Here is a 72,089-nt window from a genome sequence, read left to right on the forward strand (position 1 = left end):
TAGGTGGATTGGATACTCTAAATTGGTGCTAGGTGTGAGTGTGTGCATGTGTGTGCCTGCTGTGGAAGGTTGGGTGCCGGGCTGGCAACTCAAGACTGTAAAACTCCACTGCCAATCATTAGCGGACAGGTGATCCACTGTGGTGACCCCTAACCGGGAAAAGAAGAAGAAGAAGTAGCCATGTTTTTATTCTCTGTTTGCAATTGTTGTGGTTCAAGACAATGGCTACACATGGCTGAAAGTGCAATTATGGATAATGTTGAGTTGGAGTATCACCCTGTTATTAAGACAAGAAGCACACATTGGAGAGATGTTACTACTTTAATGAGCAATCCATTGTTGAGGCTGAGACTGGAAGACTGTGTTCCATCATTAAATGAAGGTAATTAAATAGACATGGAGGTTTTGCTCTCAAAGTTCATAGCTTCTGAGAACTCGCTGTATAAACTCTAGGATTTCAGAGGCAACACCTACATATGGAAGCTGGTTTATTTCATAAGGTAATTCCTAGAGAGATGAGGATGCTTGTGATGCCTTCTTTTGGAAATGTCTATCTTGAATTGCTTAAGAAATGGCTTTGCTTACATCAAATTGCTGATAGAACATTTTATGCCTATTGAGCAGGATTTGAAATTACTGGTTAAAATACAGCAGAAAGAATTACAATCTAAGTTTACAGAAGACATTTATTGTAGTAAAATGGAAGGGCTTTATATGAATTCTTCAGAATTTGATACTAGACTAGAAAAAATGTAAGCCAAAAAGTTAATGAGAGATTAAATGGATTTTAAAGCAGGTAGAATTTTTACCTGGCCTAGAGTGGCATTGAATGGAAATAGTGGGGATGAGGAAATGGAAGCCACTGAGACATCTACCTCTGTGTGTGTGTGTGTGTGTGTGTGTGTTGTCTTTCGGCTTTTCCCAATTAGGGGTCGCCACAGCGGAACTCCAGTCTGCTAATGATTGGCAGTAGATTTTCATGAATGCCAAGGTGCCATCTCAACGTTCAACCTTCAACGAAGGCACGCCCATTTACGCATGTCTTTTGAACGCCCACCCAACCTCTGTAACAATGGATAAAGTTTCCAAGAGAGGTACTCCATTAAAACAGACCTCCTCCATGAATAAACAGACTGGTGCATCTGCTGGCCTTAAGATAGTGACTGATACTAAAATAGCAAGGGAGATTCTGAGTAATAAGGTAATGGATCTAGCTGGAGAGGTGGATTTACGAGCTAGACCCAAAGATACCTATGTTTTGTCATCATTTTTTTTCGGGACTTTCCTTACCAGTAAATCAGAAAATGACAAACAGAATGAATCATTCTGTCAACAGAGGCAGGAGGAGAAGGAAGATGTCGATTGAACGGTAAATGTCCTTCATACTATCTTATGTGACTTGGTTGTAAACCTAAGTGAACATGTTCTTTCATAGACTCAGTTAAGTGTTTTGAGTAAAGGCTTAAGCTTTATTCCTGCCACACAATCTCCTTTAAGTGATGTTTTGATCAATCTGAAACATTTTTGTAGGAATGTAATGCTTAAAGATATTTATGGGAACATGAATGCCAAGGGTGTTGTCCCTCTCAAGAAACCTAGCACCTTCATCCCTCAGAATAATCCTACTGTGGATGCCTTTTATAGTGTCTGTGAGTCCCAGATTTTTAAGTATTTGAATGAACGCTGGCATTGCTTTCATAATCTATTCCCACAGGAGAGACAAGCCATAAGAGAACTGCAGGAAAATAGTAATATCAGGATCTGCTCAGCTGATAAAGACGGTGCCATTTTCTTATGGCCTCTTTTGTGTATGATAAGAAAATGAGGGAACCTTTGTCTGATACAGCTACTTTAGAATTGATGAATGTTTTCAGTTGAAAAGAATGATTAAGTTGATACATGACACACTTTCTGATTTATCTAAGTGTCATAAATTGGATGAGACACTCTTTGAGTTTTTATTTGTGCCTAGTCCAGTTGTTCCCTATATTAAAGGTCTCCCTAAGATGCATAGGAACTACAAGGCTCTACCTATGTGACCTATAGTGAATGGTGGAAATTGGGCAACTGAACCTTTATCAATATACATCAAACAACAATTGCCAGATGTTTTAAAGTTTGCCCCAGTAGTGTCAAAAGATGCCAAAGAGTTCCATGGGACATTATATGAATGTACCGCTTCATTGCATGGCTTTGATTCTTTCATATAGTCACCTTGGATGTTCATAGTTTGTTCACTGTGATACCAAATAATTTTGGTATAACAGCAATTAAGAATTTTTTAATACACAATACAAATGACTAAAAGGGCAATGTGGACCTTCTTTGTCTCCTATTGGAATTCACACTGGACCACAATGCGTTTTTATATGAAGGTGATATTTATTGGCAGAAATCGGTGGTGGCCATGGGCACCACCTATGCTAATACATATGCAAATCTTGTGCTAGCTGATTGTGAGAACAACCATGTGTTTGCCATCAATGGCTTTCTAGCTCATATAAGATATAATAAGGGGTTTGTTGAAGATATCTATGTTCTTTGGCAAGGCAGTTTACAAAATGTAAAAAGGTTTGTGAAATATTTAGAATCTACTACAGACTTTTTAAGATTCACTGTGCAGTATTTGAATAAACAGTTGAGTGTTTTGGATCTTGCTGTGCACTTTGATGAAGGAGAAGGTATTACAACAGCTGTCCATCAAAAGGAATGTAAAAGTAACAGTTTGTTAGATTGTACCAGTATGCATCCATGTTATATTTATGATAATGTGCTCAAAGTTAAATTGCTCTGATACTCAAGATTACATACAAATGATAAAGGAATATCTAATGCAAACAGAGCTTCTTGTCAATGTTTCTTATCGAGAGGATATAAGAAGAAGGATGCTATGAACAAGTTAGGAGAGGTTGAACAGCTTAGAAACACCACAGTGAAACCTTTTTATTCAGAGAAGGTTATGAACAATTCACAGTTGTTGGCTGCAAATACTGAATGTCAAGTGAAAACAAGATTGATGCTAACATACTCAAGTGATGTCCATCATGTTTGTGACATCAGAAGAGATAATTGGAGAATCTTAAGCAGTGATGTTTGCATTGAGTATAGTGGGTGAAACTCCTTCTTTTGCGTTTAAAAATGGCAAGAATCTTAAATGGCTGATATGCCACAGGACTGTGAAAATAGACCAGCCTTTCACAAGTAGACAGAACACAATTCCCTGAACATTATGTACATCCTGTTGATATATTTCAGAAAGACAAGCTTTTGTACATTCGCTTACTAGAAGAATATAGAGGCTGAAAGGCTATGCTGACTATAAAACTAGAAAATGTTATTTATATTGCTTGCTCCCACCAGTGTACCTCATTTAGGTTGATAAAATGAATAGGCTGCTGAAAGAAAGGATTTCTAAGTATATAAGTGACATACACTTAAATGATATGAAAAATCCTTTAAAGAAACATATTAATGTTGGTCATAATTTTCTCTTTTTATTGTTACAAGTTGTACTAGCAGATCTAAGGACTGGTGATATCTGTTTAAGAACACAAAGAGCTAAGATGCAATGGATTGGCAACTTATGTGCAGACATACCTCCAGGCCTAACCTCCTGTCTTCCTCTCCAACTCTCCCTGAGAGGGTGGAGGTTGAAACATTGAAGTATGATTGGTTGATGTTGACTTTTAAATCCTTACATTGAAGAGAAGCTATTAGATCTGGTGCAGTTCTGTACCTGAAAGCACTTATCTCTTAGTTTTAATACCAGTTTTTAGTTATTTACTCATTAACATTTTGGTTTTAAGAACTCAAGAGTTCATAGTATGTTTTAATTTTTTATGTGACTTGCAGTGGTGGTTGTGATAACATTTGTTATCCTGTGGCTTTATTTTCTGCTTTGTCCACCTTTAGTAGCCGTGTTTTTATTCTCTGTTCACAATTGTTTTAGTTTAAGACAATGGCTACACATGGCTGAAAGTGCAATTATGGATAAAGTTGAGGCAATCACCCTGTTACTAAGACAAGGAGTACACATTGAAGAGATGTCACTACTTTAAGGAGCAATCCACTGTTGAGGCTCAGACTGGAAGATGGTGTTCCATCATTAGATGAAGGTAATTAAATGGACATGGAGGTTTTTCTCTTGAAGTTCAGAGCTTTTGAGATATTGCTGTATAAACTCTAGAGATTGCAGTGGCAGCACCTACATATGGAAGCCTGTTTATTTCATAAGGTAATTCCTAGAGGAATGAGGGTGCTTGTGATGCATTCTTTTGGACATGGAAGAACACAAACTGATAAAAAACAAAAAAAACAAAGAAACACACCAAGCCAGCAGAAATTATGGTTAGCGCTTTCGTTTACTTCATAAGCAAACTTCATCAGACAACAGTTAAAAACCACAAATCATTTAAATATCCTTCCAAAAAGACCAATTAAACAATGAATTCCATACTCAAATTGTCCTTGGATGTTCAGAGTTTTTCACTGTGATACTAAATACTTTTGGTATAACAGCAATTAAGATTTTTTTATTACACAATGCAAATGACTATAAGGGCAATGTGGATCTTCCTTGTCTCTTTTTGGAATTTCTACTGGACAGCAATGGGTTTTTATATGAAGGTGATATTTATTGTTAGAGATGTGAAGTGGACATGGGCACCTCCAGTGCTAATACATATGCAAATCTTGTGCTAGCTGATGAGTGAGAAAACCATGTGTTTACCAACAATGATTTTTCAACTCATATAAGATATTGTAAGTGGTTTGTTGACAATATCTATGTTCTATGGCAAGGCAGTTTACAAGACTTAAAAAGATTTGTGACATATTTAGAATCTACTACAGACTTTTTAAGATTCACTATGCAGTATTCAAATAAACAGTTGAGTTTTTTGGACGTTATTGTGCACATTGATGAAGGAGGAAGTATTACAACAGCTGTCCATCATAAGGAATGTAAAATGAATAGTTTGTTAGATTGTAAAAGTATGCACCCATGTTATATTTATAATAATGTGCTCAAAGGTCAATTGCAAAGAGACCCACGATTACATACAAATGAAGAACTATCTTATCTAAACAGAGCTTTATGTCAGTGCTTCTTGCAGAAAGGTTATAAGAAGAAGGATGTTATGGACAAATTAGGAGAGGTTGAATGGTTAGGATCACCCCAGTGAAGCCTATTTATTTGAAGGTTATGCATGATTCACAGTTGTTGGTTGCAAATACTGAATGTCAAGTGAAAACAAGGGTGACAATAACATACTTGAATGATGTCTGTCATGTTTGCAACGTCATAAGAGATAACTGGTGAATTTTAAGCAGTGATGTTCATACTAAGAGTAAAGTGGGTGAAACCCCTTCTTTTTTATTTAAAAACGGCAATAATCTTAAATGGCAGACATGCCAATGGACTATGAAAAGATACCATACTTTGACAAATAGACCGGGCACATTTCCCTGCACATCATGTACTTCCTGTTGATATATCTCTGAAAGACAAGATTTTGTACATCCTATTACTGGAAGAATATAGAGGATGAAGGGCTATGCTGACTGTAAACTAGAAATGTTGTTTATATTGCTTGCTGTCAGCAGTATACCTAATTTTATGTTGGTAAAATAAATAGGCAGCTGAAACAAAGGATTTCTAAGTATAGAAGTGACATATGCTTGAAAGATATAAAAAATCCTCTAGTGAAGCACATTGCTGTGAATGCTGGCCATAATTTTCTCTTTTTAGTGTTACAAGTTGTAGTAGCAGATCCAAGGGATGGTGATATCTGTTTAAAAACAGAAAGACCTAAGATACATTGGGTTGGCAACTTACATTCAAATACACCTCCTGCTCTAAACTCATTTATTCCTCTCCAACCCACCCTGAGAGGATGGAGCTTGAAACATTGAACTGAGATTGGTTGATGTTGACTTTTAAATCCTTACACTGAGAAGTTATTGCATCTGATGAAGGGTGCAGTTATGTACCTGAAAGCACTTTTCTCTTAGTTTTAATACCAGTTTTTAGTTATTTATTCATGAAATTTATGATCTTAAGAGTCCTTAGTATGTTTTAATTTTTTATGTGCCTTGCAGTGGTGGTTGTGATAACATTTGCTACCCTGTGGTTTTATTTTTTACTTTATCCACCATTAATAGTCATGTTTTTATTCTCTGTTTGCAATTGTTTAGGTTTAAAACATTGCCTACACATGACTGAAAGTGCAATTATGGATAACGTCAAGTTGGATTATTGCCCTGTTATTAAGACAAGGAGTACACATCAGAGAGATGTTATTACTTTAATGAGCAATCCACTGCTGAGGCTGAGACTGGAAGATGATGTTTTATCATTAGATGAAGGCAATGAAATGGACATGGAGGTTTTTCTTTCGAAGTTTGGAGTGTTTGAGAACTCACTGTATAAACTCAAAAGTCTGCAGTGGCAGAGCCTACATACGGAAGCCTGTTTATTTCATAAGGTAATTCCTAGAGGGATGAGGGTGCTTCTGATGCCTACTTTTGGGAATGTCTATCCTGAATTGCTTAAGAAATGGCAAATTTTGAATTTTGAGACTGGCTTTGCTTACATCAAATTGCTAATAGAACATTTTACATCTATTGAGCATGATTTTAAATTACTGGTTGAAATACAGCAGAAAGAATTAGAAACTAAGTTTACAGAAGACATTTATTGTAGTAAAATGGAGGAGCTTTATATGAATGTTTCAGCATTTGATACTAGACTAGAAAAAAATGAAAGCCAAAAAAATTAATGAGAGATTACCCTGATTTTTAAACAGGTAGAATTTTTACCTGGCCTAGAGTGACATTGAATGCCGAGAGTGGGAAAGAGGAGATGGAAGCCACTGAGGCATCTACCTCTGTAACAATGGATAAAGTTTCCAAGAGAGGTACTCCATTAAAACAGACCTCCGCCATGAATACACAGGCTGGTGCATCTGCTGGCCTTAAGATAGTGACTGATACTAACATAGCAAGGGAGATTCTGAGTAATAAGGTGATGGATCTCGCTGGAGAGGTGGATTTAGGAGCTAGACCCAAAGATAGCTGTATTTTGTCATTTTGTTTGGGGCAGCACTTACCAGTCAAGTGGAACAGGACAAACAGAATGAATCATTCTGTAAGCAGAGGCAGGAAGATGCCTATAGAAGGATAAATAGCATACATGCTAGCTTATGTGACTTGGTTATAAACCTAACTGAATATGTTTTTCTGAAATCAGTTAAGTGCTTTGAGTAAAGGCTTAAGCTTTATTCCTTCCACACAATCTTCTTTAAGTGATGTTTTGATCAGTCTGAAACTTTTTTGTAGGAATGTTCTGTTTAAAGATATCTATGGGAACATGAATGCAGAGGGTGTTATCCAGCTCAAGAAACCTAGCACCTTCATCCCTCAGAATAATCCTACTGTGGTTGCCTTTTATACAGTCTGTGAGTCCCAGATTTTGAAGGCTTTGAATGAACGTAGACATTGGTTTCGTAATCTATTGCCACAGGATAGACAAGACATAAGATAACTGCAGGAAAATACTAATATCAGGCTCTAGCCAGCTGATAAAGGAGGCGCCATTGTACTTAAGGACTCATTTGTATATGATAGGAAAATGAGGGAACTTTTGTCTGATACAGCTACTTTTGAATTGGTGAATGCTTTACAGTAGAAAGTTGATACATGACACACTTTCTGGTATATCAAAGTGTCAGAAATTTGATGAGACACTCTATGAGTTTTTATTTGTGCCTAGTCCAGTTGTTCTGTATATTAAAGGTCTCCCTAAGTCGCATAGGAACTACAAGGATCCACCTATGTGACCTATAGTGAATGGCGGAGGTTGGGCAACTGAACATTTATCAATATATATCAAACAATGAAATATGTTTTAAAGTTTTCACTAGCAGTGTCAAAAGATGCCAAACAGTTCCTTGAGACATTAAATGAATGTATTGCTTCATTTCATGTCTTTGATTCCTTTCATAAGGTCACCTTAGATGTTCATAGCTTGTTCATTGTGATACCAAATACTTTTGGTATAACAGCAATTAAAATTTTCTTACTACACAATTCAAATGACTACAAGGGCAACGTGGATCTTCTTTGTCTCTTATTGGAACTGATACTGAACAACAATGTGCTTTTATATGAAGGTGATATTTATTGGCAGAGATTGGGGGGGGGGTTCCCATGGAGGTCTATATCATATGATCAAAGTTCCAAAACTTTGAATCATTAAAGGATGAACTTTAATGACCGAAGTCTCAGAACTTTGAAGACACATTTGAAAAAAAGTAAAAATAGTAAAAAAAAAGAAACGCTCTATGTAGGGGGGCAAGCCCCACTGCACTGCCCACACCCACGCTACTTAAATATACAAACTCTGAGATTGCACTACAGTGCAGTAAAGGGAAATCTTCTCTTTCCGCACTCTATGGCGATCTCCGTTATATGCTTCGAGGTTTTACAACTTCGATCATTAAAGTTCGTTTTTTAATGATTCGAAGTTGTAAGACTTCGATCATTTGATAGGAACCCGGCCATGGTCACCCCCTGTGCTAATATAGATGCAAATCTTCTGCTAGTTGATTGGGAGAACAACCATGTGTTTGCCAGCAATGGGTTTCCAACTCATATAAGATATTATAAGAGGTTTGTCGATGATAGCTATGTTCTATGTCAAGGCAGTTTTACAAGATTTAAAAAGGTTTGTGACAAATTTAGTATCTACTATGGACTTTTTAAGATTCACTGTGCAGTTTTTGAATAAACAGTTGAGTGTTTTGGATGTTGCTGTGTGCTTTGATAAAGACAGAGATATTGCAACAGCTGTCCATCATAAGGAATGTAAAAGGAATAGTTTGCTAGATCGTACCAGTATGCACCCTTGTTACATTTATGATAATGTGCTCAAATGTCAATTGCTCAGATACTCAAGATTACATACAAATGAAGAATTATCTAATGCAAACAAAGCTTTACGTTAGTGTTTCTTGTTTAGAGGTTATAAGATGAAGGATTTCATGGACAAGTTCGAAGAAGTTGAACAGCTTAGGAACACTACATGGAAACCTTTTTATTCAGATAAGGTTATGAAAGATTCACAGTTGCTAGTTCCAAATACTGAACATCAAGTGAAACAAGAGTGATGCTAACATACTCGAGTGATGTCCATCATGTTTGCAACATCAGAAGAGATAATTGGAGAATTTTAAGCAGTGATGTTCATATTAAGAGTAGTGGGTTAAACCTCTTCTTTTGCATTTAAAAATTGCAAGAATCTTAAATGGCTGATATGCCACAGGACTATTAAAAGAGACCAGCCTTTGACAAATAGGCAGGGCACATTTCCCTGCAGATTATGTACTTCCTGTAGAAATATCTCAGAAAGACAAGTTTTTGTACATCCGATTACTAGAAGAAAATACAGACTGAAAAGCTATGCTGACAGTAAAACTAGAAATGTTATTTATATTGCTTGCTGCCAGCAGTGTACCTCATTTTATGTTGATAAAATGAATAGGCAGCTGAAAGAAAAGATTTCTAAGTATATAAGTGATATATGTTTGAAGGGTATGAAAAATCCTCTAATGAAACATATTGCTGTGAATGCGGGTCATAATTTTCTCTTTTTAGTGTTACAAGTTGTACTAGCAGATCCAAGGAGTGTTGATATCTGTTTAAGAACAGAAACAGCTGAGATGTATTGGATTGTCAACTTACGTGCAGACACACCCCCTGGTCTAAACTCAAGTCTTCCTCTCCAGCCTGACCTGAGAGGGCTGAGGTTGAAACATTGAACCTTGATTGGTTGATGTTGACTTTTAAATCCTTACACTGAGACGCTATTAGATCTGAAGAAGGGTGCAGTTATGTACCCAAAACTCCTTATCTCTTAGTTTTAATACCAGTTTTTAATTCTTTATTCATTAAACTTTCATTCTTAATAACTCAAGAATCCATAGTATGTTTTAATCTTTTTTATGTGCTTTGCCATGGTCGTTGTGATAACGTTTGCTATCCTGTAGTTTTATATTTTACTTTATCGACCTTTAGTAGGTGTGTATGTGTGTGTGTGTGTGTGTGTGTGTGTGTGTGTGTGTGTGTGTGTGTGTGTGTGTGTGTAGATATATATATATATATATATATATATATATATATATATATTTATAGATATATAGATATATATTTAATTAGCATGTTCAACAAGCACTTCTTCTGTGACAAGGATGAGAAATCACCTACGTGGAAGAATATGTTTTGTTTCTAATGCATAAGTTTGAATCCCACATTGTACAAATTAATTTTATCACTGTGTAAAGCAATACCAAAAATGTGACAGGTTTTATAATTTATACCCCCAGTACTTTTCTGCAAAGTTAAATCAAGTAACAGCTATAGCAGCATCCAAACCAAAAACTAATGCCAATTGTCACATTACCCTTCTTAGTTCATAAACTGCTTTCCTCTCTGTTTGGCACTGTTGCTGTCCACTTAATGTCATGCAAACTCAGTCAGCATGGTTGTTCAGGTTTGCGCAGTACTAGTAAACATGATAACATGCATTGGAGGAAAATCATTCTTAACTATTGCTGTTTCCCTGGTCGGACCTGTCTGGTGGTAGAAGGGAAGGTGCCCAATTTAAGGCAGAGAGGTGGGGTGTTGAACAGTCCAGAATCTTCATTGGACTCCTTGTAAAGCACTACAGCTGTAGTCTCTTGCAGGGTGACTATACCGCCTCCCAGTAAAAGTTTGAGGCATGGAATAGTCTCACCAAGGCTGTCTCAAGTGTGACTGGCATTCCATACACTGGTGGACAGTGTAGGCATCATTATAATGATCTCAAAAGGTGCAATCAGGATGCACTCAACCTGTGGCTGGATGAGTTTAGGAATGCAGACATTCCACAGTTGTATAAGTAGACATGAAAAAGAGAATTAAAACTAGATAAGCAACTTAATGCTCTTCTCTTGTTCCCTTCTTTTTATTCCATAGCCTCGCAAGAGATCATATTGAATAGGGAAGCTCATGCTGAGCATCTGGAGAGACTGAAGGAAGCAAGAGGTGTGTGTGCAGCACAACATAACTATTATTTTGGCTAAAGTCCTGCTCTTCTATACAGTAGTAGCAAATTAAGCATGCACGTCCTAACTGTAAAAGCAAGCATGCATGCTCAGTCTGTAGCACAAACGAACTGTAGGAGTCAAATCAAATACTGTAGTCAGACATTGTGGGTTCAAATACCACAAGTAACAAATATATAGTAAAATCCTTCAAAATATTACCAAATTTAATTTCAACAGAAGTGGCATAAATGCCCTGCTTTAACTTAATCATAATTTGATCAATCATAAAGGTTCATAGGTTAGTGCTAGGCTAATTGCCCTTGTGAGCCATTTTCAGCCAAGCCAGTTACCCAATATCAGAATCAAATCCATACTTTATGTCTGTAAGGTAAACACGTTATCTATTGTGCTAACTTCCCACCCCACGTTGCAAGGATTACTTTCAGCAATCATTACTTTAAGAAGCATACTTAAATGTAAAAGTAGAGATAAATACTTTATTATTGTAATAATGCATTCTATGTCACATATGATGGTAATAATTATCTATTTCTTTTCTTTTACCCCAACCCTTATCTCTCTTTTATATTTTTCTATGTGTTTTCAAAACATTTCCATTTCATCCATCTCTGCCAAAACACAAAATGCTTTACAGCACAGGGAGGTAGGCCAATTGCCATGGGTCAGCCTCCCCCACTGCACCAGCTCCTGCACCGACGCCCAGCACATCTGGGACCCAACATGGTAGTACTGCCTCATCTGCTCCTGCACTACCTGGGCCCTTCATATCAGGTCGCATTAACCCTAGCAGCTAGTACTGTGGCACCATCTCAGTGTACTAGCAATGGTGGGGATTTTATCACTCACCAGGAGTTGCCAGGCTCGGTGTGTAGGGTCAAGCACAGCACCACTGGTGCACACCTATGCTGGATTGAGAGGGTTCACTCTTTTATGATCTGTAGGAGAAGATGTCAAGCACTCCAACAGCCAGCAGAGTAAGGGGACAGTGATTACAGTCCTGTGGGCGAAGACTAGATTCCCTCTATCCCCATGTTTGATGGGTGTGGACATCCATTGTCCACTCCCTAACCCCAATAATGGTGCCCCCAACCTGCCGTGTGTCTCACTATCCCTGTGCATTGTCCTGTTTGTTTGCATCTGCTTCCTCACCTACCCTACTTGTCTAACCCAGAAATATGTACATCCTTTACCCAACATTCATTTCTTAGTAAAGCAAAAAAAATGGACAGCTGTCCCACAAAATAATGCCTTCCCATACACAGCTCTCCACTTCACACACATGTCTTCTTGACGTACTTGATTTGGTCCAGTTGGCCATACAAAATCATTGTTTTGTTGTCACCCCTCTTTGTTGAGGTGACAGTCCAAATTCTGCTAATATTCTGTACACATTTTCATTTTACACTGTTGAAGAAGTGGCTAGCTATGGTTCTTTCCTACCTCCCTTCTTCACATTCCTATATTGTTTTCCCTTTGTTCTTTCACCTGCTTGCCCGCCATTTCACTACTTTTATATTTACCCCATTTTAACACCTTCAGTATGGTGTAAAATAGAATCAGAAACCACTGACATAACTGAAAAAAAGCCCTTCCCTTTTTGTCTTCTGTGTTTGCACCCAGTTTGGCATCAAGCACCAATGCTGAGTGATGGTGAATGACTCTTCATTGGTGCAGTTACCTCCATGCAATGTTGCTTAAACACTGTGCTAAGGTAACACATGGTGATTGTAGAATAAAGAATGATTTCCTTTCATTACAAATACATGCTTAAAACTATTGGATACACCTGGATTCAAATCCTGTATCATCTGGGCTCAAAAAGAGATCTCACAATGCATTTACACCTTTTACCACAGAGTCAGCTAAACAGCATGTGTTTCTTACAATCAGTACTATTCACACTGCTGATTGCTGCCTCTCTACTTAGCATGTGTGTGCAGAGGACAGCAAGCCAATAGAAATCTCATAATTTTATCATTGAAGCAGAAGCTCGTGTTTGCTCATCGCTTAACTATGCACAAATGTGGAAAGCAGTATAAATGTGTATCACACAGGTGCAAACACTTTGGCATCGATTGAGTGAACCAGCTGTTCAGTGGTGCACTATGGAAAGAGTTTTTAGTGTGCATTACTTATGTTTACTGTCCATTTAGTCTTCATCCCATGAAAGTACATTTAAAAACACAAACATAGGGAAGCCACTTTTGAATGAAAGAGCACATATTTACACTGTAGCCGTGGGTTACCTGAACCCATTCACTTGAAACTTGATCTCTCAGTTCTTGTTCCCAAATACATCAGCTACACTACAGAAATAAAAAATGCTTTCTTATATAACATGTACATTTTTATACTGACAATACACACTCAGATTTTCCGATACTTGTAGTAATGCAGACAGATGTTTGTATATAGTTTGTAAAGCTGCCTTTTTAAGGTATACCTGCACATTGGAAATGCAACAGCAAATGCTACACTTTGCACACTCATCAATCTGGTAACATGCAGATATTTAATATCTTGACAGTTGTACATGGCTAGCTACCCATTTCAGATGGGCCTCCCAAAATCTTCTATCAAACATTCAGTGCTGATGTCATCCACAATAAATTGTCCTGCAGCACTACAAAAGTCAGATTTGTGCCATGGTGCTTGTGTTAAATACTGAGTTCTCTAGTTGGTGTACTTACTGTGTGTCTGTCTAGTCAAAAGAGCATAACTATGTATCCTGAAGTCATCAGTACAAGCCCATGAAATACCAATATTTTGACAGTTATACATGCCTACACACCCATTTCATTCTGGCCTTCCGACATATTCTTTCAACCATCCACTGCTGATGTTATTCACTATAAATTGTCCTGCAGAATTGTAAAAGTCAGAATTTGCTGTGGCGCTAGCTTTAAGTACTGAGTTCTCTAGTGGGTGTACTAAGGTAGGGGTTCTAATCTCACTGCAGTCAACTGGTGAGTGTATGTGTTTGTTTAGTCAGAAGAGCATAGCTGTGCATCCTACAGTCATCAGTACAATCCCATGAAGTACCAATGTTTTGACAGTTGTACATGTCTACACATACATTTCATTCAGGCCTCTCAACATCTTCTCTCAAGCATCCAGTGCTGATGTCATCCACTACAAATTGTCCTGCAGCATTGTAAAACTCAGACTTGTCCTGTGGGGCTTGTGTTAATTACTGAGTTCTCTATTCATGCTACTCAGGGGTTCTAATCTCACTCCAGCTAACTTGTGTGCATCTGTCTAGGCAGAAGAGCATAACTGTGCAATTTTTGGTCATCAGTACAATCCCACAGAATGCTGATATTTTGAAATTTGTACACACTTACATATCCATTTAATGCAGGCCTCAGAACATCTACTCTCAAACATCTGATGGTGATGTCATCCACTATGAATTATCCTGCAACATTGTAAAAGTCAGACTTGTTTTGTGGTGCTTGCATTAATTACTGTGTTTTGTAAATAGATAGGTAGGGGTTCTCTTCTCTCTGCAGTCAACTGATATGTCTGTTTGTATTCACTTGGTTGGCATTTGAAAGAGCATTTTACATCATAATGCCAGACACTGTTATTATCATCTTCTTCTCAGCAGATACTGCTGATGTCATCAGCTATAAAATGTCGGACACTATAAAATCCAGACTTGTGCTGTGGTTCTTGCATTAAATTCTGAGTTATCTAGTTGGTGTACTTAATTAGGGTGAGGTTCTGTTCCTACTGTGGTCAATTTGTATGTGTGTGTGTTTGCTCAGTTGATTGACATTCCAGAGACCATTTTACACCAGCATTTCAGACACTGCTAATCATCAGCTATAAAGTGCTGTCAGTCACTATAAAAGCCAAACTTTTGCTGTGGCACTTGCAAACTCTGTGTGCAGTCAGCACTCACTATGGTGACAATTTTGGAATGATATGCAAGTCCACAGCTATTTCAAACCCTACTTTGAACATCTCATTGTAACATAAATGATGATGTCATCCTGTAAAACATGTGCTCTGACAGTTTTTAGGGCAAACTTGTGCTTTGGCAGTAGCATCAATTACTGTGTTTGTAAACTACTTTACCTACACATTTAGGGGTTCTAATCAGCAGATAGGTGTATGTACAGACACACAAGCTATCACTTTTGAGACAATTTTACACAAAGATATGACTCCATATCCATGTCCTACACTCCCTCAACATGTTCTCCTCAGCATATAAAGATGCTATCACACTCCATAAAGTGCAATGTGACAGTGTTACTCTCAGACTTTTGTGATGTTGCTACTGTGACACTGTGTGGCATTTCTATTCTATACCTACACAGGTGTAATGTTCAAATCAGTCCCAGTCTACTGCTATGTGTGTGTGGTTTTTGGTACATTATAGCCATTGTATGATCTTTGGAATCATTCTTCATTGCAATATCACTTGGAGAACCTTTTATGTAAACCCATGCATTCATCCTCCTTTTTCCACTGGCCACATGACATCATTCCTGCAGAGGAGCAGAGGATGTCCTCATATCAAGTATGTATACACACATCATGAAGCAGATTCCTTCCATGAGCCTCTGCAATCCATCTCAAGACCACTGCATGTGTGATTGCTAACTCTGTCATTGAGTGGTGTACATGCCCCATATGGACAGTGGCAGGATGTAATGCAATCAAGCAAGTATACACATACACACAATAAGCTTACTATCTTCCATAATAAAGATATATGGGTTTTTGTAGGGTATAATAATGGCTAATGTGGCGTCCTCACTCTGGGCCAGCAATGAAGTAGCCTGAATCCCTCCACTGCCACCAATAGCTGTTTCTAAATTGTCTAATTGTCAAATGTTGTGTACTGGAATGTTTTAAGTTAACAGCTGATGCTTACAGAAAAAATGTTTCATGAGCATAGACGCAAGGCAGATGAAAGTGTGTGTGATTATATTGCTGAGTTAAGCACTTATTTTCATAGGTGGCTGAGTGGGTGTTATGTCACCACATTTGAAGGGCTGGCAGACCTTTTGGTGAGGGAACAAACCCTTAGCACTTTGTCTGAGGAAATGAGAATCTGGTTGGCAGACCAAGAATGTAACTCTGCAGATGAGCTGTGGAAGAAAGGGGATCTCTACTTATCATGCAGGACATCACTGCACAGGAAAGGGATACCCAGTGTTGCACATGAATATAAGGGAACCCGTGGTTGGCAGTCTAAACGACCCCAACAGAGTCCGCCAGTCACAGGGAAAGCCACTATCTCAGAAACACAGTCAGGATCAAGGTTTAAATGTTTAAAGTGCAACCAGTTGGGCCATGCAGCATATAGATGCCCATGGAGGCAAGGCGGAGAACAAATGGCTGGGGACTTAGCAAGTGGGAATAACAGTATGCCAGTGGTAAGTTTTATGGAGACAACAGGGGTACCAAACTATCGCAAGAGGTTATAGCCTATCTTACTGGTTGGAAAACAGGCCACTACTTAGAGAGACACAGTCTCTGACATAACCATTGTGAAGCCTGCAGTTGTTAAAGAAGAACAGTACTTGCTTAGACAGACCACTGTAGTCAATGCTTTAGGAGAGACCCCATTCCAAATATCTTTGGCTGGGATTCATCTTGACTGGGAGGATGGAAAAGGAAGCAAGCAAGTAGGTGTGTTTGAGGATATTCCTGCAGATGTCTTGATAGGGAATGATTTTGATAATGCAGTACCTTGTGTGCATGCAGTTACACACAGCCAGACTTGGAGACAGGCATGTGGGTCTGATAGCCTGGAGAAGATCCAGACAGACCTCATACCTGAAGACAGGGCCGGTGAGGTGACTATTTCAGGAAGGAAGCTACCCTGTAGCAGTGAGCCTAAAGGTGAGCCACGGCTGCTGGTTGGTATTGATGTTCTCTTGGACAGAGTGATTGCAAGGGCAAAGGGGAGTAGTAGTACCCAGTCTGACAGTGTGGCACTGCTGTCAGAGGATACCAGGCTTCCTGTGGAAGGGGAGCTGGGAAGAGTCACAAAAGTAGAGCTGAGACAGGCTCAGCTCTCAGACCCTAGACTAAGAGGCTTGAGGGAGGTAGCTAAGGAGGCAGCTGATTCTCAAGGAAAAGGGGGGTCTGTATACTGGAACAAAGGGTTACTGTATAGAGAGTAGGCCCCTGAGGGAAGGCTAGAGGGTGAGGTAATACAGCAGTTGGTAGAGCCTAGAGCCTACTGCCAGGCACTTCTAGCCATAGCCCAAGACATTTCTTTGCAGGTCATATGGAGATAAAGCATACCAAGAGACATATTATGCAGATTTTTTATTGGCCTGGGATTGCAAGGGATGTAACAGGGTACTGCAGGACCTGTGAGCAGTGCCAAAAAGTAGGGAAAGCAGGAGACAAGGTCAAAGCTCCTTTGATGCCTTTGCCTGTGATTTAGCAGCCATTGTAGAGGGTAGCTATGTATATTGTGGGGCCCCTGAGTACCCCAGGCTCCACAAGGAAGAAGCATATCCTGGTGGTAGCAGATTATGCTACCAGATACCCTGAGGCAGTGGCTCTGCCCTCCATTGATGCAGAGCAGGTGGCAAATGCTTTGCTAAATATTTTCAGCAGGGTAGGTTTCCCAAGAGAAATACTGACTGACAGAGGTGCTAGTCTCATGTCAGACCTGGTGGCGTATCTATGGAAGAACTGTGGGGTAAAGCCCCTAAAGACCACCCCTACCATCCTCAGACTAATGGTCTTGTGGGGAGGTTAAATTCTACATTAAAGACCATCTACAGGCATTTGCAGACCAGTTTAAGAGAGAGTGGGACAAATATTTGCCCCATCCACTGTTTGCATACAGAGAGGTACTCCAGGAATTCACAGGATTTTCACCCTATGAGTTGCTGTATGGGCATAGGGTGAGGAGACCTTTAGATATGATTCATGATGAGTGAGAGGGTGAGTGTGAATCCCACAAGGAGTCTGTTGTGGCATATGTCCTAAACCTCAGGACAAGGCTCAGGGAGCTCATGGACTTGTCCTAGGAGAACCTGTCAGGAGCCCAATAGCAGGAAAAGGTCTGGTATGACAGAAATGCCTAAGCCAGAGAATATGCTGTGGGGCAGCAGGTGACAGTTCTCATCCTGTCAGACAGCTTGGGAGGGACCCTTCAAAGTGGTAAGGAAGATCAGTGATGTTAACAACATGGTAGAACTGCTAGGCAGGAGGCAGGAGGCAGGGGCCCAAACTGTACCATGTTAACATGATGAATACTTACCATGATAGAGAGGCCCTGTGACTAAGTATTTGCAGTAGAAGGCAGGAGGAGTCTGAGGGAGATCTATGGCTACAGGTAGCCAGGCAGCAAAATCCCAAGTTACTATGGTGGAGCCTAGGGTTGCAGGCATATGATATGACAGTGCAGCATTGTAGTGGGGTTAGAAATGCTAAGGCAGATGGAATCTCAAAGAAGACTATGGAATAATGAATTCCCAGATAGGTTCATTTCTCTCAAGCAATATTTCTCAAGGGCACTTGAAAAACTAGCTTGAATCTTCAAAGGGGAGAGAGATGTGACGATAGGAGGTACTGCCAGCCATGACAGGAGAAGTAGGGCAGTAGATATGAACATATGCCAGGACAGCTAGCTGGAATTTTGTAAAGAATTATATGTCATTTGTGCATCAAACTGATTTGTACAGATGCTTGTGTTTAAAAATGTATTTGTAAAGTTGCTTGTGTTAAAATGTATCAACACTGTTTCCTTCTGGACAGAAAAAGAATATATGTGCATTATTGTAACTGAATTAAATGTATATGTTTTAACAGCATATACTGGAAGGGACAATGTTAATCCAGCTGACTTTGAAAACATATTCTTGAAATTAAACTACTTTATGGGTTAAGCCATAAAGATGCTATCCCACAGTTTTGAAGGGAACCAAAGACACAGTGTCTGTGCTAGAGGATAGGCTGTAGCTCCTGTAGTACCAAGTGTGGTATTGGTCTAATGCATACAATATCAACACATACAAAGGATTGATACCACCTCCATGGGGACATGGAAGCTGAAGGAAACTCATGGGGGATTAGTTCCATTATGAACACAAATATACAAGATAATTACAATATGGACTAACAAACCACTATGAGTAGACCAAGTGGTATGCACACCTGGCAACTAGCCAGGATTGCTCATTATTTCTAATATAGGTGTAAGAGTGTCCTTCTGAACATCTCCAGCAGATGTTACATTTTGACGGAGGTGTACTTGATTCCCCTCAGAGATTGCTGACAAATCATAATACTTGTACAAGTGTGTTCTTGAAGAACCATCTATAATCACTCAGCAATCACATATTTTATGCAGAAGACATGGGATTACTGGAGGTATTATTCTGATATTGTCACTGATTGTGAGTGCTTCTGTCTACTGTTGTCTACAGGCTTGTTACTATGTGTCCCACTTGGTTGAGATGCTGATATTACATTCTTATTCAGGCAACTCATTTTGCACAGCTTTACACTATGCACATAATCCCTATTGTATATACCATCCCTGATATATATCTTTCCCTTTGTTCACGTCAGGATGCTTGTATCGCAAATTATATGCTCCACTGATATGTCAGGTTGTGTGACAGTCACATAATATATAATAACTGTGCAGTCCATAGTGAAGCATGTCAATACATAATTAGTGTTAATGCTACAACTATCTTCATTGACATGCCCTCATCTGCTGTACGTTATCATGTTTCACCTGACTTCTTCCCCTGTGTTCATTCCTACAATTCATCCGTGTGTCCCTTTTCAATATACACCCTTCCCCAGACTATCTATTTATAATGCACTCTATGTACCCTTACTGATCATTTACACAACTTTTATGCAGTATGCCTGACACAGGTTTCCACAATACTCTGCACTGTATACACTTTCATGTAATGTGTTGGAACTATATATATTGCTTTATTAATAATGCTGGTAATCATTGTGGCATTCCGTGCAATCCCACAGACCTAGTTTGCCCGTAGGTAGACAGGTTTACATGACTGCTGCTATTCATGTTGCTATACACTGTTTCCTGGCTGGCAACACCATTGCTTGCCATGAAACCATGCTTGTTTACATTTAAACACAGTGCATGCATGCATATGCAATTAGCTCTGATGCTGCTCACCATGCGAACACGTAAAATCCATGTAGGCTTTGCACTAAGCCTATACAGAGTTTATTGAATCCCCAGGGTAATAAAAATACTATTTTAAAAGGAAGTGCTAAATCAGCAAAATGATATATACTCATAGAAAATGTCAATAGTTGTACTTAGTGTAACTTAAAGAGAAAAGTATTATTATAAATGAAAGCTTGTGCCACAATTTATATCTGGAATAAGATGCACATTTTATGTTTGTATAATACTAAATATTTTTTAAGTATTTGTTCCTTTTTCAAAAGACCATTCCACTTAAATTTACATGCTACTCATATCTTCATACCAAACAAATCAAGTCTACGTGCATTGCAACCACAAAGTAATAAATATATATGTGCAATTAAATGAAAAACATGATTACCACTTATCTCAAAATAAAAATAACCATGACTTGATTTCTAGCACTGTTACAATGCCACATGCTTACTTACCGTTATCAAATCTGATGAGTCACATAGCTGACTTTGAGGTTTGAGCTAACAGTTATACAAAACAGAAACACATGCATGTGAGCACATACACACACACACACACACACACACACACACACACACACACACACACACACACACACACACACACACACACACACACACACACAGACATCATGCATAATTCAGCAAGTCGGTATACTTTCATACAGTAAGTGATTCTACATCAACAATAGTGTAATCAACCTACCCTAGAGCCACAATAAGGTAAATAAGTCCAACAAGGCTAAAGCAAACAATACATTTTTTTCACACAGCGAGCAGTACCACTATTATAATAAAACTACAGTTAGAGCATGCATCATCATGACCAGAAGCTTCCTTGTTGTCATACTTATATAACTTAAATATGATCCATTTGTCATTATTTTCAGGTTAAGTACAATGTATTTTACCATAGTACATCACTTTCATTCTTACCTCTCACCTGTCCATGATTTTGCAGTATATCCCAAAGTTTGCCTTAAATTTTTGCCCTGCCTTCATACAATTTTTGACTTTCTGGTAAATTATCAAGGATTGCAGTCAGTCAATAGTACCAGATATTATAGTTTTACATGTCATACTGTCCAGAAAAATACATGTTAATGCAGTACCTATTGGTATATTAACATATTAATTAATTATAGTAACATTTTAAAAATGTCCTTGCTTTTGGGAATGTGGCCCTTCCTCTCACCCCCTTATTTTTGGCTTTGACAAGAATTCTTGACCAAAGACATGGAGCTTTAGCCACCTGTAGGTAAACCAACTGGGATGTGTTTTGCTGGAATACAAAATGTCCTTTAGGAGTACTGATACAATGCATGAAACGTTGTCTATTTTGCTTTCTCACCCTTACCCTTTGGTTGAAACTTTTAACTGCAACTATCCCTGTATCTGGAGAATTTATTAGAGCTCTTGTTGGTAGAAAGAAACCAATCAACAATTTGATTGAAATCTCTCCTACTAACAATAATAATTCAGGAAGCTGTAATTTAATAAACATAAGGATGTGTCATCCTCTGTTTCTTCCTTTAAATCCTCTAAGTATACATTTCCAGAACTCCCTTTCCTTTTCAGCTGCTACAAATGAAGCCCATTTTTTTGCCAACAAATCCATGCTGAAATGATTAACCTTCTAATGTACTTCCTACAATTTCTTCTCTCATTCCTCCTCTATATTCATTCTATATTTAATCAACTGTGACTTTTTTAGGGATTTCTGAATGCCCTCAGTGAACTCCCTGCATGTATACAATATGAATTTTCAAGGCAGATTTTTAAAAATAGACATAAGTGACTTGGATATACTAGCTGACCCTACAATACCATTATATTAAAACATTCTTTATCTACCTTTTTGATTATTGCAAATAAAAAAAAAAATTGGCATTCTTTTAAGTTATTCTGATGTTGTTACAACTCCCTGGCAGAAGTCTTGTAAAACAGGGACAAAGTTGTGTGTATAACCGAGGTGACCTGAGTTTCAGTAGCGGCTTTGATGCCGACTTGAGTGGGCATATGATGGAAGGAGAGGAATAATGAGGCTAAGCAGGCTCACCTATCTTCAGGGACAGGGGGTTAAGGGGATAGATGCATATGCCTGGCAACATACTCTGTGATATAGCATCTGCAGTGGTAACTATAGATCATGTGGACATGCTGTCTACGAAGGGGGGCAGGGGCATTTGATGATGTATAAGTGACAGTGTGTATGTCCATCTGAATGGGTCAATGCATACCAACTGCTTGGATTCTTTAGGTGCCTGCAGGGCATACTAGGGCTCAATTACTGGAGCAGAAATAATATCTCTCACTCTTAGGAATGAATGAGCCATAAAGCTACTGCTCTCAATGAATGAAGAGGTCTGTAGAGCAGCCAAGATTTCAGGATTTAATGGAAAACAGTGGAGTGGCCCAAAAAATAAGTAGCTATAACACCTGTAACCCCCTCCTCTGACAACCACAGACTTTGAAATGGCACATACAATTGTTTCAGTTTATACATTTGATATGAGTGTCAGCAAAAACAGATTAATTGTAGCTATTCATCAGATAGATTCCATGGTGGAGACTGTTTAACTTATGGCAAGTTTGTGTAATTTTAGAAAGGGTTTCAGGTAACAGACCCCTTTGCAAGGGAGATTGTGGGTATTTCCTTCCTCTTCCCACAGAGTTTGCATTTTGATCTGAATGTTGGATCAGATGTAACAAAATCAGTTGCTCTGAAAATGACTTCAGGTATGCAAAGTATGTTTGTATAAAATCAGCAATAAATATGCATATACCAGGAGCACCATTAAAGGTAACCATTTTCACCAAAACCAAAATGTGCTCCAAGTGTAAATAAAAGGTCATTACATAAAGTCTTATTTGCCATAAAGACTATTCAATGGGAAATTTATTCAGCTGTCTGGAACTTAAGTCGTTACTCATATTAACACTGTAGATTGATTCGAAGAAGAGGCCTCTGAGCACACATTTTATTTATTATTCTCTTACAATAATTAAAACATTGGTCCATAAGCTGCATTTTTGAGTATATTACAACTTTATAAAGGTTTTCCATTATCTCACCTTTGTAAAGTAGCATTCTTACCTGCCTGAATACCTCAGTTTGTTTTCAAACCTTTCCTATATTGCATATTTAAGACTGACATATAAGAGTGAGCTATTAGATTTTTTAAGGCAAAATATTTATTATTCCATCTAAAAATCCTGAGGTCAATGTGATTGTATATTTCATTTCATATTGCTACAATTATAAAGGAAAGTAAAAGTGATTGCCTTGTACTTGTAAGATATAGCTATGCATTTGAAATAAAAACACTTAAGATGGTTTTGTTTTCGGTTAAAATTATATGTATGAAACAGGTATGCCCACTGTCTTTTGAGCAATGGCCATCAACTTATCTAGGAACCTGTATTTCAAAATGCTGGCTCCAGGACACAAAAGGAGGGAGCCTTGACTGCTTCCCAGACAACATGAGCGCAAATATCAAGCCTGGTGCTTGTGGTACTAAATGAGCAGATAGGAAAGGCAGGATTGCTATACCAACCTGCCAATCTGGGGGGGGGGGTAGGAACAGTGGGAGGAAGGGTCATAAGCATGGATGACAGCCTTGATGGCAATACTGCAGTAGATTCTTACAAAATATGAGTGGAGGCAGGATGCACCAACACATGTTCTAGGCTCTCACATCATTGGACATCAGGAGTTCAGAGGGTGATATGGATGGTACTGCACTGAAAAGACTTGTTCCCCTTTCAGATAATGGGAGAGTTCAGAATTAGGTCCAGAAAGGTCAGCATTGACTCCCAGTATTTGACATCCAAGAGAGGTAGCAGTGGCTGCCAAAGCTCTGCTCAATAGAGGCCAACATTTTTTAGCAAAAAAATATATTTCGGTGCAGCGGTTAGCATTGTCGCCTCACAGCAAGAGGTGCTCCCGTTTGATTCTCAGCTGAAGCGCCTTCTGTGTGGAGTCTGCATGTCCTCCCCATGGTTGAGTGATATATAAAGACATGCAGATAGGTGCGTGTGTGAATGAGTGTGCCTTCTTTGAAGGTTGGGCATCGGACTGGCAACTCGGCACTGTAAAAATCCACTGCCAATCATTAGCAGACCAGAGTTCCGCTGTGGCGACCCCTAACCAGGAAAAGCCAAAAGACATTACTTGCATTGATGTTAAATAAAGATTAGCCCCCGGATTCACTAATCTTCTGTGCAGCCGGCAGTTTAGGAAGAGGACGGCAGCGTACCATGCATATTAATGAAGGCACGCTGCCTGAATCTTACTCCTACATGGAGTGTGTACGAGTGCAGGGGGGGGAGTCTGAGAGCAGAGCTCTCAGAATAAACACGCCCCTGCAAAGTGGAACAGCAGAAAGGGTAATTAAATGAGTGAGACTGCTCATAGGTGTTGGCATATCCCCACCAACAGTCCTCCATGTGTACAACAGCAACAGGACATAAAAAATAAAAAGAAGTAACCCCTTATTCATTATTAAAACTCCAAGCACAGCTAACCATAGGTATGTGGGTGTGCCCATCGCTTAGCTACAGTTAAAGCAGCTTAAAAGGCTGAAGAGGATAACAAGGAAGATATATGCAAATGAAGAAACACAGCAATAGTGTAGTGGTCAGAGCATCCGCCTAACGAGCAGGCATTCCCGGTTCAAGTCCCACTGCAGCACATACCATTTCCCATGTGAAATCTGTATATGAACATTTTTGTACATTTTATTGCTGTACAACCTACTAAATAACATTTAAATGTGAAATGGAGTACTGCATTAAATGCACATGTGAAGAGTCAGTACCATAATGAGTAAGTCAGCAGTAAGCAGGCGTAAGCACAGATGAGCAGTAGTAAGCATATGTACGTACCAGTAAGTGTGTGCAAGTGCATTTGAATGGGGTGAAGCACCGCTGACACGGATTAAGCAAAGGAGAAGCTAACTGGGTGTAAGACACTGTGACCAGAAGCCAGCAGTGCTTCCCTCTGTGCAAACCCACTTACAACTGCTTGAAAGTGCCTTAAGCACAGCGTATCCAATGGCCGGTGTTCTGCCCAGCAACAGAACAAACAGCTTCTGCAAGGCCGGAACCCAGGACCATGCACACCATACACAAAACGATTTACCACTAAGCCATGCCAGATATGCAGAAATTGTATGTTGTCAGAAATATAACACCAGCCCACTCATGAAACAGTACAGAGAATGTATATCAACAGCTAGATGGGTGTGTGTGTGCAAATATATCACTATCTAAACGGATACAACATATCTATAGATGTAGTCACACATATATATATATATATATATATATATATATATATATATATACATACACACATATATATAAATATCCAGAGATATATACATATATATACAAATATATGAACAGATATACATGCAAATGCTGACAACTACACATATATATGTCAACATCTATATGTCCAGATATATAAACATGTCTCCTTAGGTATATTCCAATATAGTTAGAAATATGTAAGCAAATATATATATACCCACAGAAGTCTATATGGCCAGACATATGCAGATACCAATGGTAGATGAACAGAAACATATATGTCCACATGCGCCGTCAATGGGCCTGAGAGGCCCCAAACAATATACATCACGTACGAATTTGCATATCCCCCCGCTCAGCCAAACACATCCATCCTGCAATATACTACCAAGCCCATAGTATTGTATGTCTGTCATTGAACTAGGGAATTAAATTAGCCCTCTGTTATGTGTCACATGTTGACATCACATACCCCTCTCCCCCACCCACTAGGCGGGCCAAGCAGTACAGGCCCATTCAACCCAGGCCATCCCCAACCCATACATGCATAACCCACAGTTTTGCTTCCACCCACCCGCAGCACACATGCAGGCACCATCCCTACTCTGGTTACCGGCCTGTAGCTACCACACCACCACACATTGCCCCACCCCCTTCAGGAACCAGCCTGTCTGATGTTCCGACCCAAGTATCCTAGGTGTGGCACACGCTGTAGACCATGCACATAGCCAGGGGTACCTATGTAACCCTGGATGTAGACGAAGGTCGAATACCCAATGTGTGGGTTGTTCTGCATGGGACGAATGTATTCCTGGTATTAACAATAGATGTTACTTGTGACTCTGTGTACACTAATGGATTTAGTCTTAGGTATCGCAAAGCTTACGTGGGACACAAGGTTGGCCGGTATGCACATGAAACACAGTATCCAGCAATACCAGTCAACATTACAGGATATGTAGCTAAATATACAGAGGTATATGTGTTTGTATAAATACCCATAACTATATAGAGATATACCTCCCCCTCTCTGTAGTACAAATGTATACATACATAGATAGACATATAAATAAATGCATACATATACAGATATACATATGCAGACACCCATACATCCACACATCGTTAGATATATATATATATATATATGTATATATATATATATATATATATATATATATATATTTGTATATACACATGTATGCAGATATATATATATATATATATATATATATATATATATATATATATGTGTGTGTGTGTGTGTGTGTGTGTGTGTAGATATACACAGATATATAGCTATGACAAGATACAGCACTTCAGAATGACATATGTTCACAAGTCATGCCAATGAGGGTGAGAGGCCCAGGCAACAAACGTGTAACACGTAGCTTGAACACCCCCCAGCCAGACAGGGGAAACATACAAACAAACTCACAAACAATGTAAACAATCCACTACTCCCCGGACCACAGGCAGGATACAACCGGGGGAGGGGGACACAGTGGACCCGAGAAGTCTAATCTTGAAACAGAGACAGGAGCATCCTTTGCGGGACACCCCAAAAATTGTCCTGTGATAGGAAGAAGCTCGTACAATGGCCTATCAAGGCAGGGCATGTACATACCCAGACTACAAGGGTGGGAAAGCCTGATGACCCATGGGTCAAGACAACATACAAGATGGGTCCCGTGAAGTGGAGAGTGGTCAGTGTGTAGTGGTGTGTTTAGACCCGACCTGCACCCAGAATAAGGATGAGTGCTGTAGAGGAGGTGCGGGTGGGGAAACTATGGGTATGTAATTATGGTTCTAGGTGTGCAGATGTTTGCTGGAGTGGGTCTATTCGGACCACCCCAGGGATGTAAGTAATAGTGTTCATTGGGCAGAGTTGCTGCCCAATGAGTAGCCACTCCCGCTATGAGTCCCACTGCAGCACAGTCTATTTTACATGGCAAAGAACAGCATAACCAGATGTAGATGTAAGTAAAGGTATGTGTGTACATATACCCATAACTACATGGAGATATATCTCTCCTTCTCTGTAGTACAAATGTATACATATATAGACAGACATATATATATATATATATATATATATATATATATATATATATATATATATATAAAACCCACATATAGATATATACATGTGCAGTCACCCATACATCCATATGTCCTTAGATATATATGTACAGCAATATCTATATATATATATATATATATATATATATATATATATATATATATATATATATATATATATATATATATATATATATATATATATATATATATATATATATATATATATATATATATATATGTGTGTGTGTGTGTGTGTGTGTGTGTGTGTGTGTGTGTAAATACACACATATATAGCTAGGATATGATACGGCAGTTAAGAATTACATATGTTCACAGGCCGTGCCAATGGGGGTGAGGGTCCAATCAACAAACGTGTAACACGTAGCATCAACCCCCCCCCCAGCTAGACAGGTGAAACATACAAACACACAATAAAAGTGAACAAACCACTGGTACCCAGACTACAGGCAGGATACTACCGGTGGGAGAGACCTGCCAAGTCTAATCTTAAAACAAAGACAAGAATGTCCCTTGTGGGACAACCCAAAAATTCTATGCATATTTGGGTTTCCTGCCATTACACAGATATCTAATGGCAGGGCACGCATGTTCTCAGACTACAAGGTTGGGGAAGCCTGATGATCCATGGGGCGAGACAACATACGTGATGGGTCCCGAGAAGGGGGAAGTGGGTAGTGTGTACTGGTGTGGCCAGACCCAACCTGCACCCAGAGTAAGAAAGAGTGCCGAAGAGGAGGTGCGGGTAGAGAACTATGGGTATGTAATTATGGGCCTAGGCGTGCAGGTGTTGGCTGGAGCGGTTCAATGTGGACCACCCCAGGGATGTAAGCAATAGTGCACATTGGGCAGACCCGACACCTAATGAGCAGTCATGCCCAGTGCGAGTCCCACAGCAGCAATGTCTAGTTTACAGGGCAATGGGCAGAATTACCAGATATGTCATTGCAAACCCACTAAATGACACCAAAGAACACATGGTCACAACACCCCACTGTAGGAATATAAGCTGAACTAATTGGCATCACAAGGTATTATTGATGTTCCCACCCCCACCCAGGGGTGTGAGTGTCCAGACCTACCCCCAAATGCAGGGTATATACACAACTGTCACTGTAGAAGAAATAGCCAGCTGTGGACCTTCCCGTCAGCTGTCTTGCACATCCCTGGACATGTCACCTACTAACAGACCCTCTGTGTGGCCCAATAACACCACTTACCTATCGACCCCTTTTGCATTCGTAGTAATGTTCACAGTCACAGGTAGGTAACAACCTCTGCACAACTATATTGGCAGAATCTGGAACCCCCAACCCAGAAGCATTACCGCAGCTGTCCCAGACTACACATGTAAATAACACATGAAGGGAAAACCTAAGTACACTTGGATCACCACCTGCTCACCACCTGGTGAAGTCCACCACCCCCCAACACTCCATACCGCTACACCAACTATTGACACTGACACCTCCTTTCCTGCCTCGCATACATATCCCAACACCCTGCAAACCTGCACTACTGCTCCCCTACCAATCAGTTGAACGGCCTACTATACAGTTAAGATGCCCCACTCCACCTACCCACCTACACCTCCACTATTCACATCTACTCTACAACACAGGGATGGCATAACTAAACCTAACCCAAATACCTGAGTGTAACCTATCCAGAAATGCTAAACTGGAATCCCACTTAACCTTACACTGACCTTCGTGAACAGTCATGCCTGACATGTACACCTGACTTAAGCATGTATAATACCAACATGTACATGAAGTAGCACGGGGGTATGCGGCAGCAAGTGGGAGTACACCTGTTTGAGCGGTGGTAAGCAATGGCCACACTGGTTAAGCAATGTGGAGGCCAACCCAGTGTAAGACACCGTAACCGGAGGTCAGCAAGTCTGAGCCTAGCGCACACCAATGCATACTCGCCTACACTTCCCCCACAGTGCCTTAGGCATGTCCAGCCCACAGCCCTCATCGTGGCCAGTAACAACATAATCAGCACTCCCAGGACCCCCCCCACACACTATAGTCCAAGTGAGTTACCATGAAGGCATGGCAGATATACAATCAGCTGCTGTTATCACAAACATATCATCTGGCACAGTCAGTCAACAGTATAGGAAATGTATGTAAGTATGTACATTAATACCAGCAAACATGTGCACAGTGCTCAGTCACAGTATTCAGAGCAGTCTATGACTACCAATGAACAGGGCCTGTCCACGCATACTGTGAGAACAGTAGTCTTGTATAATACTGAAGAGAGGAATGGAAAATGGTGCACGACGTCGGGGCTATGTTTCATACACAGAAGTGGGAGATGAGGCTGGTCTGGTGTGTGTGCAAACCACTGCTTCTCAAAACCCTGGCAGGATGCTACCAGTGGGATAAACAGTGTAGACCAGCAAAGTGCACTCGTGACACAACAACAGGTCCGTCCCTGCCGGGACACACCAGGCTCTATGGGTCACAACGAAGTTTCCATCAGTATCGGAGGTGAATGAAAGGAAGGCTCGAATGTACATGGACTAAATGGATGAAGAGCCTGCAGAAGGTTGCATCGAGACAGTAATATGGAGGAGTACCAAGACGTGCAGAGAGGGAAATGTGTGGAGGTGTGGTATGGCAGGGCTAGCAACTGCAGAACGGATGGATGCTGTGTACATGGAGCTCGGGGGCCTGGGAAAGGGAGCATGGGTATGACATTAAGGTAGAAATATGCAAATTATGCAGAACTGCAATAGTGTAGTGGTCAGAGCATCTGTCTACCTTGCATGCATTACTGGTTCGAGTCCCACTGCAGAAAATTCTGTTTTCCATGTGAAATTGATATAACAACATTGTTTTGCTGTATAACCTACTAAATGACAGTTACACTTGCACAGGAGTACTGAATTACACATAGCCCACTCACAATTCAAAGGACATGAGATGACACACAGATATGTATACACAGACAACCTTTAATGGTGTGTTTCAGAGTAATGTTTGCCATTACTGACAGCACATAGATCTGCACTTATGTAATCAATGAGGAATGCAAGGCCCACACAGAAAAGTAGATGCAGACAGTGCAGATATATAACATGCAATGCTGTCCAGACCAGGCCCATCAATTCGTACAACTGTGGACAAAATATTTGCCGTCAAGATAGGTAACAATAAACAATAACAGATGTAGTTCAGCAGATGCCAGTCACACCCTGTAGTCAAGGCCTAGGGGGGACATATCTTACCTGTGATAATGTCTATGTATCTGTCACATGTATGGACCCTGACCAACAAATGTCATGGGAGTCCACGATATGACTGGGATGACAGCAGGAATGCTAGCAGTATATTATGATAGGCCAATACCGAACAACCCCTAACCGTATCACAACAGGATGAAGCCAGCCATATATGTGGAGGACAGAGGCAGGAACAGACGGCCATTCTTGTAATATTGCTGTTACACACCCTGCACATTGCTGGTGTTACAGGATTCATTGCAACATACCCTTATGCAGGAATAACACATCAGGAACACAACTGGAAGTAGCCATGTACTGATAGCATGCAACAGACAGATTGATGGGGATATATCTAGGACAAGCCCTGTATGGTGCACAGGCAAAAGCAAACAGACAATCCACTGGCCATCATGTGGATAGGCCCACTGTTGAGAGCTATGCAGACAGACTGCATTCCATCCTAAACTACCATGTACATGCAAACGCTGCAAGACCAGCAATATACAAAACACATAACAACACTATTCACTCTGTCTGTAGGTCTGGAACTTCATAAGATTGCATAGTTGTCCTGGGTCTACAAGCCCCCCTGTAATAGGTACTGCAACCTGCCGTCTGTAACACTGCTGCCCACATACAGGAAGGATGTCCTCAATACTGGAAAGGTGAAGAGACAATGCCCACATGAATAAGCAATTTATAGTACTGGGTTGCCATGACGATGGTTAACAGAATCATTACACAGCAGGCTGCATGCAGTCAGCAACTGTTACACGCTGACTGGTACAGAGCCCATCACCTGATCATGTGCATCGCCTACAAAAGCCATGCTGAAATCCATTCAAGCCAACTCATTCACTCTATTGGAGAGGGAGAGAGAGAGAGAGAGAAAACAAAAACAAAAAAAGAAAAGAGAAAAAAACAACATACTTATAAAACGGAACTTACACAGTGGGGAACATATTATTACAGGCCACAACAGGGAAGGTGTCACACCCGTCCAAACACTAAAAGGTATGTAAAACATAACTATATGTAATTTAATGTAGTATGTGATATAGCTTATTAGGATTTATGATGTAGAATGTTTAATATGTGCCATCTGTAGTTGTCCCTGTAATGATGTCCCACTGAACAACTGCTCTGGACAATACTGTCTGTCCTTGTAAGCAGTGGGACATACCCGCCAACTGTGTAGAACAGCAATGTATGACAAAGATGTTAGCCATAATATCTGTGTATGTTATGTTAGTGTGGACAATAGCTGTTGGTGGATGTACTGCCATCATGATAGACACACGGGTGTCAGAGCACACCACTTATAGGACGGTCATGTGAATGTGTAATGTAGCATGCACAAATGCCATAGGTGTGTAATAGGCATACCAGCACTCTCACACCATAGTTACCACCCTAATGTTAGGCTGTGTTCACATGTGGCACCTGTCTGCATTGCAGCAAGGCAGAACAGTGCAGCTGTGAATGAAAGATGGTTACAGAATGCAAACTGGATGTCTGTATGCACTCCACATATCTGTGTGATATGGAATGTGACGTGTATGTGTACAGATACAGACACTCATATAGACATAAGTATATCCACGACATACAGCATATATCTACATATATATGTACATAGATGTGTGTATGTGTATGTATATATATATATATATATATATATATATATATATATATATATATATGTATACATATAATATATATACATAGATATGGTGGCACTGACAATGGCAAGCAGGTGAAATAGTCTGCAACAGGCCAGCAAGGATAAGTGTCCCCCACAGGGAACATGGCTACAAAAACATAGCACAAAGCATGGTACATATACATAGCACAAGCTTGGTACAATACAACATATGTCCCAATGGTAGGTAAGCAGCTGACATAACAAATGCAGTCTGTGAATGTGTTGTTGTAGCTGATATGGTGGAGGGAGACATATATGTGTATTAAGAACTATGGCAACCCTGCTGTATGGATGGCTCAGACTTGTTTCCATCCATATATCTTCCAGGAATCATGTTACATAGTCGCCTTCCCGTGTACAGTGCCACTGAAATGGCTATCATCATCGACCACCTGGTACAGCAATATGTATTTCTTTTTGGCCAGATAACCCACGACCAGCAGGAGAGGACCACCCTGTGGAGCGAGCTAGTCCACAGGGTCAATGATGTTGGACTGCATAACCACAGTTATTAGCAGGTCTGGCATCATTGCAGGGACCTGCTTCACCACATATGTCAGCATGCAGCTGCCATAAGGGGGTGACCACCTCGCAACAAGGGGGGCAACCAGCCCATCCACCCCTCACCCGTGTGGAGGAGCTTCTCAGCAGCCTAGTGGCACCTATCTGCCAGCAACATCAACACCTTACAGGGCACATCTTGGAGGTGGGTCCAATGATACACCTGCTGAGGAGCGTGCAGTTAAGGCCCCAGGGCACTTCGGTACACCACTTGTGTGTATGCATCTGCATCTGAACAGGTACATCATGCAAAACTAAGATGTCATATACATAGTCTGCTGCTGTGTAGTAGTAATAAACTGTTGTGTATAAGCTGTAATATTGTGTAATTCTACTGTTGATGTAATATAATGCTGCACTCACCTGTTATGAATGCCACAGCTGGGGCCACTGACATCAGCTTTCTCGCACTTCTGTGTAGGTCCCTCCAGGATACAACCACGGCAGCAGCCCATAGCCGGTGAATATGGTCTGTGTTCATGCATGATGATAAACTGGGCATGTAATAGCTATTGGCTATCCCCCATGCACACATCTAACACAACTACCCATACTGCATGCTGTACACGTTCACGTTTTGTTGCTGAGAAATGCATTGCATCACAGTAGAGATCATGCTGGGGTATTGGAAGGGTACAAAAGACACATGCAAGATAACTAACATCCTGTCAATGTGCAATGTGTCCACAGGGATGTGACATATGGCAGGACACATGGCCTACAGTAGGGACATGTGTGACTCAATACCACCATGGTTGCATCTGCACACAAACAGGTTATGTAAATGATGCAGATGTAGCCCTGACCCCACATCACTCGTGACAGCAGTGTGTGCACTCCAAGGGATGTGCACATAAATAGACCTTGCAACCATGCAGAGGTCTGGGACATATGTAAGAGACACCTCACAGCCATGGTAAGGTCTGTTGGTTATCAGTGTAATAGTCATGTACTGGTCATACATGCACTACTGATGTTGTGATCTGTAACACAGACACCAAGCATCCACAACTGATAGCTGTTTAAATATCATCCCAGGTATGTGTTGCTACAACACACAGGGGCTGTGAGCATTGGAGCTGACATAACCGACACAGTACTACAGATGCATCAATGGTTTCTACACCTGCGAGGTATGGTGCACAGTACAAGGCAGGGTGCTGAACAGGCCACAGTAAAACTTTGCACATGGGTGCAGTGTTAACATGGGCAGGGGCAATCACCTACCAACAAAGGCCATGCCTCACACACATGTATACTGACACTAACATGATGTCACTATAGTTGCACTGCATGCTGTTGCACTCCATGTGTAATGCATGTTGACATAAGGCTAATGGGAGGACTATGTGTACAAATGTTGTGCAACTCCACATGTAGGAGTGTGGGGTGTGTGTGTATGACTCAGTTGTGTTTGTAAATGCAATCTAGTGGAATGTGGATGATGCATGTCAGATGTGTGTGTGTGTGTGTGTGTGTGTGTGTGTGTGTGTGTGTGTGTGTGTGTGTGTCTGTATGTGTGTCCATGTATGCACAGGCAATAGCGGGATTGACCACATGACGGTACTTCTCCTTGGGATTGTGCTGTACATGGAGTGAGACATGGGCACCAGGACAACCTGTCAGGTATGTGAACACAGGACAGCTGATAGCATAACAAGGTCTGTAGTATGGAGCATGCATTGGGAGGTGCAGTACATACCAGGTATACACATCATATTGCCAGCAGCAGATAGGTAACTGGCTTCCCACATGTGCAGCACTAGAAATGCAATGGGGAATTACCACAGCACATCAGTGAGTGTATCCAGGTAGTACTGTCATCCGCATGATGGATTGCTTGTGCAGCAGATGTGGCATGGACTGAGCAAGACTGTAGTATGAAGCTTTTGTGTGTGACATATGTAGTGAATGTAGCAGCCTCAACCATATAGGGTCCTCGTACATCATTACTGCCCATACACAGGGTAATACAGGGTGACAGCAGTGAGGCCATGTACAACCTACTCCACTCAGGTCAGGGAGGCGATGGAGTAACAGGTCAGGTGTGGTAACCACACGTGTAGGCATGGACAAGGATGATGTGTTAATGAGCTGTAGTGATGAGTGTATATTAGCAAGTGCCATGCAGGAAGGGGAACATATGTAACTGACTGTGGGACTGTCTGCAAACACAGGGAAGGTGAAGTAGTAAGGTGGCTGTCAGTGTGAGTGTGTGTGTGAATTTGTGTACTGTTATGCAATGCTGTACAGGTCTTAATGTGTGTATTTTTCCCCCACAGGTGGCAAGGTGGGTCAGGGTCCCTCCTGCATGCATACTGAGGTAGGTGTCCCTACAGACACCAATGATGATGAAGGTACAGGTGAGGCACAGGTGGGGTTGTCAGAGGCCGACACTGGGCCAACATGTGTCGTCACCCTCCTAACCACCCCAAGCCCGCACACAGTTACAAGTGCCCCTACAAACCCCATCACATGTGGCCATAGCAGAGGGACAGTTGGCACTTGTTGGCAATGGCCAGGAAAGTGTGGTGTCCATACCAACTGTGTTGGGTCACAGTTGGCATAGCCAGATGTCCAGAATGCATTACCTTTTCTATATCTCTCCTCCTTACCCACTTTGAAGTATAACAGCAATTCCTCACTCTTCCCCTTCCTAGTATCTTATTCCCAGCATGCTATTACTGGGCATGCTCCTTACTACTTATTCATTCCTCTGTGAACTCTTATCTTCCCACCTCATACATAAACCTTTATATTTCATCCACTTTGACTATAATAACTTCCACTTGTACTTACCCTCCAGATTTTTTCTCCTATTTCCCTGTCCTCTAAAATTTCACCATCTACCCTGTGTTTTACACCTGACTTTACCTTTTTATTGACCTTTCATGACCTTTTTATAGCATTTTTAAAGACACATTCTTACCCTATATACAAATATTGAATGATCTATCCCTTTCTCTTGGTCATAATACTGCATTCTACCTTATTAACCTACTTCTCACAATCTGTTTATTTTTAGTTTCTATATAACCTAAGCTGATGGAGAAATTTTTATTTACTTTACATATTACATGTATCCTTTTCTGTACTGTGTTTCTTTTGTATTGTCTTGATTTTATCTAGTTTAAAAGCGGAGCTTTTCTCCCCGGGCCGCTACTGAAAATGGACATATATCCAACTGGATTAACCCAGTCAACAAATGTAAAATAAAAAATAAATAAAAATAAAAATGTACCATGGTGCTCATGAGAGAACTGCAGGTCATCCTGCCTCTGGCAGAGGTGCCACAACTGGTACCACCAGGAGCATGTTTCAGGCCATAATGGAGGCACAGGCACATATGAAAATGCACTCCAGACAGGACCTGAGGCTGCAGAGGTCTGCTTTCGCAGCTGTAAGTGGCAACCTCCATGAACTTTCTTTTGCCTTAAGTGAATATATTGAGGTCATGGATAGATGGTGGGGTGAGATGGTTGGCCACCTCAGCTGTGGTATGTCTGTGCTAGAATGTGTGGTGGGAGTGGTGCGATGGTTCTGATGCACACGGTGACTGTGATAGACTGCCGCAATGTACTGCAGTGTAGAATGTAGCCAGGTGTAATGTGTACTGCATACATATTGGGAAGTGTAGCCATGCAGCTATCATGTATCTCACCTGTTGGTAACACCAATTGATATACCCATACTATCATCCATTTGTGCTGTAGGCATACATGTGTCAGCAGGAGGATGGTCCACAGTCATATTCCACAGGAGTATGTCAGTGTAGTGACACCATGGCCGTGACATATGTGGTGTAGAGTTGCACACATGCCACATGTATGTATAACAGTTATTGGCTGTGCAAACATGACCTGTAGCCTGCTGGTACAGGTACAATCTTCACCCTTATGTCACCCCATCCACATACACACACATCCTGACTTAGCGACACTGTGTCTAGACCTCAACCCGGGTATGTAGTGCTACTGAACTGTGTAGCTGTCATTGCACACACAACACCATATGTAGGGTGAGGTGTGTACCAGGTCACGTACTACATGCAGACCATCCACAGACGCATACAATATGGTAATGGGGGATATAATGTTTGTATATGGTGAATATATAGTGTGTCATACCATCATATACACATTGACTGACACACAATGGGTAGATACACATCTTAGAGACCTGGTTGTATAGTTGCTAACTAACTAGTCCATGTGTCCAATGTGTTACAGGTAGGCTGCACACAACACATGTGTAACTGGGCCATATCCTGTTATCTGTTACCTGTATGGGTGATGGTGACATTGGCCACTTGAGAGTGGTACATGGGCCATATACCAGGTTTACCATGGTGTAAAAACAGTGTACACAGCATCCACATCCCCCACTGGATATTGTACACATTAGAACCCATCTAGATACTCCGACATACCCACTATCACACAGTGGCCACATCGCAAAACAACCCATTGCATAAAACAACAGTGATACCACAGAGATATGCATGTGATGCACATGCCACAGGCATAGTAGGGTGTTGCATTGCCACACCTATGGGCGACAACAACAATATCCATACTACTATGTGGCAATGTGTATTGTAATAGGAGTATGTGGACTCAGACCTGTGTACCCTACAGATATGCACACACGCACATATACACACACGTGGCAGACCACAATGAGATTCCCATGCCTACCAACACATTGGTGCAACACTGTTGTGCTGGTACTGCAAGGCACAAGTAGCTGTTAGCGAGTGGAGTGTAACAGGCTACATGTTACGTTAATGGGGTTGAGCTGCACCACACACTATACGAGTCATATGAATAGGCATCCCCCAGCCAAACACGTCCTCCCTGCAATACACTACCAAGTGTTGATGATCCCATAACCCGGGCCAGTGGCAACATGGGCACACAATGTTACCTGTACTACATTCCTCCTGTGTGATGTCAGGCTGTTATTGGTAACACATCATGCAGTACATTCTGGCTCCCATGGGGAATGTATTATGTGGAAACCATCAACATTACCAGGCTTCAGATACACAGACACAGATATGCAGATACAGGTATACATATACATAATTTTATTATATATATATATATATATATATATATATATATATATATATATATATACATATATTTATATATATATATATATATATATATATATATATATATATATATATATATATATATATATAAATATAGATAGATATATTTATATATATATATATATATATATATATATATATATATATATATATATATATATACATACATATACATATACATATACGTGACTACACATACACATGCAGTTATATGTACAGTATAAAACATAAGTGGTAGGTGCACGCAATATGGAACGGCCGCTATGCCTACAGTTGACCCCTGAATGACTGGATACTGTATGTGCCACCCATACAAATGACAATTGTTGCCTGTAACATACACCCACAGAGAGGTGAAACAACACCCACAGGTTTGCAGACATGGTAACCTGTCATCATGTACTATTACAGTTCTACATGCCATGCCATATAGCTGTTCAGACTCTGACAACTGTATCAACGGAGTGATGCTACAGTGGACCAGTTACACTCATGCAGTAGGGTGGAAAGGTTCACAGCTGTTGCTGTCCAGGCCAAGCCATTCACATTGTACAATAGGAAAGACATACTGGGCCACAGGATACCTCACAAGTGACGGTATGTACTCCATGTGTGTCATTCAGCAGCCTCTATCTACACACTGTACAAACACAGTAGGTGGTATAGACGTCTTATGATTACATGGGTTGTAACTGCTACATAACTTGCCATAACTGAAACCATCACATGCACACCAACACATAGAACAGTTTGTATTGCCAGTAGTCCTGCAGTACCCAGATCCATGATAGCAATGTGTATATAGGTGAAGTATATGGTACTGTACATCCAGATACCTTAAGGCAGCTCAGCCCTGATACCCCCACATTGTGTAGCAGCCTAGGTATTTTCTGGTGCTCCCCCCTAGATTCAATTATACAGGTCCATATACCACTGTTACATACACTGGGCTCTGGAGTGCATGAGGGCACACATGTATTGTGTAGGTGGCGCCCACACATATATGGCCGCAGCCCCACCATATGTGTGGGGGTTATAATGGCAGTGGACTGATGGCAGACATGGCAGTGTGTTATACTCCCAGCCCACTATGGATCAACCACCGACAACATGACATATGTGCACAGCTTGGTATGTAGGTGATGGACAGAGGCTGGAATACAGGCACATATGTGGACAACTATTGCCATACACTTTGAAAGGTGCAGGTGTTACAGGGTAGTCTGTAACATACCCTTAGTCAGGGAATTGCTGTTATGGATGGCCATGGATGTAGCCATGTACCAGTAACCCGCAACACACACACTGCCAGTGTATTATCTGACACAAGACCTGTGTGGTAGACAGACAAGACATGATAGGTCCAGCTCCGGCCAGAATGAGGGTAGGCCCACAATTGTGTGCTATGCAGATGGACTGCATTCCATGGCAAACTAGTATGTACACCCACACCCTGTAACACTAGTACTGTACAAAGCATAACACAACTCCACTCACAGTCTAGCTGTATTCCTAATCCTCCTACAAATATGTGGCTGCCCTGAGTGTGCCAGTTCTCCTGTATGGGGTACTGCTACATGCTGTCGGTAGCACTGCTGCCCACACACAGGACGGATGCCCATCACACAGGAGATGTAATGGGACCGCGCACACATGATGTGGGGATCAAGAGTGGGTGGTTGCCATGACAGTGTTAAATGAGTGTAGTACACATGTGTATTTGTATATCTGGCTATCTGGATATGTATATGTACATATATTCCCATCATAGTTCCTGGACATGAAGTGCAGGCCATCCCCAGTCTGTATGTTCCCAATGTTGTAGTTGCAGGGGATTTCAGGTATCTCTAGCAGGTATACTAGTAGGCTACTGCTACTGTCATTGGGATTTTCTTCACAGACATGGTGTGTGTGGCAGGTGACATGTGCTCATAACATGTGTGCATTAGTTGCTGAACTACATTCAAAGGACATCAGTGTACAGTACTGCTGCTAGCATGTAATGCCACTGTGGACTGCATCAGAGATATTGGCCAATATATGTGGGGGTCTGACACAGTCTGTACATTCCAGAGGTATACACATATGCCCTTAGTGCTACATATGTACCATGCCTGTCAATATGGATGTGGATGGCCATGTAGATGGGTATAACACATAACAACAGGTATATAATGTCCACCATAGGTCATGCATTCACACACCTCTGCCTGGCCTGTAACGGTATGACCACTGGTACAGGGGTGCCATGGCCACATACTACACAATAGGTATTGACATACATTTGCACTGCATCCCACTGCCCTGTCTGACATACATGATTGTTAGGGGAGGTCCAGCAGCAGGACATCTGGCTAGTATCTGCACATGACATCCAACTGGTTAGGTACACTCAGCTGCTAGGCATGTCACAATGCACTGTGCAGGCTGCAGGCAGACTGGCTCAACACTGGCCTACACCTCCCAAGGGGGAATGCACATGTACCTGCATATACAGCAGGCTCCACAGGCATGTCATAGCACAGGGTAGGATACACCTTTGTGACAGTGCATATCCACAACCAGTGTGAACACAGCCACAGCCACATATGGTTAGCTAGCATGGTATTACAGTATATGGAGCATGTGTTTGACACCATCATCATATGTGACACTCACAGACTGCTCTACATATACTGGCCTGCTACACAGTTTGGTCTGATGGCTGCATGTGGTAAGAGACATGTGTGTTTAGGGCCCTATAAACATGCACTCCACTACAGTACCAGACAGTGGAGCAGCATGTAACATCTGATAGTAGGGAAACTAGAACAATGTCTTTGTACACAAACTATGGTACATATAAACACTACACACCATGTTGACATTCACCATAGGTACACAGACCTCAGTACTGTATGAACATCCTCAGAATATGCAGGTAATGTAATGTAATGTAATGTAACCCCTACTGTACATATCATGTGTAGCAGTCAGATATATCAGTGGCTTTTTCTCAGATATGATGCCACCAAGTGTGGTGTACAGCACATATGCACCACTTCATGCAAGGCATATGTACAAAGGTTGACAGAGGTATGGCTGGGTGCACATACACAGGGCCAATATTGACATGTTGCTGTGATGACCACATACATTTACTGTTGTGACAAGGTTGTTGCAACATATGTCCTTTGAGGGATATGACTTCTGTGACTACCACAGCTTTTTCCATCTACTGGCTGCAATCCTCCCACTACCTTCAGCAGTCAACAGCTAGATGCTCTGTGGGTGACACATGCAACCATGGACACAACACTGCCCAGGCTGCAGATGACCCTGCAGATGGAGATTCCCCATCAACATGGAACTGACATGGTAGGTATTGAGACATGTACATCAGCCATATCCAAACAAACACTGTGAAAGCAACATTACTCTAAATGCAGTATAGCAGCACTTACAGGCTGTAGCCAGGTCAGGCACATCCACCCCCCATTTGATACACTGTTTCCACAGTGTATGTTGTTAGAGGTACACCGCAATCCATCTGAGATGCTGTTTGGCAAACAGCAGATCTAGTTCCTGCTCACAGTGGGTGACAAGGGCAAACACCACCATGATGTTCCTGGGTATTGGAGTGTGTTTCCATACAATTGGAGATGGGGATATTACCACAGCTGTTTCACATGCAATCAGCTAGAGGACGGCTGTGATTCATGCAGAGGCCATCAGCTGATCATGAACATTACTTACATTACACATGTTGCTGCCTAAGCAAAGCAAGTGTAGGTCTCCACGTCCCCTGAGAAGGGGTGGGGGATGCAGACAGAGGCTAATATGTGTCAGGGAGGGGTGGGGGGTAAACTGAGGCATGGTTTTGTCACACACCTAGCAGCACAGGGTATCTAACCACTGATGACTATGTAGTGCTAGCACAGTTTGCTACAATTATTGGATGCACCACATGGGTTACCTGTTGTGGACCAGTCAGAACATATGTGTGATGGTGAGTGACATCTGCAACAGGGATACAGTAGCTGTACAGTAGGTGACATACATGTGCCTGTCTGCATGAACAGGTGCCAGTGTCAACACAGCCACACTCTCAGAAGGACACACACCAATTGACACATGTGGCAGGGCCAGGTGTACAACTCATCGGTTGCGGGGTTGCCACATCACATCACTGTGCAGGTATCCCATGTACCACATAGGTCATACGGGGGCTGTATGAGCGAAAGGTATGGGAAGGTGTCTGACATCAGATAGCATGCTGCAGTATGCCCATGGGGGTTGTAGGGAATGTGGATGTAAACATCTGTAGCATGCAACACACACACAAACACACAGGGTGCCACTACTGACATACATGTGTGCATGTCTGTACAAGTGTGTGGTGTTTGACTGCACCAGACGACTATCCACGGCTAGGCGATGGGTGCACCTTGGCATCAGGCCACATGATGATGGTCTGCATTGTGGCTCAGGGATGTAGTGTCTGCATTTGCCCACACAGGCAGGAATTGTATCCCCATCTGGTCACCTGGGTTACTACTGTGTGTGGGCAATGCTGTGCATCACTTGCCATGTCTGTGTTCCTTCGTCCATGACATGGACTGCATCTGGGATGTGCACACCTCCCACATGCATGTACAGTGACATGTGGAACTGTACCTGGGGTGTCCGGCCCATGTTGTGAACACAGATTATCATCAGATTTGCCAGTCCTACCCACCTGTGGCGGGAGCTGGTAATGGCCAGCAGCTTTACCCTGCACCTACATGGTGTGCATGCTATCAGCATTCCTTGGTGTCAGGGGCATCTGTCCATACAGGCATTTTGTTAGGCATGGTATGTCCATTGTGGATCACATGTGATGGCACCACAGGTGGTGCAGTTGTCCATTGGAGAACATGGGGGAGGTGCACTGTCTGCACATATGTGCTTATTGGACAGATGGACTGGGTGTCATGTCTTCTATGGCCCACCGCTGTCACTCCATACTTACTATCGGTAGCCAATATGCAGTGTACTACTCACAAATTGGCTGTTATCTAGGCATGTGCATGTGCATGACACATGGGGTGAGAGTGTGCTCTGGGTAATACTGAGGTTGCTAACTGTGATTGCCTGGCCTTGATATCACATGTTGGGGTATGGCTCTGCACTCTGGCCTCTCTGCCATATTGTATGTGTAATTCCTGTAAAGTGGACATTGTGATATATAGTATGGCCACCATATAATGAATATGCAAAACCCACTCCACATTGGCCACAGGTGTTACAACCACCTCTACACAGGATACGGGTTACAAACACACACACATGCACACCTGTCATGCTTGGGAGTAGAACCCTGACCTAACTAGTGTATGACACTACAGCACTATGCAGTTATAGTACATGCCATGGATATTATTGGAGTAGTCCTTGCCCAAAAGTGTATTTCACACTGACTGACATCAGCAGGATTGCCAAAGTAGTACTTTGAAATGACTGCGAATGACTAGCCTAAAATGCATTGCTCTCTACACAGACAGTGCACACACAATACATTCGGAACTGCCATGTGTGGGGATGGAACCCAACCATGCATCTAATTCACACTACAGCAGTATGCAGTTACAGTATGTGCTGTGGAGATTACTGGGCTACAGCTTTCCCAGGGGAGTATTTCGAGGTGGGTTACATCGGCAGCCTTACCAAAGTTGGGTGTGTGAAATGTAAGGGGTGTGACTAACCTAAAAGCATTGCTCTCTACACAGTCAGACATGCACACACAGTTGGCAGGTCAATGGCTAGAACTCCCAACTAACTCCTTAATCTTACTATGAGCATACAATGTTGCAGGATGTGCTACAGAGATTATTCAGCTATGATCATCCCAGAGGTGTATTTCAAGTTGCATGACATCAGCAGCCTTGTCAAAGGAGGGTATTCGACTTGTTAGGGGTGTGAGTAGCCTAAAAAGCATTGCTCTCCATACAGTGAGTGACAGACAGACAAGCACACATAGACTCACATGCAGAGTTGCAGCGTCTGGGGTTTGATCTCCTACCTAACTACCTTATTACACTACAGCAGTACACAGTTACAGCATGTGCTATGGAGATTACTGGGCTACAGATTTCCCAAGGGAGTTTTTCTAGGTGGATGACATCAGCAGCCTTTCCAAAGCTGGGTAGGTGAAATGTATGGGGTGTGAGTAACCTAAAAGCATTGCTCTCTACACAGTCAGTGAGAGACAGACACACACATGAACAGTGACACACACTCACACAGTTGCTATGTCTAGGGCTAGAACTCCTTCCTAACTAGTCTATCACACTACAGAAGTACGCAGTTACAGCATGCGCTATGGAGATCACTGGGCTACAGATTTCCCAGGGGAGTATTTCTAGGTGGGTGACATCGGCAGCCTTTCCAAAGTTGGGTATGTAAAATGTAAGGGGTGTGAGTAACCTAAAAGCATTGCTCTCTACACCGTCAGTGAGAGACAAGACACACACAGGACCAGTGACACACACACTCACACACAGTTGCCATGTCCAGGGTTAGAACTCTTACCTAACTAGTCTATCACACTACAGCAATATGCAGTTATGGGACGCGCCACAGAGATTACTGTTCTACAACTCTCCCAAAGGTGTATTTTACATTGGATAACCTCAGCAGGCTTGTCAGGGTACTGCTATGGGGTTGCCAGTGTGTGCATGGCCCATACACCATTCATGTAGGGGTGACACACCACAGGCAGCCACACATGGGGTCATATGTCACAGGTGCATGTCTAGGCAACTAGCTGACTATGTCCTTGTACAGCCATGGTACACAGCTGGCACATGGACCACATAGTCCTTGGTGCTGACAGGTACTGGTCATTAGTAACTGCAGTGTGTGACATTTGCAACTGATATGTTTGGGGCCCTTTGGCTGTGTGCTCAGTGGGACAGGTGTGGATGGCTCCTTGTTATGATCACCCTCTTCCACACATCTATATCCATCTACCTTTGGCGTATTATGGTGTGTTGTCCTTACATATATGTCTGTACTCCTATCCACTGTGTGTGCAAGGCATGAGTGGTGCATACTGACATGTGTCTGCAGTAACTATTGCAACCGCTGGATATGTCTGCTCCACTGGTGTTTGAATACATGGCCTTCATGTGTTTAAGTGTGTGAGCATGCCCAGTAAGGCCATCTGTTATGCATGTGTGGAGCATGTCCGGTGGTTTGTACTGCACAGCTGACCTTTGTGTTGTACACTGACAGGTAGCATGCTGTGTCTGCAGGGTATCCACCGATCATTTGGCATTGACTGTTGCAACATGTCTTCATAGCGGGGGTACACTTGACTATTTCTGTGTTTCTATGCAGGATTGGGGGGCACACCTGACTGTTACTGTATTTCTATGTGAGGTGGGGGGGCACACCTGACAGTTGTACACATTTGCTAGGACTGTACTGGTATGTCCTATAGTCCAATTCAGTCAGTAGTCTTACCAGTGGCGGCCGGTGACTTCAAATCAAAGGGGGGCTGCAAGAGACAGCTGAATGGGTGGGGCCAATAGGAAGGGGTGGAGCTATGGTATAGTGGGATCGATGCTGGCCATGCTTACCAATTTACATTATCATCGAAAACTCTTGCATAAAGATATCCAGTTCTGTCGTATAAGATATTAATCAGACCTCAGAACTCAGTTATGAAGTCACTACAAAACATCTATCTCCATCAACACATTGACTAAAAAACTGAAGAAGTTTCTGAATCCTCCTATCATAATGTGTAACAATACTTATATCTCCAATAGGTCAGTCTTTTGAAATAATACACAAAGCAATGTTTCAACATCACATTTACAAAACAACTTCAGTTTAATTGTACACAAGTTCCTAATTAAAATATGCATTCCTTGTCTTCTGTGTAAAGGTATGTCATCATACATCACTCCTAAGATAGCTAATTATTGAGGAAGTGTGATCAGGCTGGAATGAAATTTTAACAAAAGTACTGTTTGCTTTGTTGTAAAAAATGTATGTTCAGTCTCAGATTTTTATGGAAAAAGTTTGAAAAATCAGTCTGATTTACTCCTAGTAAAAGTACAGTTTTGTTAAAAAAAAAATAATTAGGTTTACAGTTTTAAACAAACAGATACCCGCCAACCATATAAAAATAATACTCCTTTCCTTATATTCTGTAAACTATAAACTTTTTAGAAAGTCAACAGCAGGCTGCAGGTGAAAATTAAGTTAATGGAAAACACCACACATTGCAAATCAAATGTAGCAAACATCAGCTGATCACAAATGAACATTTACCAGGAGCTGCTGTTATATCCTGCAGTAGGGTAAGCAACCTGTACTTCTACAAACCCTTTCATCTCTCCGTATAAACAGCACCTCAGGTCACAGTGGGGTTAACATTTATTTTTATTTATTTATTTACTTCACATTTGTCAACCAGGTTAGTCCAACTGAGTTTGCAAACAAACCCATGTTCAGTGGAGACCCAAGTGGAAAAGTCCCAGCAAACATAAATAAAGATAAAGTGACAATATACAAATATTAAATAATCACAATACAGAATAACTGTAAAAAGAAAAGGTTATTAGCTATTTGCATTGCATTGATAGTAAGCAACCCATTTTCAGTGGAGACCCAAGGGAAAATAGTCCCAGCAAACATAAACAAATGTAAACATACAGGACAAAACTATTAAAAATAACAATGCAAATAACGAAATTAATTATAAAGAGTAAAACAAAAGAAAAAATTATGAACATTAAGGGTTGATTTGATAGCAGTGGTCTAAAATTTACTACATATGAGAGTAAAAACAAAAAGATAATCGTTGTTCAAAACAAGGAGAATGTATGGACATTGATAGGAAGTGGGGGATAGTGTAGAGAATGGGAGGGGGAGAGAAAGGAGGGGGGCTATAGTAGAGCTGAGGGATCAGGTTAGTTTAAGCAGAAGTTACTAAGAGAAAGAAAGTTAGAGATGCAATAGGTTATACAGTAGATCAGACAGTAATGCAAATATATATATCTTACTTTTTGTCAAACTGTGACATGTACGGCAATACCAAAAAAAGAATGCATGTTCAGCAGTAGCGCTCACTGTTGGTAAAGAAATTGCCAGTTACCTTACCTTCTGTATGGGCTGTCAAACAGTTGACAATCATCACTAAAAATCTAAACTACTGCATAATGTACAGTCTTTAAACACACAGTAAAACATGTACAATTGTAACTATGAAATGTTTGGTTAAAGAGAGAGACCGTTTTCAAAACATAAATAAACCCTTTAGATTTCAAACTTTAATGCACATGTTTACAAACAGAATTCCCAACACAGAACACTATGCTTAAACTGCCCCACTTCTGATCTGGGTGATTCTATCAATCTGCTGAGCAAACCAAAAGCACAAATGTATCAAAACAAGAGCCACACCTTCCCGCTTACTTATAAGACTTGTAAAACTACAAACTTCTGCTGACCCACTAAAATCAACCCCTTGTGAACTTTCTTCTGACTGCAAACTACAAATATCCAGAATGGATACTGGTCATATCGATAATTACAGAAAAACTAGAGTTAATGCCCTGAACGGCTAAAGCAACAGGAATTCCTCATAAAGCTTGCTAACAGTCTGGATTTTTTAGGGAATGAAGCAGTAAGCCATTCTTCCTCTCTGACTAGGGGAGAAAAGACTCCCACACGGTGATGAATATTTTACCTACCGCATGTCATGAAAATCTGCAAATGTATATCTTCGATTCAGTAATGCTAATGGAAGTGAGAAAGCCACCAGAGAACAAGGAAGAACAATGTGCATCACTTAACTGGGATATTAAATTCAGCAAAAAACATCCACACAGTTACAGCAATATAGAGATTTCATTCTGCAAAATAATTCACCCATGGTATTCTTTCACTAGCATAGCAGTTCCCAATGGGTTCCCACAAATAAACAAAAAAAACTGCAATCCTCAATAAACATGCACAGGTAGAATTTACCACCAGCATGCAAAGTGTTGATATTTTCAGCTTCTCAGCAACTCCAAAAAATCAAAATAATAATAAAGTAAAAAACTCAGACAATGGCTTTCTAAACCAGAGACTAGTGACTTGGGTCACTCTGGAGGGTTTAAACGGGCCTTATGTTATCTGTGAAGCCTGGCGCTTGAGTACATCCACAGAGGAAAGCAGGAAGTTAAACTCAGGAAATGCTAAAACCCAGAACACAAAGGGCAACTGGCAAGCCAAACCGCTGTCAGATCATAAGCAACAGGAAGAAACGTTCTATCCATTATCAAGGACCAAATCAAGTACCATTATTACCCTACACAAAACCTCTACTTCAGAAACCACAGAGAAGTTTATCCACACCCAAACTGTAGCTTGCTACTAGCAGATAGTAAACTTATTATTACCGACTAGATGACAGTCTATCAGTCAGCTCTCAGCCAGCGCCTCAGTCAGTTACTGTCCAAATGATGATCCTGATTCCCCGATCGAAGCTTAAGCTGATAACTGTTGAACTCCGTGACTGTCTAAGAGTAAGACTAAATCAAAGTGACTGTTTCAATTCTTGCTCTCGTTTCCCAGCATGCAAAGTGTGGGAAGAGAAGAGAAGTAGAGCCAATCACTTCCCATCTAGCCACCCACGTCACATATGTGACTGCGGATGTGGCAGTCCCATCTCCTTCTACTTTACTGCAGTTACGAACCGCATAGACATCTGGGCATCACACGGATGCCTTCTTTCCTTAATCTGGACTGCTTTTACAGCAGTCTGGATTTACAAAACCTAGCTTTTGTTTGTTTTTTGTTTTTTAAACCCGGAACTCAACGAGCATGCACAGTTCGAGTTCCAGGACTAATAACAGCACAGCAAGTCTGTCAGTCAGACAGCTAAGGAGCAGCCAGCCAGTATAACCAACTAACAAAGTAGTAACATGCATACAAAAATAAATATTTTATTTTTCTAAATTCTTTTTCTTTCCACAGCTGGGGGGGGCACTACAGTCCAATGGCACGAGCCGCCACTGGCTAATATGCTCCACCTCCTCTCCTACACAACTTCTAGCCCTCACCCAGACCACTTTAAGCATGGTAGAAACATAGCTAGCTAATCGCCACCTGCTTCTAAATCCTAACAAAACCAAGCTACTACTTTTCTCCCCTAACCGTAGAATTTTCCCTCCTTCCTTAAACATCAAATCTAGCAATGACACCATTATCTCCCCTGATGACCATATAAAGCTTCTAGGCATAATAATAGGCAACAACCTCAAATTTGATAAACATGTCACACTATTAAGTCTGTCAACAAAAAACCTGGCTCCCTGTACAGAGCCAAACCTTTCCTCACCTCCCTAGCTAGGGTACCTATTGCAAGATCACACCTCCTCTTTACCCTTATATATGCCTCCCCTGTACTCAGCAACCTATCCAAAACCAATCTCAACAAATTATCAGGCTGTTACAATCATATAGCCTGATTCACTACTGGCATGGCTTTTAGTACCCACCATTGCCATAACCTCAAAGCACTGGGATGGCTAGAGTATCCTAGCCTTCTACAGTTCAACCAGCTTATAGTAGTGCATAACATGCTCCATCAACCTGATAACACCCCTGCCCTCAAAAATATTCTCACCCCTCATAGTGTCCCCAGGCCATTACGCTCAGCTGATAAACTAATGATACTGACCCAAAAATCCAACAACTCTGTAGGCGATACTATATTTGCCTACTCAACTGGTAAAATCTGGACTCTACTCTCTACTACCATTACCAAGGAAACCTCACTACCCCTGTTTAAAAGAGAGCTCAAAAAATACCTCACATCTCATTGGCTGTGCTCTCGTTCTAAACCCCTAACAACTTCACTAATACAGGTCTTGCTTTCCAACCTGCTGTTTAGCTACATATTTATGCCTTATAGCATTTGAATGTCTAAGCAAGCATTGTGAATTATGAGATCTGATTGTAGTCTATGTTCACATTTTCTGATGTGTCTTTGCCAATCAGAAGTAAGTCTGCACATTGTGTATATTGATATCTGCCTGTATTCTTTGTCTATATTTTTCTAAACATGTCTGCCCAAGTTTATCACTCAGTGATGTATGTACTGTCTCTTTTTTGGTATGTTGAGCTTTTCTCCCAGGGCCTCCACTGAAAATGGACATATATCCAGTCGGACTATCCAGGTCACCAAATGTAAAATAAATAAATAAAATAAATTTCTGTAGGGACATAAATGTGTTTGCATTGATATGTGTGCTGCAGCATAAGTGAGTGATTCTGTCAGTCTTCATACCTCTCAACTGTAAAGATTTTTGCAGAATGTCCAGATTTTTGCGTGTTCCTCTTAAAATCTGTCCCTTTCTGATAAATAGCTGAGGATTGAAGTCATTAAATAATGACAAACATTTGAGTTTAAGACTCCACATCCTTTGGAAAAATTCATGCTAATGCAAAACCTAGTATTCTATCAACTTTGTAAGGGCAATATTTAAAATCTGTCCCTATTTGATCCCCCATCATTTTAGGGTTTGTCCAGATTTTTTTGTTCTAAGATTTTGAGAGGTATCTGTCTGTCTGTCTGTACCTGCTTGTCTGCGAGGTATCTGTCTGTCTGTAGCTGATTTTCTGCAGCTACATGGATATGCATATGTCTGTCTGGGAGTGTATTGCAAGTGTGCATAAACAGACATGTTGGCAGATGCTTGTGCAACTATGATGAATGAACGCTAGCATGTTCAGTACAGAGACAAGTAATTAGATGCTAATGAGGTGCCTGTGTGGTTTTACTGTGTGTTTGAATCAGAGATTATCACTGTCATGATAATTGGTAGTCCCAAATTATTCAATTAGCACTCTGGCCTCTTCTGTATTTTTTGAAGAAATTTACAGCATTAAAAATATTTTTTTTTTACTAAAACTGCATATATACTAAATTGGCTAATTACTTACCATTTTATTTTACTGAGAGTGAATTTAGAGCATAATTACAATATATTTTCACGTCAGTAGTTAATAGCCATATTATTTTCTGAATTCATGAAATATGTTTAATGAGCATCTCAACCATTATAAATCAATACAATATTAAATAAAACTGAAAATGAAAATAAAATGCACTTAATTGACAAAAAAACATGTTTAAATTAAGCAAATACTGCATTATTAAGAGTCAAACTTTATTTACAAATGAATCAGTTTACAAAAAAGGCCTTTCATAATCTGTAGGCTAAGCAAAATTTTATTCTGTTACCTGCTTCTGTTCCAATACAGGAACATTTCTGCAGGAAAAAAAATGCAAAACAAAGTCATACCCACCCTTGCTGATTCACTGGTGACTGTTTTGCCACCTTGAGTGAGTAGTGATTTAAATCTGGATTTAATGTAACTGTGAAGCTTTAGGAAAGGCAAAGAATCCATATGTTCGGGTCCTATGAGTTAGCAATACCTGACCTGCATTTTCCAGAGCACCCTATTTCCTACCACCAATGCTGATGTACCAATACTTTTATTTTCTCTGTCTTCGTTAGGAATCCTAAACTGTTGCGAGCACTGCTCTAGTAACAGAAAGAGGCAAGTGTAATCTAGAAGAAATCTACTGTATGTCTTAATAACAGTAATTGTATCCCCTTGTCATCATTTACTGGGGTGCAGGTTTGAGGCATACATAAATGTATTCTGCTAGCTTTACGTTACTGTAAGATTCCTTGAGCTGTTGCAATGTAGAGATAGTGAGAAGGAAATAAGAAAGCACAGGAATAAAACAATAGTCCAAATAATGTTCTTTGCTATGCCTCAGACTCACCAAACAGCCGAAAAATAAGTATAATGAAAGAAAAGGTGAGACTCCGCTGGATGTTCCACTGCTTTATTAAAATACACGAAAAGTTGTATCCAAAACTGGTAAGAAACTCCAACAAAATAAATATCCACTGACAAGCGCTTTCGGGTTAAAACCCTTCATCAGATCACATACTAAAAACAATTCCTGATATTTAAAATACATGTCAACCAATGAAAGTTAGTAAAAAGCCCGCCTTTTCTGCAAGGCTGGTTTTAAAGGTACACAGTCATTTAAGCCCGGAGTTCTGTGGGCCATCAATTCCAAAATCCATTTGGACACCATAGATTCAGTTAATAGTTTAACATCACCCCCCCCTATTGTTCATGACAACATTAACCACTGCTTTGAATTTAAAATTATGTGTGGGGTGGGTCTCAATATGCTTATATAAAGCATTATGTGCATCTTATTCCTAATTGAAGACATATGTTGCAATATTCTTACCTTAAACATATTGTTGGTCTTGCCAACATAAAAACATATGCATTCAGTGCACTCCGCTATGTAAACTAAATTACTTGTCCTACAGGTGGCTTTTGCTTTGAAATTAAAGACATGTCCACTGACTGGATGTGTAAAGGTGTAATCTTTATTTATAAATTGGCATGCTTTACAATATCCACATGGGACACTGCCAATTTTTTCTTTTAGGATACAAGTTTGGGTTACTGTTTTCTCTTTACAAAGAATATCTTTTAGATTCTTGTTTCTCCTATAACCAAATTGTGGATAAGCCCCCACTATATTTCTTAACTTGTTATCTCCCCTCAAAATATTCCAGTTTCTATTGACAATATCCCTGATGTCTCCTATATTACTACTATATGTAAACAATACCCTTGGTTCATTGAATTTGTGTGTGGAATTGGTGGTTCTTATTTCCCCTTTATTACATTTAAGCCATGGCTTAAATCTATTATCTCTTTTTGTGTGATTGGTATCAACCACTCTATTAACCAGTTCTCCTCTATAGCCCCTTTCTAAAAAGTTGTTCTTCAAATTAACCATTTCACATTCAAACATCTTGTCATCCAGATTCAATCTGGAAATTCTGCCAATCTGGCCCTGAACAATATTTGAAAACATATATCGGGGGTGCATGCTATCGAAACAAAGCATTGTATTTTTCCAGCACTCCTTCCTATATAGGATTGATGAAAAGCCAGCTTCATTTTGTGATATACATACATCTAAAAAGTCAATATTTGTGGTTGAACATTTCTTAGTAAACTTCAAGAATGTAGTAGTGGAGTGTAGATAGTCTAAAAAACCATCCAAAGATGTAACATCATCCTTCCACAAAAAGAAAATATCGTCCACAAAACGTGTATATAAATGTATATGTTGCATCCATTCTGGCTTATTAAAAATCATAGCCTTTTCCCAATACCAAAGGACCATATTGGCATAAGTGTTGGCACAGGGAGTGCCCATGGCCACCCCCTGTGCCTGTCTATATGTATGTTGTGCTCCTACAAACACATTATTTTCTAGAACCAGGGTCAGTAAAGTACTGATTAATATTATTTTCTCCTCATCAACATTCTGATCTGCCAATACCTCACTAACAGCTTGAACCTCATAGTCATTACTAATTACAGTAAACAGGTTTTGAACATCTAAGGTAACCATCAAAAAATCTCTATTTAGTTTTTGTGTCCTCTCTCTATTCACATCACCCAATTTAAGCAAAAAATCCCCTGTATCTTTAAGTATGGTGGACAATTTATCTATAAAAGGATGTAATGTATGTTCCAGCCATATGGAAATATTTTCCGTCACCCACCCTCTGCCAGAAACTATGGGTCGTAATTGTGGGTCATGAAGAGACTTGTGTATCTTTGGTAGACCTTTAAAGATGGGAATGACGGCCTTGTCTATCAATAAAAATTTATATGTATCATCACTAATTTTCATTTCAAAAAGCAATCTTTTTAAACAATTATGTACTTTATCTACTATAATTTTTACACCCACAGGATTAATCTGTATATATGTATGTTTATCTGATAGCAATTCTTCTATTTTTCTGACATACATAATAGTGTCTAGTACTACCACCGCTCCCCCTTTATCAGCTGTTTTAATGACTAAGTTTTTGTTGTTACTTAAATCAGACACTGCTTTCTTCTGTTTTTGTGTCAAATTATGGTATTCATTAAACACCCTATTCTTAAAATATTCCTGTAAGTCATGTTCACAGCTACCTATAAATAAATTAAGAGCTGGAGAGAAAGGTGGTATATAACAGCTTGGCTGTCTAAGGGATGTGTTATATTCATTATTAACACCAAAAGCACATTTCAATGCTAAATTTCTACAAAAAAGCATGATATCAAGCATAACTTCATTAAAAGCACTAAGTCTGTCCGGTACAAAGGTCATGCCTTTGTTCAAGACATATAATTCTTCACTATTCAAAATATAAGAAGATAAATTAAAAACAATACCATCATCATGGTTAAAAGTCAATCTAATATCTTCCTTCTTTAGCTCGGGTCTCTCCCCTCGCTCAACGAGCGTTTCCACGCTCCTCGTTTCTTCATGGGAGCTGGCAACTGCTCCAAAAAATGTGTAGGACCTTGCGTGTGTTTTGGGCGAGCTCCTAAACAGGAATTATCTTTCGTGGCAGCAATGGCGTCTTACAGAATGACAGGCAAGAGAAAACCACTAACTCGTCGACAGCAGAGGGTTTTAATGTGTCCATCCATGACAAGGCACCTATACATACATTATTGGGTTCCCACTCAGATATTTCCTCTGAGCATGTTTCAGTTGACAGTGCCGCATTAACTCAAGCTGACACTGCCACACAAAAACAGCTGATAAAGGGGGAGCGGTGGTAGTACTAGACACTATTATGTATGTCAGAAAAATAGAAGAATTGCTATCAGATAAACATACATATATACAGATTAATCCTGTGGGTGTAAAAATTATAGTAGATAAAGTACATAATTGTTTAAAAAGATTGCTTTTTGAAATGAAAATTAGCGATGATGCATATAAATTTTTATTGATAGACAAGGCCGTCATTCCCATCTTTAAAGGTCTACCAAAGATACGCAAGTCTCTTCATGACCCACCATTACGACCCATAGTTTCTGGCAGAGGGTGGGTGACGGAAAATATTTCCATATGGCTGGAACATACATTACATCCTTTTATAGATAAATTGTCCACCATACTTAAAGATACAGGGGATTTTTTGCTTAAACTGGGTGATGTGAATAGAGAGAGGACACAAATAAATAGAGATTTTTTGATGGTTACCTTAGATGTTCAAAACCTATTTACTGTAATTAGTAATGACTATGGGGTTCAAGCTGTTAGTGAGGTATTGGCAGATCAGAATGTTGATGAGGAGAAAATAATATTAATCAGTAGTTTACTGACCCTGGTTCTAGAAAATAATGTGTTTGTAGGAGCACAACATACATATAGACAGGCACAGGGGGTGGCCATGGGCACTCCCTGTGCCAACACTTATGCCAATATGGTCCTTTGGTATTGGGAAAAGGCTATGATTTTTAATAAGCCAGAATGGATGCAACATATACATTTATATACACGTTTTGTGGACGATATTTTCTTTTTGTGAAAGGATGATGTTACATCTTTGGATGTTTTTTTAGACTATCTACACTCCACTACTACATTCTTGAAGTTTACTAAGAAATGTTCAACCACAAATATTGACTTTTTAGATGTATGTATATCACAAAATGAAGCTGGCTTTTCATCAAGCCTATATAGGAAGGAGTGCTGGAAAAATACAATGCTTTGTTTCGATAGCATGCACCCTCGATATATGTTTTCAAATATTGTTCAGGGCCAGATTGGCAGAATTTCCAGATTGACTCTGGATGACAAGATGTTTGAATGTGAAATGGTTAATTTGAAGAACAACTTTTTAGAAAGGGGCTATAGAGGAGAACTGGTTAATAGAGTGGTTGATACCAATCACACAAAAGAGATAATAGATTTAAGCCATGGCTTAAATGTAATAAAGGAAATAAGAACCACCAATTCCACACACAAATTCAATGAACCAAGGGTATTGTTTACATATAGTAGTAATATAGGAGACATCAGGGATATTGTCAATAGAAACTGGAATATTTTGAGAGGAGATAACAAGTTAAGAAATATAGTGGGGCTTATCCACAATTTGGTTATAGGAGAAACAAGAATCTAAAAGATATTCTTTGTAAAGAGAAAACAGTAACCCAAACTTGTATCCTAAAAGAAAAAATTGGCAGTGTCCCATGTGGATATTGTAAAGCATGCCAATTTATAAATAAAGATTACACCTTTACACATCCAGTCAGTGGACATGTCTTTAATTTCAAAGCAAAAGCCACCTGTAGGACAAGTAATTTAGTTTACATAGCGGAGTGCACTGAATGCATATGTTTTTATGTTGGCAAGACCAACAATATGTTTAAGGTAAGAATATTGCAACATATGTCTTCAATTAGGAATAAAGATGCACATAATGCTTTATATAAGCATATTGAGACCCACCCCACACATAATTTTAAATTCAAAGCAGTGGTTAATGTTGTCATAAACAATAGGGGTAGTGATGTTAAACTATTAACTGAATCTATGGAGTCCAAATGGATTTTGGAATTGATGGCCCACAGAACTCCGGGCTTAAATGACTGTGTACCTTTAAAACCAGCCTTGCAGAAAAGGTGGGCTTTTTACTAACTTTCATTGGTTGACATGTATTTTAAATATCAGGAATTGTTTTTAGTATGTGATCTGATGAAGGGTTTTAACCCGAAAGCGCTTGTCAGTGGATATTTATTTTGTTGGAGTTTCTTACCAGTTTTGGATACAACTTTTCGTGTATTTTAATAAAGCAGTGGAACATCCAGCGGAGTCTCACCTTTTCTTTCATTATGAATAAAACAATAGCTTATGCTGGTCCGAAATGGAATTTGGTAAAATATTTGATAACCTGACCATTAAGAACATGGTACAGACCAGAAACAAAAGTTTCATGGAAGACAGAAAGCACAATACTTCACAGAAAATATAGTGGACACCCCAAATGCACATCCATTTTTAGTGCTGAATCTGTGAAAATGTGTGGCAGAAGGGATATCAAAAGTTTGTTTACATGGAAGAGTGCCTTGGACAAACTGCAATCTTGGCAAAGGTTGCCTCATTCAGTACAAATGACCCCACTATACATAACTTTGTAACATCCATCTGAACCCCCCCCCCCCTTCTTTCTCTCTCAAAAATACATTTCTGTAAGGGTTCCCCAGGTAGCTTCAGGAGCATGCCAGAGAGATGCCTCCGTGATGCACATCTGTTGTTGGCCACTAGGTAACCTGACAAAGTGATACACACAAGTCACAGGTATTACTAAAGCTAGAGTTTAAGGAAAACGAATGAAGTATGCAAGAATGTGTGAGATATAGCTACAACCTATATACACATTGCTTAATGTCTCTGAAGGGTGCACCACACTGTTCAAAGAAACGCTTTAAACAAGCCAAGAAAGACGTCAAAAACAGCAACCCTGTCAACCTAAGAAATTGCAGGCAGCTTAAATGACTAATTGTTATCAGTAAATATAAAACGTGATGTATCCAAGATGTTTCTGGTAGATTCGTGGCCGTAAGCCAAATTCCCAGTATGTTCCAGGCTGAACTCTTTTGGGGGGGGGGGCTGCAAACTCCAAAACGAGACTACAATGCCAACATAAACTTGCAAAATAAATGAACAAAGGCTCACTGTACTACCACAAGCCACTGCTTCTTTGAATATGATGGGAATATCTTCAACTTGCAACATTATAAAGGTTGTTCCAAATTAAAAAAAAAAAACAACTTAAGGGCGACCATACGATTACTGCAAGCTAGCAGTGTAATTGGCGTGTTACTGCAACAGGTCAGTTACAGGAGGCTTTCGTTGACACACTACAACTGAAGTCCATTCATAAAGAACTGCTATGTACAGCAATGTCTTTTTCCCCAATCAAAATAAGTTAAAAATACAAATTCCAAACATCCGTCCATCACGGAAATCGCGTCCAGTATTTCAAAGTGCACATACCACAATACAGTTTACAAAACAAACAGAACATAAACACAGGAGTTAAGTTCTTGAACCGTAATGCTGACCTCTGCATTTTATTACATGATCATACAAAGTAATGAAGACCTAGGCGCCTCTGCATAGAATAAATACCTTAACAACAGGTTTGCCAAAGTAAACTTTCAGGTCACTGCATTGCATGCGTTCTTAATAAGAACCATACTTCCAAATTTGTTTTACCTTGTAGATTCTGCACTCTGATGTCACTAATCTGCCCGATCAGCTCCTCTCTCTGAAACCAATCCCATTCCTGATCTACCATGGGGATGCTGAGCAAACTGAGATCGTTCTACTCAGTAAGGGGAAAAAGATAAACCACTTGGTCAGCGTACGTTGGGGGGAAATTATTTGCAACACCAAAGCAGGAGCTGGACCACCTCAGAGTCCACGTGGGCGAGCAGTAAATAGTAACTCACCTGTTTTGATTCCAGAACAGCCTGATGAAAGAAGCAGCAATGCAAATAAATCCACCACAGTCCTCCTTGCCTCACTCTCTGTGTACTTTAAAAATAATTTGTTTTGTGCCAAAAAAAAAAAAAAAATGTTTTAAACAAAACTAAATACAATAGGTCAAAATATGATCAGGTCCAACGCTGAAAACTGACTGACTGATTCTCGCTCTTTTCCCAGCACATAAAGCCCGGGAAGAGAGCGACAACCAACCAGCAGCATTTGCCCAGCAAGCACATCATGACGTGCCTGCGGACGTCGCAGTCCGAGCCCCTTCCATATCTATGCGGTTTGTGTCTCAACCGCATAAACTTCTGGGAGGTTCTGGGCATCACAATGATGCCTTCTTTGCTCCTCCGGGCTGCAATGAAAACATTGCAGCAAGAATTAAAAAAAAAAAAAAAAACGCTGTTGCGATTGAAGTGCTCAATGCGCATGTGCGTACCTTCGAGTCGCGGACTCGAAATTTAAAGTAGAAAAAAAGATTTTTTTTTTTTTACATTAAAAACAAAATAAACTTCTTCAACAACTACTCAGCTGTCTAGCTGAGGGGGCTGCAGTCCGGCAGCCCGATGCCACGAGACGCCCCTGAGTCTTACCCATAATGCTGGCTATGCCATACCGGCGAACTTCCGTTCTTATCTTTGATTGCATACACATTAGTTTCTGACTTCCTAGCTGTCACAACTGACATCCCACTACCTGGCCTGCTGTAGTCTGTCCATGTAGGCCTGAGTGGGGGTCACCCATACCTCTCATTCAGAGGCCATAGTACGGCATTTGTTTGTGTTTGTCTACACCTGTCCTGCTGGCTGTGACTGTTGTTGGGTATGTGACCACCCCTCCTGGCTAGCATGTGTGAGTCACGTATCTTGTAGGTGCCCCAGTATTGCTGGTGGTGCTGCAGGGCTGCCTATGTCAGATGCAAGTAGTACACTGCCTATGCATGGTTAGGCACAGGTAGTGTAATGTTTGGCGTCCCTTTTACTGTATGTGAGAGTCAGAGAGAGGTGCTAATCCCTGGGTCTCTCCCATGTCAGTGCATGTGCTATGCATTGCCTCTTTGCCAGGGCCAGGGCATACTGGGCATGCCTGCTTCTGCCGACTGGGGCAGGCTCAGGTTGTTCCTCCTCTGAGTCACTCTGTGCCTGTGCAGGCCTTGGCATTGGTGGGGGGCTATATGGCCCTGCCCCTTGCTGCTCCTGCTGCAGCTGTTTCCACAGGATCATATTGTGTAGCATAGCACATACAAGGACGATTTGGGTACATGTAGTTGGTGAGTACTGCAAGGCTCCACCAGATGTGTCCAGGCACCGGAACCGTGACTTGAGCATCCCAAACACATGCTCTGTTATGATTCTTGTTTGTGGTGTGCCTCATTATGGAGTTCTTGTTCGGGTGCCTGTGCATTTCTGATAGGTGTCATCAGCCACAGCTCCAGTGCATATCCAGCATCCCCCACTAGGTGACCATGTGGGATGTACCTATTGGCAAATTTCTGGTACAGCTGCATCAGATGCCAGATGTGGGAATCGTGCTAACTTCCAGGGCAGCAAGCACACACGGTCAGTATTATGCCTTGGGCATTGCACATGACCTGGCAATTGATGGAGGGGAAGCCCTTTCGGTTGATGTAGACCCTACCCTGCTCACCAGGTGGTGTTTTGATGTGTATGTGCATGCAGTCTATTGCACCCACTACCTCAGGGTATTTTGCTATTTGGTGGAAGAGAAGTATACTACTGGCCAATGCCTCACGGGTGAGGGGGACATATACATGCTCACCAACATGTGCTGCTATGGCATCCAGGAACTGGTGGAGTACCCTGGATGCTGATGCCTGTGAGATCCCCATCATATCCCCAGTTGGCCTTTGGAAGGTACCTGTAGCTAGTATTCTTAGGCCTACACATACCTTTGTTTCCACTGGGATGGTTTCCCCTCTGTTAGTTCTGTGTGTCAGGAGTGGCTGGCACAGCTCAACAATCTGTTGTAGGAGGTCCCTGTCCACCCTATAGTGCTCCACTATCTCCAGCTCATGTAGCCCTTGGTAGGTCACCCTGGGTCTGTACACTCTTCTCAGTCTCCTCACTGTGGGTTGGTCAGCAGCATTCCCATCCTCGCCACACTCAGCCTCTTCCACAAGTTGTAGGATAGCTATTGCTGCCCCTAACATTTTGTTGTTATGAGTGTTAAAAGTTCTCCACTTGTTTACACCGGCGGTGTAGGGTGTGTGAAAAACTGGAGGGGTAGGTGTGTACATAGTTTATAGAGGCATTCTGGGCTGGGCTGGTCTGGTCTGCTGCCTGTGTAATTGGCTGGTTCCGATCCATTTCACCTGGCAGCAAACCTAGTACCCCTTGATTAACTTCCTACTGCGCTTTCCCTTCCCATTGTCCTTTTGATTCATCCCGGGGGTGCACCACACAATCGGTGTACAGCAATGTGCACACTGCTGCTATTTCCTGGGTTCACTTCCTTTATCTTCCTGTAGATCCTGTTGTGCAGGGCGCACACCCGCTTACACTTTTTTGTACGTGCTGGGCATGTTTAGACACACCTCCTGGCTTTGCTGTGCTAAGCTGGATGCAACCCCGAGCCACAGGGCTCCAATCTGCTGACAGTATGCCTGACACTCCCACACATGATTCACCTACCTCCTAGTCTTGCACTCAGCTATTCATACTCATACACTGTTGGGACCTGCCTCACATGCTGGGGAAAACTGGGATTCACTATCCTTCCCCTCATTTGTATATAATTGCCTGCTAATGCACAGTTGCATGTGTCACAGTGTGCCTCCCCCCTTAGCAACCACTACTCACTGGCCAGGATGTCTTTTGCCTGCCATTGACTTGCATGGCAGAATACTGATTTTAGTTAGACTGTTTGTTTTAAGTTTATTTTCTTATTTCTCCGCCGGTCCTGTTTGCCTGCCGCTGCCCTATGCTTCAACGGCGGTGATCGGTGGACATATCATAAAAGTTGTATTTTGTACATTTGGCATTGTTTGCAATGCCAATGTCCTTCTACTTGGCCATGGACATGCTTCCTCAATGATATGCAGCCTTTATTTGGAGCCGTCATAGCTCTGTTTTGGAGTTTGCAGTACCGTACTAGGTTACTAATCGAGTACATTTCTGCATATTATGCTAGTCCTGCACTCCCTGCTTCCTGGTTCCTGGATGGCAGATTTACCTCATTTGCATGGATTTCACCTGCAAATGGGGTGATTTGCATATGGGGGCTGAGGACGTGCAGCACTAGTGCTACAGCGCTCACGCAAGTCAGATGTCCACGTACGTGGAACGCTCAGCCGCCATATTGGCAAACATTCATCTCACACTAATCATGCACACCATGCAAGCTTTTGAGAATCTGTGCATAGCTCTTCAGGAAAATTAAACTAATCAGGGGCAATTATAATAAATGTACAGCATCATCCTAGCTGATTCATGTAATGAGTATTTCAACACATTCTGTTAAAATACCTCATGCTGAAAATGTGTTATCATGATTATAACATTCTGTTGATATCAAAAACAAATTAACAGTGCTGTAACCATGAGGTCAAACATAATAGATGGATTTAGGTAAACAGACAGGAATAGATATAGATATAAATATAGATATATAGATGTATAGATATATAGAGACAGATATATGAATATATAGATGTATAGCTATAGATACACACACCACACATACACAGACACGTACAAATATAGTTTGTATGTGTGTGTGTGTTTGTGTGTGTCCGCGCTGTGTGTGTGTGTGTGTGTGTGTATGTGTGAGTGTGTGTGTGTGTGTGTGTGTGTGTGTGTGTGTGTGTGTGTGTGTGTGTGTGTGTGTGTGTGTGCGCACGTATATATCTCTCTGAATAGAAAGACAATGACAAACTACCCACTGTATGGTGTACCTCTCACCTCTTTTCCTTTAAGGGAATAAGTGAGCAAATTGGGAATCAGGGTATGAAAGCACAACATATAAATGAATGAGTGAAAGTTATGCAACACCTTCTTAGTCTTCTGTATTAGTGATAAAAGTAAAATATTCTTCTGTGAGTAAACCAGTTTAGGCCTACTCCAAGTGCTTGCATGCTAGTAGCCTGCAACACATTTGTCGCTGCCTCTTTCTAAAAATGGCAAGTGCCTTATAACTCCCTCTATCCCAACCCTTCTGAATTAATTAGCCCTCCCACCTTGTGATCCTACTGAACTGCATAGCTTTACCAGAGCCCTAACTCTAAGCCTAAAACTCTCCCTTGGTCCCTAACCTCTGCTCATAACACACCCCTATAACACACCCCTCCTCCTCCTTAACCCTACACTCCCCTCCCACACCTTAAACCTAAAACTCTCCTCCTTCTCCATAAATCTAAACTCGTGAATCATTCCCTAACACTAAACTCCCCATCCCACATCCTAACCCTAAAACTCTCCCTAAATCCCCTTCCCAATCACTGTCTGAAACCCTACACTACAATCCCAACCCCTCTCACTGCCTCCTCACAGCTGTCACACTTGCATTGCTCATACTCATCTACTGTATTTTGGAGAGTTGTGGCAGCATCACTCTCTCTGTGCAGCTGCTGCACCTTGCTCGAACATGTAGTCAAGTTCGAGAGTGAGTGGCAGCCTTTGTAAGTTACAGGATGCCCAAGCCCCTGCCTTTGCGACAATATCTTTGAATGTCTGGGACTCAAGTACTTGTACTAGATCCATCCAAACCCTATAATTATCAGACTATGGTCACAGTGAGACACCATGTTAATACGATTTAAGCTCAAGCACAGATAAACTGTAAGTACCAGTGTTTCTTTTTCCAAAATAATTAAAAGAAGAAAGATTCAAGAATTATTTGAAAAGTCTGTTTAACAAAAGTTATTATTTAAAGTATTAATCTGGATAATTGTGTAAAAAGTGGTTGTCTACTTTCAAGGTTGTTACAGGCAATTTTTTTTCTAGGCTATAGGTTTGCGCAGAGTCAAATTGCATACAAATGTAGAATATGACATTCAGACTTCATTCTGTGGGGATGCAATTTGTTCTCAGTTGTCAACCTTTAGCATAGCATTAACTTGCCAGGCAAATATAGGACAGTGAATGGATGTTAATATATTTATACAACATTCACATACAGGGCACATCTGTTTATTTTATTACAGAAGATTACAGATACAGTGAAGTCAATTACTTTTTTTGGATCATTTTATTCCCTTAAAAATGCAACAGACACTTTTAACTATTTATCTTACTTATTTAACTATGATATGCGAATGAGTTTCATTTACAAGGGTTTTGCATAAAAGAATATTATCAGAAAACAAAAGTAAACTGAATATAGAGAAGAGACAACACAGGAAAGTACATGTTTGGAAAATGTAATGCAATTTTCGATCAAAGGTACATTAAAGTGTATATTCATAGCAAAAGTAGGATTCATCTGGATCTCTAATGCTAGCATTACAACAGATATAAATATAGAAATAATTCCACAGGAATGTGGTTTCAACGAATATTCAGCAGCTGAGGTGCCATCACTAACATGAAATATTAAAGATACAATTATTTTAATTTCAGTTTTTAGAAATACCTTTGACAGCTTAATGTAATTTAATGTGATTTATTCATAGGCTGTCTGAATCTAACCTTTTAATAGCAGCTATGAGGAACTCATCCTCTAGAACCAGCAAATAATAAATATGGGAGGCCTTTTCGTGAATTTATAAAGTCATTTATTTTTTTTCAGCTGAGTTTCTGTTATTCTGTTAAATTTGATGTGTGATATGTGTTTCACCCATGTGAACATCACTGTCAAATAAAAGCTGCATTATTGTCTATGTGGCCTGTGAAGGCAATGAATATGGAATAGGTCTTTATATTAAATTTACAATGTTGTTGTTGTCTTTCGGCTTTTCCCAGTTAGGGGTCGCCACAGCGGAACTCCGGTCTGCTAATGATTGGTAGTAGATTTTCAGGAACGCTGAGATGCCGGCTCAACATTCAACCTTCAACGAAGGTACGCCTATTTGCGCATGTCTTTCGAATGCCCAACCAACCGCGGGGAGTACATGCAGATGCCACACAGAAGGCACTCCCCGCACTCCAGCTAAGACTCGAACGGGAGAACCTCTTGCTGTGATAAGTACAAATATTCTTGCACATACTTGCATTTCAAAAGATGCATTTTGAGTAATATGCTCATATTATGGCATTTCTTACAAGTGAATCCATAAAAGGTTGAAAGGCAACTATTAAAACTACTGGTGTAGATAAAGCTGTTATATCCAATTATTCTAATCCATAGATTGCTGAAGAACTGACAGAAGTCTCAGAAATACTGCTAAATATGCATTAAAACATAACTGAGAACTTAAAAGTCCAACGTGATTGGAAAAAAGGCATATATGAGTGTTTTTTTTTAAATAAATGAGAGCAAGTTATAAGCATGAAATGATAGCCCATTTTTACCTTAATGCTATATAAAATTGGACCAAATCCAAAATAAATGCATTTATAAGTATTTTGAAACCATGTACTCATATTAAACAAGTGAGCATAGATTCAGAGCAGAAAGGTCACAACATACAAATGTAGCTGGCATCCCATTCTTGGGTGAGTTGCAGACAAGAGAAGTGCTGTCAATGGCATCTGACTAAATCACAGCCACTCCAGGACAGAAGGTGCACAAGAAGGAATGAATCAGTCCAAAATGTAAGTTAGGTGATATCTCTCAGCTTTCACATATCATGACATTTTGGCTCTCAAATGCCTTCTATACTGTGTATTATAAAACACGAATTCATTATAATATATGATGCACTGTAGTCCCCAAATACAGTAAATAAAATTGCTTCCCATTTGTAATTTCAGGTCTACAACATCTTGACCAGCTTGGGTATGAATTTGAGCCTGGGTATGGGCGGAGCTGGCACAGGAGGGTTGAAGATGGCTGGAAATTGTCAGCTAACTCTCCTGTTGAAAGGTGAATAACCATGCTTACATTAAAGGGGTGTGCCACATACAGGGAGAAGCATGTATGGAAGAGCACATGCTCTCCCTGAGACAAAGCATCTAGGGAAGTCACAGCTGTGGCAAGGGATGGATTTAAGAGCATAAATTTAAAAATCCCCATCTCCCATTGTTCATGTTATTACTACTCTCAGTAGTTGAGTTCTTCATTCTCATAAAATGAATGGGCTATTGCGTTGTTTCTATTATGGAAAGCAAAACGGTCAATAGAGCACCTGAGAAGGAAGCTTAATGGTCATGTGGGAAATGGAGGACGAAAAGAAATTTTCAAAACAATGTTATGCAGCATATCACACATATGGTCTGCTCGTCATACATTTTGTTACACATTTTAGTATAAGACGATGTAGAAATATGTTAATTATATACCAGACAAAACAAAATTAAAATCTACTACAACACAATTGGCTAGAAACACTGAAATATTTATATTTGATAGCAGGAAAAGCAAGCTCATATTCCGTATACCATAGTGTGTGTGTGTGCGTGTCTGTGCGTGTGTGTGCGTGTGTGCGTGTGTGTGCGTGTGTGTTGGGTGGAACAGGGAAGACTAACAAAAAAACAGCATAGTTTGCCATACTAATTTTAAATGGCTTTTAAATAGGAGAGTAATGTTAGTAATAATGACTTTTAAATAGGAGAGTAATGTTAGTAATAGTAGAGGATAATATGAAGGGTAACTGGGTCATTTTATTGACACTTTTGCAACAGCACCAGTACCTCCTTCAATGGTCCTGATTATGCTGTAGCAATATATTTTGGTCAGCCCAGAAACCAAATAACCCTAAACTCCCAGGCTAGGTAAATGACAACATAACAACAGAGTTATATAACTTCCTTGGGTACAAGTGTTAAAAGTATCCAATAAAATATCCCCATGATGCCCAGTAAAAAAAAATTATAGTTTTCTGATCTGAGTTATTTATTTCCAAATTTAGTTCTGTAGACCTAGTCTTATTCCCAATTAGCATTCTTTCCTCCTTCTCTAGATCTTTACTAACCCTTCCCCCAGCCTCTCAGTTTCCACTGCTATTGGACCCTCATTCTCCAGCATGTCTGACTTTACTGAAAAAATAACTTCCTTTTGTCTATATCTTTAAATTTGCAATAACTTCAGTCTAGAACTTGTTCATGGATTTAACAGAGACAAATGAAACTACAGTCTTTATTTATTTTTTATCTACAGTCGTATTTAGATGTGCTACCAATACATGTAACTCAATACGAAATGAAGGAGTCAATTGTGGGCACACTGCAGGTGCTGCAAAGAGCATGTTTGGCTAATATCCAAGACTGAAACAATACTAGTTTCATGAACTTTAATCATACTTTGACTTTGGAGTGGAGTCCATTCCTGTCAAAAGACTTGGAAAAATTAAACAGTGACAGAACTTATCAAGGAAAATAACTTTCAGATAAGTCTTATTTTTACTCATGAATTCCCTTAACTTTGTTCCTTACCACAATGAACTTTTACTTCTTCTTGTGATATGTCTCGTTTAATTTTTAAGTCATACCTCATATAAATCATCATCATTGCTTCCCCTTCTCTGAGAAAGTGTTTATTCTAAGCAGCACAAGTGTGCAGTATAATGGGCAATAAATGCTTAAAAGCAGGAGAGCAGTGTAGTCCAAAAATCATGTTTTTCAGCGTGAATAAAACTGTATATTATCACAGTTAATGAGGTACTGTAACCACAATATATAATGATGTGAACTTTTTCTTAATTACTGGAATTTGGAGATAAGCAGCAGACATAAAAACGAAGACATCAGTACAAAGTCTGAGATGTGTAAGAGGCTGTTGTGCTGATACCAGTTGACAATGCTGTATACTCTGCTCACCACTTAGAACAACTGTATCTGTCTTACATGGATGTCACCACCCCATGCCCATCGTGCGTCATATGCCATGATTTCCCAGCCAGTGGTGACTTTACCCAGTCAATCCTATACAGTTATGCAGACATTGATCGTGGCAGCAATGCACTAGCTGCAAGCACAATAGAGTAGCCTGAAGGAAATGCCACTGACTTACTTCAGGCCCTGCCAACAGAATGGGTCAGCATTTTCTACCCAACTTGACTGCATGCAGGAAATTATCTCTATATTTAATACTCTGAAATCAGGTGAAGCAAAAACTAGTGATGTATTGCTTTCACTGAATCCCTGAACTGCCAAGAATAAACGGAGGTTTAGACTGGACCCACATCATCATAAAGTACCAAGCATGGAGTATGCTGGCATACATATTGAACTTACTAGTGATGCATGAAAGTCATGCCTGCATACTAAAATCCTGTAGTCACCATTTTTACCATACAACAGTTCTTCCAGACTGATGTCATATCATATAGCTGACTTCTAGGAGTGCAGCATATCCCCTATAACTCTGGAAATAATACTTATATGGGTCCTGACCACTCAGGCAAAGGAACTGCATAAATGTGAACATTAAAAGACATGTAATCTTGGTAGAAATGCATTTCCATATTGAAATATACACTGCAATAGTGTCAGCAACTATGGAGATGTACTGATAAAGTTTGTGCTATATAATGCACAATAAATACTGAAGTCACAGTATCCACTCATCATGCACAGGAGAATCCAGCAGGGGAGCAAACCAATGGGATTAGGTGATTCTACCCTATGGATAGACAAAACCTTACACATCTGTAACAGATATATACATTAATATATATATAATATCTATCACTTTGTTGTTGTGTTAGTATTAACCAAACCACAAGTCTGATTCATCAGTTCTTGATCTGCTAAAACTGATAAAGTTATTTTAAAATGGATTTTGCAGGGGAACAAGTTCAACAATATCCCATTTCTATCTTCTGCAGTGATTCCATGAAAAGGTTTCAGTGGGTCACTGTTTAATGAATAATGCCTCAACAAAGTCAGTTTTTACTACAGAGAGACAGCTAGAAAGGTTATATACATTATATAGTAAATTATATCTTCATCATATTATATTTATTCTTGCCCTCATGGCCTGGATCATTGATAGCTAAAACAAAAAAATTTCCATGACGCTAGCAACTTACTTAATGACAAATCAAACTCTGATGACAGGAGGTATTAAATACAGCGAAATTCCAGTGTAAGGAAACACTTGATAGCAGCTTCAATACAACAAAACTTCTTTAATAAAACACAAAGCTTTTGGACATGCACTTTTGTTGTATTGAATCAAGTGTTTCGTTACATTGGAATTTTTGTGTGTTTGATATTGGTGTGACAGTGAGGGTTTACCATTGTGCTGGTCTCTAATTTGCTGTATGATGGGGGTTATTGTCAGATATGAGATGTAGGGCAGTGGATGTGTAACATATGCCAGCACAGCTAGCTGGAATTTTGTAAAGAATTATACATCATCCATATATCAAACTGATTTGTACAGATGCTTGTTTTGTAAAATGTATTTGTAAAGTTGATTGTGTTAAAAATGTACCAATAGTGTATCCTGCTGTACAAAAATAAATATACATGCATTATTGTAACTGTTTAAATGTATATGTTTTAACAGAGGATATTGGAAGAGAAGAGGTTATCTCAAACTTTGAAAATAGTTTGAAATTAAATTACTTGGCTTAGGCCATAAAGATTGTATGTTACATATCTCAATGCAGAGAAACAAAAAGTCTGTACTAGGAAGCTTCCTGCATTGTCATTGGGGTGAACTAATGGCTACTCTGGAAGTGTGGAGGTTTGAAATTGTTTTATGACTTCCAGGAGCTACAGCAGAGCTTAACAAGGCTCTATGTGTGTGTATTACTGACACATATGTAGTAAATCCTGATAGCTTCTAGCCAACTTGAGAAGCATGGAAACCAGAAGTCAGATGACCAGATATGTGATGTTATTCTGTAATGCATCACTAAAAATAATGCTTAATACTAGGTGATACTTAAGTCTCAGATCACTCTGTTTTAGTACCCTGACAAAGAAGGATCTCTCACCTACTTTATCTTGCCTTGCTCTAGTAAGTAACCAGGGAATAATAATTATTTAGATCAGTCAGGAAATCATAGTGAGAATAGTTAAGTATTGTTTTTTTCAGTAACTGTGTGAACCTGTCCACTTATATTAGTTTTAATATTTCCTGTGTCGAAACTCTGGTGTTTATTGTAAATAGATGTTTAGTATTCTCATATTCTTTTATTATTTATTATTACATATATTTAAACTTTTCATTGTGGCTGGTCCTTCAGAGAATATTTAACCTTTCAAAGTACTTATATCTATTAGTGACACTGTGGCCACTCCAGAAAACCTGGCTGTTTGGTCAACATTACCATCTGTATTAAAATTAATTTCACTAAGTATAATTGGGTACCCTTGCATGTGCCTTAGAGTAGCTGGCTTTGGAGTGTCTGGTGGTGCTGTAGCTACCTTATAGTCTGGGCAAAGGGGGCATAGCTAGTAAATCTGTGCCAGAATAACCCATGTCTGTGTGTGTGTGTGTGTGTGTGTGTGTGTGTCTGTGTGTGTGTGTGTGTGTGTGTGTGTGTGTGTGTGTGTGTGTGTCTGTCTGTCTGTCTGTGTGTGTGTGTGTGTGTGTGTGTGTGTGTGTGTGTGTGTGTGTGAAAATCACATCTCAAAGAGTGTGTGTGTGTGTGTCATCTACTTGGAGCAGGGACATGAAGAACTGGTTCCACGGAGAGGTTGCTGGAGAACTTGGCTTGGACAATCAGCTGAAGACTCAACCCTACACCTGTACCAGTAATGAGTCTTATTGGGAATCTGGAGAGAGAGACAGGACCCAGTTACTGGACTGACTGTGTTCTCTGTATGCTCTTAAGGGAAACTGTGCTTGATACAGAGAGACACCTTTGGAAATACTGAGTGTATCCATTTTTGTTCCAAGTGAACGTCCCTCTTCAGTGTCAGTGGTGAGGATTCAGACTCCTTAATTGCTAGCCCAGAGAGGGGATGTTGCATATTGGTGATCAGTGGTGTGGATATTAATTGAACTTCTGTAGCCTGAAGGTGTGTATTCTCAACAGCCACAAGGTCAACATTCAGAGTTTCATTTCACAACAGTTTTATTTTTTTTTTGTTAGTTTACTTTAATCATGGAAAGCAGGCAAAGATGTCAGCAAGGGATTATGGCAAGCTGACAAAGAAACAGTTAGCCAAGGTTTGTGAAGACAAACAATTGGTGCATGCCAACCTGTCTAAATTGGAAATTATTTCAGCATTAGTTGCAGCTCAGACCACCAACAAGGAGGATAACCAGACTGGTTACAGGAATCTGCAGCTCTCAGAAACAAGGCAGTTCACCTTTTTCTCAGAAGACTTAAAAATCCATCTGGAGTTAAAGAGACTTGAACTGGAGGCCAAGTGTTTGGCATTAGACTCAGCAGAGGGACTGCAGCAGGCAAAACAGATGGAATTAGAATCAGCAGAGAGACTGCAATATTTAAAGGCTGAAGAGAATGAGAGACTGTGGTGTCTGGAGGCTGAAGAAAATGACAAGCAGCGTCAACATGAGAGGGAGATGTTGAGTATTTGCCAGAATCATGGAGGTAATGGAAAGAGGAATAATCGAATCCCAGAAGCAATAAAGTCAATACATTTCTTCTACATTTTACAGAGGGTGATAAGGTTGATAGTTTTATTCATATATTTGAAAGAGTATGTAAACAGTATACTGTTGATCAAGGGCTCTGGGTATGGTTCCTGACCCCCTTACTCCATGGTAAAGCTGTAACTGCTGTTTCTAAATTATCTGATATTGATTCTTTAAACTATGATAAAGTAAAGAAATGTTTACTTGAATGTTTTAAGTTAACATCTGAAGCTTACAGAAAAATGTTTTGAGATCAAAGACACAAGGGAGATGAAAGTGTGTTTGATTATATTGCAGAGATAAGCACTTATTTTCATAGATTGGTGAATGGGTGTCAGGTCACCACTTTTGAAGGGCTGGCAGACCTTTTGTTGAGGAAACAAGCCCTTAGCACTTTCTGTGAGGACGTGAGAATCTGGTTGGCAGGGGGATCGCTACTTAGCAAGCAGGGCATCACTGCACAGGAAAGGGATACCTAATGTTGCACATGGATATAACAGAACCCATGATGAGCAGGCTAAACCACCCTAACAGAGTCCACCAGTAACAGAGAAAGCCACTAGTTCAGGCATATGGCCAGGATCAAGAGTTAAATGTTTAAAATGTAACCAGTGGGGCCATGTGTCATATAGACATCCAGGGAAGCAAGGTGAAGGAGCCAGCAAGTGGGAATAATAGTATGCCAGTGGTAAGTTGTCTGGAGACAACAGGGGTACCAAACTATCACCAGTGGC

Source organism: Protopterus annectens, chromosome 2.part2 (genome assembly GCF_019279795.1).
Source record: "Protopterus annectens isolate FY-2018-M chromosome 2.part2, PAN1.0, whole genome shotgun sequence".
In the NCBI taxonomy this organism is placed as follows: Eukaryota; Metazoa; Chordata; order Ceratodontiformes; family Protopteridae; genus Protopterus; species Protopterus annectens.